Below are 72089 nucleotides of genomic sequence, written 5' to 3' on the forward strand. Positions count from 1 at the left end.
TGCCAAAGTAGGAAGAGTGCAGTGTGGCACTTTTTTGACCAAAATCCTCATGATCAGGCCAAGGTTATCTGTAAGAAGTGCGCAAAGACCTTTAGCCGAGGGAAAAATCTGAAAAATTTGAATACCAGTTGCATGCTTAGACATTTAACCAGCATGCACTTGCAAGCGTGGACACAACACCAAACCTCAAGTGCCACATGTGCAACTGATCACAACGAAGGTAGTCAGCAACGCTACATTGTTTCCCCCACTGTAAGCCCACCGGTTAGCACAGCAGCAAATGTTGAGGTGTCGTTGCAAGACCACAGCAGTCAGGGAATCCCACTGTTATATCAACGAAAGACTGATTCTAGGCCATCAGAAGGAACACCAACTCCATCACCATCATCAACCCTCTCTCAGTCCGCCCTGTCCACCGCTACTTCCACCATATGCAGCTCTCAAGTCCAGCTCACCCTCCCAGACACTATGAGTAGGTCAAGAAAGTACTCAGTCTCTCATCCGCGTACACTGGGTTTGAACGCCCACATTGCCAAACTAATCTCGTTTGAGATGATGCCCTTTCGGTTGGTGGAAAGCACAGCTTTCCGCGAACTCATGGCCTATGCAGTACCACGCTATGACCTACCCAGTCGCCACTTCTTCTCTCGCAAAGCCATCCCAGCCCTCCACCATCATGTGAAAGACCGCATTGTCCATGCACTCAAGCAGTCAGTGAGCGGAAAGGTGCACCTCACAACTGATGCATGGTCCAGTCGGCATGGCCAGGGCCGTTACGTGTCCATCACTGCGCACTGGGTTAATGTGGTGGATGCAGGGTCCACAGGGGACAGCGGTGGTGGGACAGTGCTGCCTAGCCCACGGTATAGGAAACAGTTGGCTGTAGGAGTTCGACCCTCCTCCTCCTCCTCCTCCAGAAGCGAAAGCTCGTCCACAGAGCGCAGTCGTACGAGCACTCCATCTGCAGCTGCCACTGTTGCACACGATGTGTCCCCCTATTGAGCAGCTAGTGGAAAGCGTCAGCAGGCTGTGTTGCAGATGATGTGTTTGGGCGACAGACACACCGCCGAGGTGCTGGCCGAGTACTTGAAGCGACAAACTGAGTCATGGCTGGGCAGTGTACATCTTGAGGCAGGCAAGGTAGTTAGTGATAACGGCCGTAATTTTGTGGCAGCCATAGCCCTTTCAAAACTCAGCCACATACCTTGCTTGGCTCACACCTTGAACCTGGTGGTGCAGTGCTTCCTCAAAAATTATCCGGAGTTAACAGCCCTGCTCCAGAAGGTGCGAAGACTGTGCGCGCACATCCGCCGGTCGCCTGTACAATCCGTTTGTATGCAGAAGCTGCAGCGATTGCTCCACCTTCCCAACCACCGCCTCATTATCGACATTGCAACAAGGTGGAACTCCACCCTGAACATGGTGGAGCGGCTGTGCGAGCAGAGGCAGGTCATAATGCATTTGTGGGAGGATACACGGCCAGGCACTTTGAGAGCAGACATGGAGTTGACAGGCGTGCAGTGGTCGAAGCTGAAAGACCTTTGTAAAGTCCTTCAGTGTTTTGAGGAATGCACACGGCTGGTAAGCGCAGACGACGCCATCCTAAGCATGAGCATCCCACTTATGCGTCTGCTCATGCAAACTTTGACGCACCTTAAGGAGCAGGCGTCTGCAGCCAATGTTGATGAGGAGGAAGAGGAGGAGGGAATCCTTGATGACATTCAGCCATTGTCTGCTCAGGGACCTCTCCTGGACGAGGTGGAGGAAGAAGAGGAGGAGGAGGAGGATGATGGGGATGATTACTTAGGGGAGGAGGATGCATCTCGTGGGGCAAGTGAAAATGTTGGCGTGGCAAGGTCTGGTACAGGGTTTGTGCGTGACTGGAGGGATGTGGATTTGCCAGAAAGTGCTCCTCCACCCAGCACTCGCAGTGCATCATTGACACCGGGAACATTGGCCCACATGTCAGATTATGCCTTGCGGATCCTAAAAAGGGACCCCCGCATTGCCAAAATGATGAACGATGACGACTACTGGTTGGCCAGCATCCTGGATCCACGCTATAAAGGCAAATTACAAAACATCATGCCACAGGAGAACCTTGACCTAATATTGGCTAATAAACAAGCAACTCTGGTAAATCGGTTGCTTTAGGCATTCCCAGCACACAGCAGCGGTGATGGTTCTCACACGAGCCGTACGGGCCAGGGGCAGCTTGGCAGAGGTGTTCGTGGTGCACACAGCAGAAGTGGCGTTGGAGACAGGGGTTTCATGACAATGTTGTGGACTGATTTTTCAAATACCGCTCACACAACTGGTAATACTGCATCGATGGAAAGTGACAGGAGACAGCAGTTGTCAACTATGGTTACAAACTACTTTTCCTCCCATATCGATGTTCTCCCACACAGGTCATTCCCCTTTGACTATTGGGCCGCTAAACTGGACACCTGGCCTGAATTGGCCCAATATGCCTTACAGGAGCTCGCTTGCCCAGCTGCAAGTGTGCTATCGGAAAGAGTCTTCAGTGCAGCTGGATCAATCCTGACAGAAAAAAGGACCCGTCTGTCAACCCAAAATGTGGATGATCTAACCTTCATTAAAATGAACCACGCATGGGTTTCCAAGGATTTTGTCCCACCTTCCCCTGATGACACATAGGGTGACAGAAAAATGGCTTGCTTTGGTCCACCTTTTCCTGGTACTTCACCTATTTCGCCTTTTGCATCAGCTGAATGTCCAACATCAACATATGCCACTTTCTAAAACTCCCTAACTGTGCTGCCTCCCCCCCCCATGGCCGGGGTCACCACTTACCGCACGACACCGTGCGAGTGCTGTTGCCCTGGACAGGTGGGTAGGCCGACTCTTGGGCGCGGGCACTGGCACAGGGTCCCTCATAGTGCAATCAAGTGTCTCTGACGGTGGTGGTGCACACCCGCCGTCAGACACACCGCTGTACTATGAGGGGCCCAGTGCCAGTACCGACGCCCACGAGTGGGCCCCCCTTGCTTGGGCAGGGCCCCAGCATTTGCAATCTTTACCTCTCCCTGCTCCTCCGCTGTGTAATCTGGGCCGTCAAATCCATACTGTGCCTGACACCGTCTGAGCCTGCCTCCTGAGACATATATTTTGAATGTGTATGCTATCCATACATGTTATCCGGGGATACGGTACCCTTTCTAACCTTTGTGCAATCACGTGCAATCCATACTGGGCCTAACACCGTCTGAGCCTGCCTCATGCTGTATAGACATATATTTTGAATGTGTACGCTATCCATACATGTTATCCGGGGATACGGTACCCTTTCTAACCTTTGTGCAATCACGTGCAATCCATACTGGGCCTAACACCGTCTGAGCCTGTCTCATGCTGTATAGACATATATTTTGAATGTGTACGCTATCCATACATGTTATCCAGGGATACGGTACCCTTTCTAACCTTTGTGCAATCACGTGCAATCCATACTGGGCCTAACACCGTCTGAGCCTGCCTCATGCTGTATAGACATATATTTTGAATGTGTACGCTATCCATACATGTTATCCGCGGATACGGTACCCTTTCTAACCTTTGTGCAATCACGTGCAATCCATACTGGGCCTAACACCGTCTGAGCCTGCCTCATGCTGTATAGACATATATTTTGAATGTGTACGCTATCCATACATGTTATCCGGGGATACGGTACCCTTTCTAACCTTTGTGCAATCACGTGCAATCCATACTGGGCCTAACACCGTCTTAGCCTGCCTCATGCTGTATAGACATATATTTTGAATGTGTACGCTATCCATACATGTTATCCAGGGATACGGTACCCTTTCTAACCTTTGTGCAATCACGTGCAATCCATACTGGGCCTAACACCGTCTGAGCCTGCCTCCTGAGACATATATTTTGAATGTGTACGCTATCCATACATGTTATCCAGGGATACGGTACCCTTTCTAACCTTTGTGCAATCACGTGCAATCCATACTGGGCGTGAGATCGGCTGGCGAGCTGTTAAGCAAGCTACAGCACCTGTCCAGACAAGTACAGAGATTCCCTAGCGAGGAGACTTATTTGATTGTTTTCAATGTTGGGACAGCAATTTTTGGGGAGCACTATACTCTGGAGAATGATAGATGGGGCCCACCATACACTGGAACATTCCAAAGGTGGACATCAGACACTGGAGCAGCATTTACAGGGCCCATTATACACTAGAGCATTTGAAATGGGGCCCATTATGTTTGGAGCATTATTTGGGCCCATAAGACAGTGGAGCTTCATCCATGGGGACCAACATATACTGTAGCATTATGTGGAGCTCATCATATACTGTTTCAAACATTATATGGGACCAATGATTCTGTATGGAGAAATAGATGGGCCTCGTCATGAGATGTAAAAAGTGAGGTATTTTTCATTGTACTATACCGCTATTTATCTGCCGTATCGGAGCATGATGAGTTGTGGTATGTGTTAAAGGGGCGCTCTTTCGCCCAGGGCACATGAAAACCTGCAGCCAGCCCTCCCCCCCCCACAACTTTAGCCAAATAACCCCCATTTTTCAGTGCGTAACTTGTATTATGAAGTTAATTAAGGTTGACAAGCTTAAGTAAGAAGAATTGATGCTTTTGGCATTCAAATGGGCACTGTAGGTGTGTTTCCTGTCCTCCTCTCACTGCCGACTTTTATTCCCCATTGACTTACATTGGGTTTCGTGTTTCGGGACGACCCCGACTTTTCCCTATAATCGGACGATCTTGCACGACCCGACTTTTGGAAAAGTCGGGTTTCACGAAACGAAACGCAACCCTAAAAAACCAAAAGTCGCTCAACTCTAGTCCCCACAGAACCACAGAATACCATCTTTTTTTCTCACTAGGATAATGGGTTCAGCCCATGGGCTTTGGTTCTCTCAGATGACACCGTTCTGTAGTATTTGTGTGAGCATTCCTTTTACCTCCTGGTACATTTGTGGAGGAATCTGTTGATAACGCTCTCTCACAGGCGCAGCATTACCCATTGGAATCTCATGTGCGATGGTAGTCGTACAGCCGAAATCATCCTCATGTCAAGCGAACAGGTCCTGGTAATGTCCCAGTAAGACCTCCACCTGCTGCGGTGTAAACTCTGTCAACTCAGCCCGGGCTTGTTCTAAGATGTGACGCCCCTTTCTCTGTGATTGGGTTCGAACACAGCTACCATCCTTATATCTTTATTTATTGCTATTATACAGATCTTCCCTTTTTACCTTTAATTGGACGGCCTGTGAGGGTATCAACTCCTCTGGAATGCCTATAATTTTCCCGATTTTGCTTCTGGGGGTAAGCGTCAGAGTGTCTTCCTTTAATTCCACACACTGCACAGGTATCTTTCCTTCACCTCAGTAGCTAACGTCCTGGCTAGAGTTGAGCGACTTTTGGTTTTTTAGGGTCGCGTTTCGTTTCGTGAAACCCGACTTTTCCAAAAGTCGGGTCGAGCAAGATCGTCCGATTATAGGGAAAAGTCGGGGTCGTCCCGAAACACGAAACCCAATGTAAGTCAATGGGGAATAAAAGTCGGCAGTGAGAGGAGGACAGGAAACACACCTACAGTGCCCATTTGAATGCCAAAAGCATCAATTCTTCTTACTAAAGCTTGTCAACCTTAATTAACTTCATAATACAAGTTACGCACTGAAAAATGGGGGTTATTTGGCTAAAGTTGTGGGGGGGGAAGGCTGGCTGCAGGTTTTCATGTGCCCTGGGCGAAAGAGCGCCCCTTTAACACATACCACAACTCATCATGCTCCGATATGGCAGAGAAATAGCGGTATAGTACAATGAAAAATACCTCACTTTTTACATCTCATGACGAGGCCCATCTATTTCTCCATACAGAATCATTGGTCCCATATAATGTTTGAAACAGTATATGATGAGCTCCACATAATGCTACAGTATATGTTGGTCCCCATGGATGAAGCTCCACTGTCTTATGGGCCCAAATAATGCTCCAAACATAATGGGCCCCATTTCTAATGCTCTAGTGTATAATGGGCCCTGTAAATGCTGCTCCAGTGTCTGATGTCCACCTTTGGAATGTTCCAGTGTATGGTGGGCCCCATCTATCATTCTCCAGAGTATAGTGCTCCCCAAAAATTGCTGTCCCAACATTGAAAACAATCAAATAAGTCTCCTCGCTAGGGAATCCCTGTACTTGTCTGGATTCCTCGTCGTCCCCATCTTCCATCTCACTGCACAGTATTTCAACTTTGCAAGTGCTGTGATCCTGGGCAAGCAGGGGGGGCCCACTCGTTGGCGACGGCACTGGCACAGGGCCCCTGATAGTACGGTGGTGTGTCTGATGGCGGGTGGGCAGAAAATGCACTTTCATCTGCAGCTTCCTCTTTGTCACCGTGTAAGATGGAACTGTATATGGGAAGGGTAACCTGAGTTTCATCAGGGTCAGATTCAGGTCGTGTAGCGTGCGAGGGGAATGTAGTGGTCTGGGTCAATGTACCAGCAGATTCATCGAGCAGTGGCTGAGCATCAGTGCACTTGTGTCGCCCCCAGGAGTACGGTCGCCACAGTGGCATTACCTTCTTCCTAGGGAGTGTGATGTCATGCTTGGGAGCAACGAAGGATCTCTCTAGCAGGTTAACTGATTGGGCGGCGTTATTCCCACGAGTCATGACCCTCCAAACAGCGTTCATGAAGGCAAAGTGTTTGTTTTACGTGGGCAGTATGGTTGCAAAGCTGAACCTTAAAGGAATGTCCAGAAGGGCACCACCAGGAGTGGAGCCTACGGTTAAATTCGACTCCACCTGGGAAACCTCAACCATGCCAGCTACAGAACAGATGCACACATTGCAAGCTTAAATCCGTTAACGAACGAGACTCCATCATGCCCCGCGGTCCGAGTCCGGCTTACTAGAGGGACACGTGAGGCTCTGGCACATGAGATTGGCCAATAACTGGTGTGTCATGCCCTTACATGTCCGTGGCTGCATGTGCGCTACACTGAAAAGGCCAGCGTTTGTCGCTTACAGGTGCAGATAACCCGCTGAACAACGTTAGTGATGGGGATCACTGATTACAATTATTACCCGCGAACAATGATTTCCCAGTAAGTGCAGGTCAACCACAGTTCCGGAATTAGGCCTAACCGTCATTCCTGAAAAAATGAAAAACTTACGTGTGCAAACCACAGGTGCTGTAGCTTGCTTAACAGCTCGCCAGCCGTTCTCACGCCCAGTATGGATTACACGTGATTGCACAAAGGTGAGAAAGGGTACCGTATCCCCAGATAACATGTATGGATAGCGTACACATTCAAAATATATGTCTATACATCAGGAGGCAGGCTCAGACGGTGTTAGGCCCAGTATGGATTGCACGTGATTGCACAAAGGTTAGAAAGGGTACCGTTTCCCCGGATACATGTATGGATAGCGTACACATTCAAAATATATGTCTCAGGAGGCAGGCTCAGACGGTGTTAGGCCCAGTATGGATTGCACGTGATTGCACAAAGGTTAGAAAGGGTACCGTATCCCCGGATAACATGTATGGATAGCGTACACATTCAAAATATATGTCTCAGAAGGCAGGCTCAGACGTGTTAGGCCCAGTATGGATTGCACGTGATTGCACAAAGGTTAGAAAGGGTACCGTATCCCCGGATAACATGTATGGATAGCGTACACATTCAAAATATATGTCTCAGGAGGCAGGCTCAGACGGTGTTAGGCCCAGTATGGATTGCACGTGATTGCACAAAGGTTAGAAAGGGTACCGTATCCCCGGATAACATGTATGGATAGCGTACACATTCAAAATATATGTCTCAGGAGGCAGGCTCAGACGGTGTTAGGCCCAGTATGGATTGCACGTGATTGCACAAAGGTTAGAAAGGGTACCGTATCCCCGGATAACATGTATGGATAGCGCACACATTCAAAATATATGCCTCAGGAGGCAGGCTCAGACGGTGTTAGGCCCAGTATGGATTGCACGTGATTGCACAAAGGTTAGAAAGGGTACCGTATCCCCGGATAACATGTATGGATAGCGTACACATTCAAAATATATGTCTCAGGAGGCAGGCTCAGACGGTGTTAGGCCCAGTATGGATTGCACATGATTGCACAAAGGTTAGAAAGGGTACCGTATACCTGGATATCATGTATGGATAGCGTACACATTCAAAATATATGTCTCAGGAGGCAGGCTCAGACGGTGTTAGGCCCAGTATGGATTGCACGTGATTGCACAAAGGTTAGAAAGGGTACCGTTTCCCCGGATAACATGTATGGATAGCGTACACATTCAAAATATATGTCTCAGGAGGCAGGCTCAGACGGTGTTAGGCCCAGTATGGATTGCACGTGATTGCACAAAGGTTAGAAAGGGTACCGTTTCCCCGGATAACATGTATGGATAGCGTACACATTCAAAATATATGTCTCAGGAGGCAGGCTCAGACAGTGTTAGGCCCAGTATGGATTGCACGTGATTGCACAAAGGTTAGAAAGGGTACCGTATCCCCGGATAACATGTATGGATAGCGTAAACATTCAAAATATATGTCTCAGGAGGCAGGCTCAGATGGTGTTAGGCCCAGTATGGATTGCACGTGATTGCACAAAGGTTAGAAAGGGTATCGTATCCCCGGATAACATGTATGGATAGCCTACACATTCAAAATATATGTCTCAGGAGGCAGGCTCAGACGGTGTTAGGTTCAGTATGGATTGCACGTGATTGCACAAAGGTTAGAAAGGGTACCGTATCCCCGGATAACATGTATGGATAGCGTACACATTGAAAATATATGTCTCAGGAGGCAGGCTCGGACGGTGTTAGGCCCAGTATGGATTGCACGTGATTGCACAAAGGTTAGAAAGGGTACCGTATCCCCGGATAACATGTATGGATAGCGTACACATTCAAAATATGTCTCAGGAGGCAGGCTCAGACGGTGTTAGGCCCAGTATGGATTGCACGTGATTGCACAAAGGTTAGAAAGGGTACCGTTTCCCCGGATAACATGTATGGATAGCGTACACATTCAAAATATATGTCTCAGGAGGCAGGCTCAGACGGTGTTAGGCCCAGTATGGATTGCACGTGATTGCTCAAAGGTTAGAAAGGGTACCATTTCCCCGGATAACATGTATGGATAGCGTACACATTCACAATATATGTCTCAGGAGGCAGGCTCAGACGGTGTTAGGCCCAGTATGGATTGCACGTGATTGCACAAAGGTTAGAAAGGGTACCGTTTCCCCGGATAACATGTATGGATAGCGTACACATTCAAAATATATGTCTCAGGAGGCAGGCTCAGACGGTGTTAGGCCCAGTATGGATTGCACGTGATTGCACAAAGGTTAGAAAGGGTACCGTTTCCCCGGATAACTTGTATGGATAGCGTACACATTCAAAATATATGTCTCAGGAGGCTGCTGACGCTTTCCACTAGCTGCTCGATAGGGGGACACATCGTGTGCAACAGTGGCAGCTGCAGATGGAGTGTTCGTACGACTGCGCTCTGTGGACGAGCTTTCGCTTCTGGAGGAGGAGGAGGAGGGTCGAACGCCTACAGCCAACTGTTTCCTATACCGTGGGCTAGGCAGCACTGTCCCACCACCGCTGTCCCCTGTGGACCCTGCATCCACCACATTAACCCAGTGCGCAGTGATGGACACGTAACGGCCCTGGCCATGCCGACTGGACCATGCATCAGTTGTGAGGTGCACCTTTCCGCTCACTGACTGCTTGAGTGCATGGACAATGCGGTCTTTCACATGATGGTGGAGGGCTGGGATGGCTTTGCGAGAGAAGAAGGGGCGACTGGGTAGGTCATAGCGTGGTACTGCATAGGCCATGAGTTCGCGAAAAGCTGTGCTTTCCACCAACCGAAAGGGCATCATCTCAAACGAGATTAGCTTGGCAATGTGGGCGTTCAAACCCAGTGTACGCGGATGAGAGACTGATTACTTTCTTGACCTACTGTGTCTGGGAGGGTGAGCTGGACTTGAGAGCTGCATATGGTGGAAGTAGCGGTGGACAGGGCGGACTGAGAGAGGGTTGATGATGGTGATGGAGTTGGTGTTCCTTCTGATGGCCTAGAATCAGTCTTTCGTTGATATAACAGTGGGATTCCCTGACTGCTGTGGCCTTGCAACGACACCTCAACATTTGCTGCTGTGCTAACCGGTGGGCTTACAGTGGGGGAAACAATGTAGCGTTGCTGACTACCTTCGTTGTGATCAGTTGCACATGTGGCACTTGAGGTTTGGTGTTGTGTCCACGCTTGCAAGTGCATGCTGGTTAAATGTCTAAGCATGCAACTGGTATTCAAATTTTTCAGATTTTTCCCTCGGCTAAAGGTCTTTGCGCACTTCTTACAGATAACCTTGGCCTGATCATGAGGATTTTGTTCAAAAAAGTGCCACACTGCACTCTTCCTACTTTGGCAGACATTTTGCGGCCTAGCACGCTGTGATCTTTTGACCCTCTGGACAAGCTGTCCAGCAACTCTTTTGATGTTTGGAACCTGTCTTTGGAGTGCTCCGGGCCTGCCAGATAACAGCTGTTGCGATGTCGATGTCTGCTGTGGATGCTCCTCATCTGAGCTATTGGAAGCAGCACCCTCTTCCCCCAATGGATGCCAATCTGGGTCAACAACTGGGTCATCCATCACCTCCTCTTCTATGTCATGTGCACCTTCCTCTGTGTCACCGTGTATGGTGGTATAGTGTGCGGGAAGGGGCACCTGAGTCTCATCAGGGTCAGAATCTGGCTCTGTACACTGCGAGGACAATGTAGTGCTCTGAGTGAATGTACCAGCAGAATCATCCATCAGCGGCTGTGCATCAGTGCACTCCATGTCAGATTCATCTTGGCCTGGGTAATTCACCATTTCACTTGATAATCCAGGCATGGTATGTGAAAACAGCTCCATGGAGTAATCAGTAGTATGGCCTGCGTCATCCTTCAATCTTGGTTGGGGTGAAGGACACAAGGAAAGGTGTGGTTCATGAACATGAGCCTCCAATGACGACTCAGTGCTTTTACTTTTTACAACTGAAGAAGAGGAGGCGATAGAGCTGGAGGCTGAGTCAGCAATGTAAGACAAAACTTTTTCCTGATGCTCTGGCTTTAAAAACGGTTTGCCAACTCCTAGAAAACTAAGCGTTCAAGGCCTTATATAGCCAGACGATGACGCAGGCTCAACACCTCCTGCATTCGGTCCTATTTTGCTCTTGCCACTACCATCAGATCCACCACCAACACCATCATTACCAGCTGCCAACCCCCGCCCAATTCCACGGCCTCTTCCACCAGCCTTCCTCATTTTTGGTAGAAATGTAGACAAAATCCAACAAACTATATAGTAATGTAAAACAAGGTACAAGGTGTCTATAGGACAGGGGAGATTTTGAATTTCTGCAGACACTTGTGGACACTGGACACTTTTGGATTGTGTGAGGCCCACTGATATCTGAGCGCTATGTGACAGGCTCGATGGCACAGCTGTGACCAAAGTGACTAGAGGATAAGGGAGATTTTGAATTTCTGCAGACACTTGTGGACACTGGACACTTTTGGATTGTGTGAGGCCCAATGTATATCTGAGCGCTATGTGACAGGCTCGATGGCACAGCTGTGACCAAAGTGACTAGAGGATAAGGGAAATTTTGAATTTCTGCAGACACTTGTGGACACTGGACACTTTTGGATTGTGTGAGGCCCAATGAATATCTGAGCGCTATGTGACAGGCTCGATGGCACAGCTGTGACCAAAGTGACTAGAGGATAAGGGAGATTTTGAATCTCTGCACACACTTTTGGACACTGGACACTTTTGGATTGTGTGAGGCCCAATGAATATCTGAGCGCTATGTGACAGGCTCGATGGCACAGCTGTGACCAAAGTGACTAGAGGATAAGGGAGATTTTGAATCTCTGCACACACTTTTGGACACTGGACACTTTTGGATTGTGTGAGGCCCAATGAATATCTGAGTGCTATGTGACAGGCTCGATGGCACAGCTGTGACCAAAGTGACTAGAGGATAAGGGAGATTTTGAATCTCTGCACACACTTTTGGACACTGGACACTTTTGGATTGTGTGAGGCCCAATGAATATCTGAGCGCTATGTGACAGGCTCGATGGCACAGCTGTGACCAAAGTGACTAGAGGATAAGGGAGATTTTGAATCTCTGCACACACTTTTGGACACTGGACACTTTTGGATTGTGTGAGGCCCAATGAATATCTGAGCGCTATGTGACAGGCTCGATGGCACAGCTGTGACCAAAGTGACTAGAGGATAAGGGAGATTTTGAATCTCTGCACACACTTTTGGACACTGGACACTTTTGGATTGTGTGAGGCCCAATGAATATCTGAGCGCTATGTGACAGGCTCGATGGCACAGCTGTGACCAAAGTGACTAGAGTATAAGGGAGATTTTGAATCTCTGCACACACTTTTGGACACTGGACACTTTTGGATTGTGTGAGGCCCAATGAATATCTGAGCGCTATATGACAGGCTCGATGGCACAGCTGTGACCAAAGTGACTAGAGGATAAGGGAGATTTTGAATCTCTGCACACACTTTTGGACACTGGACACTTTTGGATTGTGTGAGGCCCAATGAATATCTGAGCGCTATGTGACAGGCTCGATGGCACAGCTGTGACCAAAGTGACTACTGGATAAGGGAGATTTTGAATCTCTGCACACACTTTTGGACACTGGACACTTTTGGATTGTGTGAGGCCCAATGAATATCTGAGCGCTATGTGACAGGCTCGATGGCACAGCTGTGACCAAAGTGACTAGAGGATAAGGGAGATTTTGAATCTCTGCACACACTTTTGGACACTGGACACTTTTGGATTGTGTGAGGCCCAATGAATATCTGAGCGCTATGTGACAGGCTCGATGGCACAGCTGTGACCAAAGTGACTAGAGGATAAGGGAGATTTTGAATCTCTGCACACACTTTTGGACACTGGACACTTTTGGATTGTGTGAGGCCCAATGAATATCTGAGCGCTATGTGACAGGCTCGATGGCACAGCTGTGACCAAAGTGACTAGAGGATAAGGGATATTTTGAATCTCTGCACACACTTTTGGACACTGGACACTTTTGGATTGTGTGAGGCCCAATGAATATCTGAGCGCTATGTGACAGGCTCGATGGCACAGCTGTGACCAAAGTGACTAGAGGATAAGGGAGATTTTGAATCTCTGCACACACTTTTGGACACCTGACACTTTTGGATTGTGTGAGGCCCAATGAATATCTGAGCACTATGTGACAGGCTCGATGGCACAGCTGTGACCAAAGTGACTAGAGGATAAGGGAGATTTTGAATCTCTGCACACACTTTTGGACACTGGACACTTTTGGATTGTGTGAGGCCCAATGAATATCTGAGCGCTATGTCACAGGCTCGATGGCACAGCTGTGACAAAAGTGACTAGAGGATAAGGGAGATTGGATTGCTTTTAAAAAAGCAGTTTGCAGAGCAGTGGGTAAACAGCAATGCCAGCCTGTCAGGAAGCCTTAAAAGGCAGCCCAACAACCAACACCACTGATACACCACAATATAGCCTCCCCTTGCACTGCACACACAGTGACTGGTGTGTTGTGCAGGCCAAATTGCTAGCAGCAGAAGCAGTTTTTTTCTTCTCAGCAGGACAAAAAAAAAAAATTGGGATTGCTTTTAAAAAAGCAGTTTGCGGAGCAGTGGGTAAACAGCAATGCAGGACTGTCAGGAAGCCTTAGAAGGCAGCCCAACAACCAACACCACTGATACACCACTATATAGCCTCCCCTTGCACTGCACACACAGTGACTGGTGTGTTGTGCAGGCCAAATCGCTAGCAGCAGAAGCAGTTTTTCTGTCTTCTTCCCTGCCTAACGCTCTCCCTACAGAATCAGCAGCAACCTCTCCCTATACTGAGATCGGCAGAAGTAAGATGGCGGTCGGCGTGCACGCCCTTTTATACCCCCTGTGACGCCCACCAAAGCAAGCCAATCACTTGCATGCCCTTCTGAAAGATGGTGGTGACCCCTGCCTATGTCATCACGTTGCCCACAGTGTCCGTGGATCCTGATTGGCTGAAAAAGAGTGCAAAACAAACTTTTGAAATGCGACTTTGGCGCGTAAGTCGCCGACCTCGTGGCCGACCTCATCCTAGGGTCGGTTTTCGTTTCATGAAACCCGACTTTGCCAAAAGTCGGCGACTTTTGAAATTTTTCGACCCGTTTCGCTCAACTCTAGTCCTGGCTACTAAGAGCCCTGACAGTAGATTTTCCACAGTAGCTGATTCTAGTTGTACTTCGACCCCCTCCAGTGGGATGCAAGCTCGGACATTTAAAGACAGCACACTTTGACGCGGAGGTAAGTCTAGTTTGGTTGTAGCTGGAATGATCACTTTTCCTAATACCTTTCCTTCACAGGAGACCTCTTGTGCCTGGGCCATCTGGATCAATTGCTGAAACACTCTCCTTTGTGGTGTATGTGGGCTCCATTGTTTCAGGAACGCGTTCGGAGACTCGTTAATAAGAAGACTTCCAAACTCTTTAAGTACATTCATTCCTAGTGTCACAGTATGTCCTTGCGTGGGGTTGCCCACAGTTAACACCACTCCCTTGCTGCCCAGGTCTTTACCGCAGACCTTAATCTGCATCCACGCCACCCCTGCGACCGGGATAGGCAGTTGATTGGCGGCCGTCAACTTGATCATTGACCCCCACTCAGGCCTTATGGCTTCTGGGAAGTGTTTTTTAAAGTATGTTTCAGGCATTGTGGTTACTTGGGAGCCCGTGTCTACCAGGCAGCATACGGCTCGTCCATCGATTTCGGCCCATACTAATGGACTCACTGACACTAAATTGGTGGGACTATTGGTGCTCCTTTCGGGCTGTTCTGGCTCTGAGTGGCATCCCCCAGCGTCGGAGCCCCTTTTTCTCAAACACAGAGTATGGTCTGGAGTCTCAAGATCTCTACCCCGCAATAAAGGTGACAGCCCCAACGGTACCGGACCCTTCACAGAGGAGACATGCCTAGTTAGTTCCTTCCCCTTACATTGATACCACAGGTGGGTCACATACTTTTATACCATTGAGCAGTGAAGATAAAATAATTTACATTTTTACCACCAAGATTGTCTGCTAGCCCCAAGTTTTACATGGGTACAAAATGGCACCAAAATTTGTCCAACAATTTCTACTGAACGTGGCAATACCACATATGTGGCTGTACAGTACTACTTAGCCATACGGAAAGATTCGAGAGGGATGGAGGGCTATTTGCCTCCTGGAACATAGATTTTCTTAGAATAGCTTGCAGATTCCATATAAAGAGCCCCTATGCACTAGAAAAGCAGAATGCACCTCAAGTGACCCCATTTTGGAAATTATAACCCTTTGGGAATTTATCTACAGATCTAGTGATGATTTTGACTAAATGGCTGTTTTACAGAAACAAGTAGATGTGGATGTTGCTGAATGAAAATTGCAAACTGCCGTTGCAGTGACCAGTATATTATACCCAGCTCATGCTTCTGGAGACAAGCAACTGTAAATTAGATGGGCTCTCATCACTACAGAAATGCCAACATGTGGGCGCTAAATGTGTTTTAAGCACACTGGGGCTCAAAAGGGAGGGGGGGCATTTGGATTTGGGAGTGGAGAATTTGCTGAATTTCTTTTGGGCGGAGAGGAGCTATTCCGCTTTTCCAGAACCTTTTGTGCTACTAGTAACGTGGAAGCCTCTATATTTCCGTTAACAAAAGACAGACCTGAGTGAGGGCTTGCTTTTTTGTGGATTGAGTTGAAGCTTTTATTGGGAACATTTTTAGATAACATTTATGATCGCATTTACCCATTACTCTATGCTAAGCACTTACATCAAGGTTTCCATCTAAATCTCTGAGTGACGTGACAGATGAAACCCCCGAGAAATCTATTCACTATAATGAGGCAGCAGATTTACTCTGGGCTCCATCTGGCCTCTGTTAAGTGGTGTCCTTCTTTTTAGAAGTGTACAAAACTGTGGCTGATGGAACTTCCATGCAATCCTAAAAAGACGGACACCACCGTATCACAAGTCCTATGGCGTCCACAGTGCCTCCATCTGCCTCATTATAAGGAATCTCCCACCGGGGGTTCTGTCCGAATCGCATATTTCAGAGATTTACATGGAAACCTTTGTGTAGGTGGGATATTAGTGGTAGTAGTCCGGTTGCTATGGCTGACGGGATGATGTGGGATATTAGGGGTAGTAGTCAGGTGGCTTTGATGGGATGAAGTGGGATATTAGCAGTCCGGTGGCTCTGGCTGACAGGACGATGTGAGATATTAGGGGTAGTAGTCCGGTGGCTCTGGCTGATGGGATGATGTGGGATATTATAGTGAATGTGGCTATGCGGAGTGGTCGGGGTTATACACTCAGCTTTATATATATAGATATAATCATTATAATTTGTTATAACTAACCGTAGTTAGTTACTATGCCCGGGCAACGCCGAGCTCTTCAGCTAGTACAGTATAAAGGGCCCTCCATTGACTTCTGTACAGTACAATGGCCCTACATATTCCTCAATCTCTATATATAAAAATGAATGTGTGTGTGTATCACCAACCAATGACGAAGCATCTTTCTTTTCACCAGAGCTGGTTAAAAGAAGCTGAGCTGTGATTGGTTGCTATGACCAACACTTTTCCCACTTGACAACACCTCAGCAGACACTGACAAGGTAGGAGAAATCTAGCATCCCTGGGCTTTCTTTTAAGAAAGTTGTGCACTGGAGACTGGCTATAAAAGGTCACTGTGCTCACACAGACCAGCTGATTCTTTCTCCCCTATGATTCTTCCTCTGCATGTGACGTCTCAGCACAGTGAGCATGATGACATCACTATATCATGTCCGCAGTGCCCGAGCAGTGAAGAGCTTTAGAAAGCTCTCTGCCAGCACTGGAGCAGCGGGGGATTAGGGAGAGGTGAGTATTTTTTTTTTTTTTATGCTGGGTGCATTATTCTGTATGGAGGGCTATGTGGGGCCATTATACTGCATGGAAGGCAATGCAGGGCCTATTTTACTGTATAGAAACCTATGTGTGGGCCTATTATACTGTATGGTGTACTATGTATGACCATTATACTGTATGGAAGACAATGTAGGACCCTTTATACTATATGGAGGACTATGTGAGGCCTTTATATTGTATGGAAGGCAATGCAAGGTCCATTATACGGTATTGAAAGCAATGTGAGCCCATTATACTGTATGGAGAACTAAGTGGGGTCATTATACTGTATGGAAGGCACTGCAGGGACCATTATACTGTATGGAAGGCAATGGGGGCCTATTATACTATATGGAGGACTAGGTGGAGCCATTGTACTGTATGAATGGCAATACAGGGCCCATTATACTGCATAGAGGACTATGTGCGGTCCATTATATTGTATGGAGAACTATGTAGGCTCCATTATACTGTAATGAGTAGAGTTGAGCGAAACGGGTCGGTCAAATTCATAAGTCGCCGACTTTCGCTGCTGATTCTGAATAAGGGAGGGCGTTAGGCAGGAAGAAGAACAAAAAAACTGCTTCTGCTGGTAGCGAGTTTCACTGTACAACACAACAGTTTGTGTGCAGTGACAGGGGAGGCTATATTTTTGTGCATCATCTCTGTTGGTTATTAGGCTGCCTTATAAGGCTCCCTGATAGCTACATTGCTGTTTGCACACTGCTGTGCAAACTGTTTTTTTAAAACCAAAAATACTTTTCTTCCTCTTTTCTGCACAGTTACCAAGCGTTCATTTTTCCACACTTTTGTGTGCAGCAGTCCTGCTTATTAGGCTGCCTGCTGCCATAGTTGGACTGAGAGCATCATTGTCAGCCTCCTAAAATCTCTAGGGAGATTCAAATTCTCCACAATACTATATACACCTTGTACTTTGTCATACACCAGCCAATTTCAGCCTGTTAAATTGAGGTGTAATCTATAGTGGGCCTGAGATAATAGTTCAGCCTCCTAAAATCTCTAGGGAGATTCAAATTCTCCCCAATACTATATACACCTTGTACCTTGTCATACACCAGCCTATTTCAGCCTGTTAAATTGAGGTGTAATCTATAGTGGGCCTGAGATAATAGTTCAGCCTCCTAAAATCTCTAGGGAGATTCAAATTCTCCCCAATACTATATACACCTTGTACCTTGTCATACACCAGCCTATTTCAGCCTGTTAAATTGAGGTGTAATCTATAGTGGGCCTGAGATAATAGATCAGCATCCTAAAATCTCTAGGGAGATTCAAATTCTCCCCAATACTATATACACCTTGTACCTTGTCATACACCAGCCAATTTCAGCCTGTTTCATTGAGGTGTAATCTATAGTGGGCCTGAGATAATAGTTCTGACTCCTAAAATCTCTAGGTAGATTCAAATTCTCCCCAATACTATATACACCTTGTACTTTGTCATACACCAGCCAATTTCATCCTGTTAAATTGAGGTGTAATCTATAGTGGGCCTGAGATAATACATCAGCCTCCTAAAATCTCTAGGGAGATTCAAATTCTCCCCAATACTATATTACTATATACACCTTGTACCTTGTTTTACAGTACCATATAACAGGGTGGTATTTTTGGTACATTTTCCCAAAAATGAGGAAGTATGGTGGAAGAGGCCGTGAACGTGGGCGGGGGTTGCCAGCTGGTACTGATGGTGGTGGTGGCGGTGGTGCATCTGCTGGTAGTGGCAAAAGCACAATAGCACCTAAGGCAGGAGGTGTTGAGCCTGCATCATTGTCTGGCTCCACAAGGCCTCGAAGGCTCCCTTTTCTGGGAGTAGGTAAACCGCTTTTAAAGCCGGAGCTTCAGAAACTGGCTTTGGCTTACATTGCTGAAACAGACTCCAGCTAATATGCCCTCCTCTTCTGAAGTTTCAAAAAATGCGAGCACTGGGTCGTCAAGTGCTGGCTCCTGGTCAGGAAGAACCCCTTTCCTTGTGTCCTTCACCCCCACCAAAAGTGAATGATACAGCAGGCCACACTTCACATTAGTCCATGTAGCTCTTTCTCACATACCATGCCTTGGTTATCAAGTCAAATCGTGAATTCCCCAGTCCAAGATGAATCTGACATGGAGTGTGGGTGGCCAGCCAGGGGAGTGGGGTTAATCGGTATCGGGCCGGTGTCTCAGAGGGATGTGTCACGGTGGTGGTGACCCAGTCCTTGGCCCTGGGCGTCCATGCAAAGGGGTGAATAACGTTTATAGGTGAATGATACGTGACGCCACCTGTGGTTTCTGATCAGATTGACCAGCGCTGCAGTGTTGCTTCTCTGGGAGAGATGTTGTGGTGCAGCTAAGATGTAGAAGCCCTGCACAGGTAGGGCTGTAGTCGCAGGGCAGATGAAAGAGATGGCAGATGGTGTGCAGTGCAGGATGTAGCAGAGCCGTGCGCCAGGCACAGGAGAAAGATGACAGACACAGTCATGCAGTTCCTTTACCTGTACTTGGTAAGTGCCGTCCAGGACCCAGAGTACAGATGGAGAAGGAGTTGGTCAGCCTGGAAGCAAATTAGTAATTCTCTTTCTGCAGATAGGTAGTGTGGCCCACGTTCTAGCGCTTATCTGAGGTACTCGCAATACTGAGTTCACTGAAGTACCCCCTGTTGACTCTCTTTTGGAACTATCTCATATGGCAGGCAGCCGTAGCCTTTTCCTTCTGACTCACACACGTCACTGCTGGGGCCTCCGAGCCTTAGTTGGGAACAGAGCATTTACAGCTGCTACTTCCTCCGGTTTATGCTGCAGGACCGTCAGTGTCCCTACTGTTATGATTGAGTCACCGTAGGAGGCAAAAATAGAAATGCTAGCTAAGTCCAGAAAACCAGAGAAGTTGGCAGCTATCGGATTGCAGACACTTGAACCTATCAACACAACTAGCAGTAGCCGTGGGGGGCTCCTACGATGCCCTAGGCCCCTCGATCACAGCCGGAGGACTACATAGCCTAAAGACAGAAAGGGAAATCTAAACTGCCCCAGAGCAGACCCCAAAGCAATAGGCAGCCCCCAACATATAATGACGGTGAAGCAAGAAGAAAGAACAAAACACAGACAGAAAGATAGACTGAGCAAAGATAGGGCCCAAGCTAGCTTAAATAGGAAAGGACAGGAAGGCTGCTGTCTAGAATCCGTGAAAAAACCCTAAGAAAATAAGAGCCAACAAACTGACAGTAAAAAAGGCCCTGAAGACGCTAGGCTTCAAAAAAAGCTATGTCAGTACTCAGGAATATTCTGAAGACAGAGCAACGGGCAAAAGGAAATTCAGCTCACCCCAGCAGGGAATGGCAGAATCCAGATAAGCAAGGAAAACAAAACACTAATGCAAAAAGGCAAAGCAGAAATCTTAGCTTTAGATGAGCAGGAATCAGACTGGTTTCCTAGAAGTCCACAGAGAAATCACCCGCAGGCCAGAAGGGCGTCGGCAGCCTTATATCCAGTCACTAACTCCACTCAGCCAGTCCTCATCATCAGCCCCAGGTGTTTGACAATCAGGCTCACTACCTTTCTTCACCAGAAGAGGGAGTTCCTCGGGCCTCAGTAGTGAAGGGGAAAATGAACTCACAACAGTACCTCCCCCTTGAGGAGAGGTCACCGAACCCTCAACCACGCCACCAGGGCGATCAGGGTGAGCCCGATTAAAGGCACGCACCAATCTTTTGGCATGAATATCAGAGGCAGAGACCCAGGAATTATCCTCCTGACCATAACCCTTCCACTTAACCAAATACTGGAGTCTCCGTCTAGCCAGACGGGAATCCAGTACTTTCTCTACCTCATATTCCATGTTACCTTCAACCAATACAGGGTCTGGAGGTGCAACCCCCGGAACAACAGGTTCAACAAACCTCTTCAACAAAGATTTATGGAACACATTATGGATTTTAAATGTGACAGGAAGAGCCAAACGAAAAGAGACCGGATTAATAATCTCCAAAATCTTGTAAGGTCCAATAAATCTAGGCTTAAACTTAGGAGAAGCCACCTTCATAGCAATATTTTTTGATGATAACCACACCATATCACCAACCTTAAACTGGGGACCAATGGTCCTATGTCGGTTGGAAAACTGCTGGGCCTTTTCCTGGGAGAGAGATAACTTATCCACCACTTGGTCCCAGATCTGGTGCATTCTCTCCACCACAGTGTCAACACCTGGGCAGGCAGAGGGCTCCACCTGCCCTGAAGAAAATCGAGGATGAAACCCAAAGTTACAAAAAAAAAGGTGACATCAAAGTGGCAGAACTAGCTCTATTATTTAAAGCAAATTCGGCCAAGGGCAAAAATGAAACCCAATCATCCTGATCAGCAGAAATAAAACTTCTCAAATATGACTCCAAGGTCTGGTTTGTTCTCTCTGTCTGCCCATTGGTCTCAGGGTGAAAAGCAGAGGAGAAGGACAACTGAATTCCCAGCTTGGAACAGAAAGTTCTCCAAAATCTAGACACAAACTGGACTCCTCTGTCAGATACAATGTTCTCAGGAATCCCGTGCAAGCGAACCACCTGTTGTAAAAACAGGGGCACCAATTCAGAGGAAGACGGCAACTTAGGGAGTGGTACAAGATGAACCATCTTAGAGAACCTATCACAAATCACCCAAATAACAGTCATCCTTTGAGAGACAGGCATATCAGAGATGAAATCCATTGAAATATGGGTCCATGGCCTCTTGGGGACAGGCAAAGGCATCAACAAGCCACTAGAGCGAGAACACGATTTAGACCGGGAGCACGTCCCACAGGACTGCACAAAATTCCTGACATCACGAGACAAGGAGGGCCACCAAAAAGACCGACTCACCAGATCTCTAGTACCAAAATTACCTGGATGACCAGCCAAAGCAGAGCAATGAACTTCAGACATCACTCTCTTCTTCCACTGGTCAGGAACATACAACTTTCCACTGGGACAACGCTCAGGTTTGTCCTCCTGGAACTCTTCCAGAGCACGTCTCAAATCGGGCGAGATGGCAGAAATAACTACCCCTTCGCCTAAGATGGTAGCAGGCTTGGTCACCACAGGAGAATCAGCAAAGAAGCTCCTAGAGAGGGCGTCAGCCTTGACATTCTTAGTTCCAGGAAGAAAAGAAACCACAAAATCAAAAGGTGTAAAAAACAAGGCCCACCTAGCCTGTCTAGGGTTCAAGCGCTTAGCCGACTCTAGGTAAATCAAATTCTTGTGGTCAGTGAGGACCACGACTTGATGCTTAGCTCCCTCCAACCAATGTCTCCACTCCTCAAATGCCCATTTCATGGCCAACAGTTCCCGATTCCCCACATCATAGTTACGTTCAGATGGAGAGAATCCTCCGAGTTGAACGACTATAGACCAGTAGCACTCACATCTGTAGCTATGTAAGTCTTCGAAAGAATTATGATGTCCCACCTGATAAAATTCACGCAGAAGCTATGGGACCCGCTTCAGTTTGCCTATAAGGAGAATCGTTCGGCAAACGACACTGTCAATCTGGCACTGAAGTACATTTTGGATCATACAGATGAACTGCACTCATATGTCCGGATTCTTTTCATGGACTTTAGCTCAGCGTTCAATACCATTGATCCGAATTTACTTCATAAGAAAATGGTAGCTCTTGGAGTCCCTCTTAACTTATGCTTGTGGATTTATAACTTCCTGACAGCCAGGATACAGAGTGTAAAAGTTGGACCATTCACTTTGGACACCTTGGTCACAAACATCGGGGCACCTCAGGGGTGTGTTTTGTCCCCGTTACTGTTTTCTCTCTATACGAATGATTGCATCTCTTCAGCAGACTCAGTAAAAATCTTGAAATTTGCCGATGATATGACACTGATTGGTCTCATCAGGGGAAATGCTGAAGACTTGTATCGGAGTGAGGTGGAAAGAATATGTGACTGGTGTAAAGCCAATAATCTTGTACTCAACACTAAAAAAACTGCTGAGATGGTTGTGGATTTTAGGAAAGATCAACATGAGATACTTCCAATCTACATCCATGACGAAGTGGTTCTTAGGGTCACAGAGACCAAATTCCTTGGTGTTATCATCTCTCATGATCTTAAATGGGGGAAAAACGTGGATGCTGTTATAAGAAAAGCACAACAGAGGATGTTCTTCCTGCGTCAGCTGAAAAGATATGGTTTGTCTAAGAATCTGCTGATCTTATTCTTTAATGCTGTCATCAGATCTGTGATTTGTTCCTCTCTGATAGTCTGGTATGAGGGAGCCACTGCGCATGACAAACTCCGCTTACAAAGGACTTTCAGAACAGCAGAGAGAATTATTATAGGTTCCCCCCTGCCTAAAATGCAGGATCTTTATGATAAGAGTATTCGATCCCACGCATTGAAAATTTCATCCGATCCCTCTCACCCGGGACACTCCTCATTCCAACTACTCCCTTCAGGACGTCGCTTCAGAGTCCCCAAATGCAGCACCAACCGCCATATGAACAGCTTCTATCCACTCTCTGTTCAACAATTAAATCGTCATGTGTAGACTATATACTGTATCTGTCTTGTTAGATGTTACTTGTTGTATCTGTTGTTATATATTATGTTGCCTCTTTGCCACAAAGAATTCCTTGTATATATGTAATATGTACTTGGCGATAATAAATTTGATTTGATTTGATTTGATGGAGAGAACTTTCAGGAAAAGAAAGCACAGGCATTTATTTTAGATGTTACAGGATCCTTTTGGGACAAAACAGCTCCTGCACCAATCTCAGAAGCATCCACCTCTACCTGGAACGGAAGTGAGACATCAGGTTGCCGCAAAACCGGGGCAGAGGTGAATCTTCGCTTCAGCTCCTGAAAGGAAGAAACAGCCTCCGGAGACCAATTTAACACATCAGCACCCTTCTTAGTCAAATCAGTCAATGGCTTGGCAATACTAGAAAATTTGGCTATAAATTTCCGATAAAAATTAGCAAAACCCAAAAACTTCTGGAGGGCCTTCAAAGAAGTGGGCTGAACCCAATCGTAAATGGCCTGTACCTTGGCCGGGTCCATTTCAGTAGTTGACGGGGACAAAATAAATCCCAAAAAAGAAATCCTCTGTACTCCAAAAAGGCATTTAGATCCTTTGACATATAGGGAATTCTCCCTCAAGATCCGGAACACAGTCCGAATATGTTCCACATGAGAATCCCAATCCTTGGAGAAGATCAAAATATCATCCAGATAGATAATCAAAAATTTATCAACAAAATCTCGGAAAATATCGTTCATGAAGCACTAGAAGACAGAAGGGGCATTAGTGAGCCCAAAAGGCATCACCAGGTACTCCAAATGTCCCTCCGGAGTATTAAACGCCGTCTTCCATTTATCCCCATGCTTAATGCGAATAAGATTATACGCCCCCCTGAGGTCAAGCTTGGTAAACCAGCAAGCACCTTTAACTCTGGAGAATAGATCAGAAATCAGGGCTAACGGATACTGATATTTAACAGTAATTTTGTTGAGAGCACGATAATCAATACAAGGTCTTAATGATCCATCCTTTTTGGCTACAAAAAAAAAACCGGCACCTAAGGGTGACGAGGATGGTCTAATATGACCCTTCTCCAACGCCTCCTTAATATAGGATCGCATAGCCTCGTGCTCGGGTACAGATAAATTGAAGAGCCGACCCTTGGGAAATTTACACCCCGGGCTCAGTTCAATTGCACAGTCATAACTCCTATGAGGAGGCAGAGACGCAGACTCATTCTCACTAAATACATCATAAAAGTCCGCCAAATAATCAGGAACATCATGCAACTGAGGAGAGGTGGAAAACACCGGAGCCTCACTAAAGGCACACCGACAACCCCAACTCACCACAGACACAGATTTCCAATCCAAAACTGGATTATGAATTTGTAACCAGGGAAACCCCAGAACAATAGTATCATGCAGATTATGTAACACCAAAAACCTGCAATTTTCTTGATGGTCTGGGGCGACCCGCATGACCACCTGGGTCCAAAACTGAGGTTTATTTTTAGCCAAAGGAGTAGCATCAATCCCCCTCAAAGGGATAGGCGTCTGCAGAGGTGTCATCGGAAATCCACAACGTTTAGCAAAATCCAAGTCCATTAGGTTTAGAGCTGCTCCCGAATCCACAAAAGCCTTGGCGGAAAATGTGGACAGGGAGCAGATCAGAGTAATAGCCAGAAGAAACTTAGGTTGAACACCACCAACAGAAAACGTGTGTGCAAGGCGTTTCTCGCGTTTAGGACAGACAGAAATAATATGCGAGGCATCTCCACAGAAAAAACACAACTTATTACGCCTTCTGAACTCCTGACGCTGCTCTCTGGAAAAAACTCTATCACATTGCATAGGTTCAGACATTTGTTCAACAGGTGGCAACACCTCTCGTGCAGCTCTGCGTTCGCGCAAACGCCGATCAACCTGAATGGCTAAAGACATAGAATCGTCAAGACCAGAGGGAACAGGAAATCCCACCATAGTATCTTTTATGGCTTCTGACAACCCCTTCCGAAAGAGAGCAGCCAAGGCATTATCATTCCAGGTAGTAAGTACTACCCACTTTCGGAAATTTTGACAGTACAATTCTGCAGAATCACAACCCTGGTTCAATGCCAGCAGGGTCTTTTCAGCCTGATCAATGGCATTAGGTTCGTCATACAACAACCCCAAGGCCTGAAAAAATGCGTTCACATTAGTCAGAATAGGATCATCTGGTTTCAAAGAAAACGCCCAATCCTGGGGATCGCCATGCAGCAAAGAGATGACAATTTTAACCTGCTGCGCGGAGCTCCCTGACGAGTTAGGCTTCAAGGCAAAAAATAATTTACAATTATTTTTGAAATTCAAAAATTTAGACCGATCCCCAAAAAATCCATCAGGTGTAGGAATCTTTGGTTCAGCAACATGTGAATGAGCAAGGTAGGTGGAAATTCCCCGCACTTCCGCAGCGAGCTGCTCCACACGATCAGACAATTGCTTTATCTCCATTGAGAGAGAAAAAAAAAAAATTCCCCCTACGGCCTCAGAGATATAGAGGAAAAAATATACACTTTTTTTTTTTTTTTTTTTATACAATTCTTTCCTGCAATTGAGTACCCTAGGATCTGCGGTATGGCGGGTGATTCTGTTATGATTGAGTCACCGTAGGAGGCAAAAATAGAAATGCTAGCTAAGTCCAGAAAACCAGAGAAGTTGGCAGCTATCGGATTGCAGACCCCTGAACCTATCAACACAACTAGCAGTAGCCGTGGGGGGCTCCTACGATGCCCTAGGCCCCTCGATCACAGCCGGAGGACTACATAGCCTAAAGACAGAAAGGGAAATCTAAACTGCCCCAGAGCAGACCCCAAAGCAATAGGCAGCCCCCAACATATAATGACGGTGAAGCAAGAAGAAAGAACAAAACACAGACAGAAAGATAGACTGAGCAAAGATAGGGCCCAAGCTAGCTTAAATAGGAAAGGACAGGAAGGCTGCTGTCTGCAATCCGTGAAAAAACCCTAAGAAAATAAGAGCCAACAAACTGACAGTAAAAAAGGCCCTGAAGACGCTAGGCTTCAAAAAAAGCTATGTCAGTACTCAGGAATATTCTGAAGACAGAGCAACAGGCAAAAGGAAATTCAGCTCACCCCAGCAGGGAATGGCAGAATCCAGAAAAGCAAGGAAAACAAAACACTAATGCAAAAAGGCAAAGCAGAAATCTTAGCTTTAGATGAGCAGGAATCAGACTGGTTTCCTAGAAGTCCACAGAGAAATCACCCGCAGGCCAGAAGGGCGTCGGCAACCTTATATCCAGTCACTAACTCCACTCAGCCAGTCCTCATCATCAGCCCCAGGTGTTTGACAATCAGGCTCACTACCTTTCTTCACCAGAAGAGGGAGTTCCTCGGGCCTCAGTAGTAAAGGGGAAAATGAACTCACAACACTATACAAATTCGGAGACCGGAATCCGGACCATGCGCTCCAGCTAGGAGTGAGCCTTAAGTCTGCTCATCCTCAAGCTCCCCTTCTCACATCCACACAGTTCCCCTTCCCTTCACAGACTGCCCTAACTTCCCTCCTCCCGACCACAGAGAGCAGCTCCTCAGCAGTCAGGTTCAGAGCTCTCCCTGCTGGCCTGGAGTGGGAACTGTGTTGTGTGTTGGTTTAACTGCTAGAGAGATCCTTCGTTGCTCACAAGCATGACATCACACTCCCTAGGAGAAAGGTAATGCCACTGTGGCGACCGTACTCCTGCGGGCGCCACAAGTGCACTGATGCCCACTGCTAGATGATTCTGCTGGTACATTGACCCAGACCACTACATTCCTCTCACACTCTACACAGCCAGAATCTGACCCTGATGAAACTCAGGTTCCCCTTCCTGCATACTATACCACCTTACACGGTGACAAAGAGGAAGGTGCAGATGAAAGTGCAGGTTCCTTGAGCAGGTGGGGGGGGCATACTAATGGTCGTCAGCACTGGCACAGGGCCCCTCATAGTACACAAAAGTGTCTCTGCCGGTGGGAGGGGACCACCCCCACCCCCACCCGCCGTCAGACACACCACCGTCAGACACACCGCCGTACTATGAGGGGCCCTGTGCCAGTGCCGTCGCCAACGAGTGGGCCCCCTTGCTTGCTCAGGATCACAGCACTTGCAAAGTTGAAATACTTACCTCTCCCTGCTCCACCGCCGTGACGTCTTCTGCATTTCCTGACAGTGACATTCTGGTCAGAGAGAGCGATGACATCACGTCTGTACGCCCTCTGCCTAAACAGTCCAAGTGCAGAGAGATGGAAGATGGGGACGACGAGGAGTCCAGAGTACAGGGATTCCCTAGCGAGGAGACTTATTTAATTGTTTTAAAGGTTGGGAGCAATTTTTGGGGAGCACTATACTCTGGAGAATGATACAGTGGGGAAAAAAAGTATTTAGTCAGTCAGCAATAGTGCAAGTTCCACCACTTAAAAAGATGAGAGGCATCTGTAATTTACATCATAGGTAGACCTCAACTATGGGAGACAAACTGAGAAAAAAAAATCCAGAAAATCACATTGTCTGTTTTTTTTTTCATTTTATTTGCATGTTATGGTGGAAAATAAGTATTTGGTCAGAAACAAAATTTCATCTCAATACTTTGTGATATATCCTTTGTTGGCAATGACAGAGGTCAAACGTTTTCTGTAAGTCTTCACAAGGTTGCCACACACTGTTGTTGGTATGTTGGCCCATTCCTCCATGCAGATCTCCTCTAGAGCAGTGATGTTTTTGGCTTTTCGCTTGGCAACACGGACTTTCAACTCCCTCCAACGGTTTTCTATAGGGTTGAGATCTGGAGACTGGCTAGGCCACTCCAGGACCTTGAAATGCTTCTTACGAAGCCACTCCTTCGTTGCCCTGGCGGTGTGCTTTGGATCATTGTCATGTTGAAAGACCCAGCCACGTTTCATCTTCAATGCCCTTGCTGATGGAAGGAGGTTTGCACTCAAAATCTCACGATACATGGCCCCATTCATTCTTTCATGTACCCGGATCAGTCGTCCTGGCCCCTTTGCAGAGAAACAGCCCCAAAGCATGATGTTTCCACCACCATGCTTTACAGTAGGTATGGTGTTTGATGGATGCAACTCAGTATTCTTTTTCCTCCAAACACGACAAGTTGTGTTTCTACCAAACAGTTCCAGTTTGGTTTCATCAGACCATAGGACATTCTCCCAAAACTCCTCTGGATCATCCAAATGCTCTCTAGCAAACTTCAGACGGGCCTGGACATGTACAGGCTTAAGCAGTGGGACACGTCTGGCACTGCAGGATCTGAGTCCATGGTGGCGTAGTGTGTTACTTATGGTAGGCCTTGTTACATTGGTCCCAGCTCTCTGCAGTTCATTCACTAGGTCCCCCCACGTGGTTCTGGGATTTTTGCTCACCGTTCTTGTGATCATTCTGACCCCACGGGGTGGGATTTTGCGTGGAGCACCAGATCGAGGGAGATTATCAGTGGTCTTGTATGTCTTCCATTTTCTAATTATTGCTCCCACAGTTGATTTCTTCACTCCAAGCTGGTTGGCTATTGCAGATTCAGTCTTCCCAGCCTGGTGCAGGGCTACAATTTTGTTTCTGGTGTCCTTTGATAGCTCTTTGGTCTTCACAATAGTGGAGTTTGGAGTCAGACTGTTTGAGGGTGTGCACAGGTGTCTTTTTATACTGATAACAAGTTTAAACAGGTGCCATTACTACAGGTAATGAGTGGAGGAAAGAGGAGACTCTTAAAGAAGAAGTTACAGGTCTGTGAGAGCCAGAAATCTTGATTGCTGGTTCTGACCAAATACTTATTTTCCACCATAATATGCAAATAAAATGAAAAAAAAACAGACAATGTGATTTTCTGGATTTTTTTTTCTCAGTTTGTCTCCCATAGTTGAGGTCTACCTATGATGTAAATTACAGACGCCTCTCATCTTTTTAAGTGGTGGAACTTGCACTATTGCTGACTGACTAAATACTTTTTTTCCCCACTGTATATGGGGCCCACCATACACTGGAGCATTCTAAAGGTAGACATCAGACACTGGAGCAGCATTTATAGGGCCCATTATACACTGGAGCATTACAAATGGGGCCCATTATAAATGGAGCATTATTTGGGCCCATAAGACAGTGGAGCTTCATCCATGGGGACCAACATATACTGTAGCATTATGTGGAGCTCATCATATACTGTATCGAACATTATATGGGATCAATGATTCTGTATGGAGAAATATATGGGCCTCATTACTCTGTATGGCCCACTATGCGGTGGCCATAATACTGTATGGAGTAATATACTGTCCGATTTTGGAGCTAATGGAGAATTTTAAATGGATATCAGTCATGTGATGTAAGAAGTGAAGTATTTTTCATTGTACTATACCGCTATTTCTCTGCCGTATCAGAGGATCAAGAATTGTGGCATGTGTTGAAGGAGCCCAGTGACACTCTCTTGGCCCTGGGCCCACGAAAATCTGCAGCCAGAATTGATGTTTTGACATTAAAATGGGCACTGTAGGTGTGTTTCCTGTCCTCCACTCACTGCCGACTTTTCTTACTCATTGACTTGCATTGGGTTTCGTGTTTCAGTCGGCCTTCGACTTTTCACGATAATCAGCCAATTGCGTTCGACCCGACTTTTGCGAAAGTCGGGTTTCATGAAACCCGACTCGACCCGAAAAAAGGCAGTCGCTCATCTCTAGTAATGAGGACTATGTAGGGCTATTATACTGTTCTGAAGGCAATGCAGGGTCGATTATATTGTATGGAAGTCAATGGGTACATATTATACTATACTGGCTGAAGAGTCCGATGCTGCCCAGGCATAGTAACTAACTACGGTTAGTTATAACAAATTATAATGATTATATCTATAAATATAAAGCTGAGTGTAGAGCCCCGCCCATTCCGCATAGCCACATTCACTATAATATCCCTCATCATCCCATCAGCCAGAGCTACCGGACTACTAACCATAATATCCCACATCATCCCGTCAGCCAGAGCCACTGGACTACTACCCCTAATATCCCACATCATCCCATCAGCCAGAGCCACCGGACAACTACCCCTAATATTCCACATCATCCCGTCAGCCAGAGCCACTGGACTACTACTCCTATTATCCCACATCATCCCATCATCTATAGCCACCGGACAACTACCAATAATATCCCACATCATCCCGTCAGCCTGGAGTCAGAACCAGACCGCTGAATGGAACGGTCGAAACTTCCATACTAGGAATCCCTTTAAGAGAGGCCTGGTGTCAGAACCAGAGCGCTGAGTGGATTTGCCCTGACTTCCATACCAATGATCCCTTTAATAGAAGCCTGGGGTGAGAATCAGAGCGCTGAGGGATTTACCCTAATTTCCATACCGGAGATTCCTTTAAGAGAGGCCTGGGGTCAGTACTAGTGTTGAGCATTCCGATACTGCAAATATCGGGTATCGGCCGATATTCGCTGTATCGGAATTCCGATACCGAGTACCGATATTTTTTCAATATCGGATATCGGAAGTTCCCATAATGCAAAGAGCCACTGTTGTGGGTCTGATTGGCTGCCGAAATGACGTCATCATGATGCGCGGTCAGTTCGGGCCTTCCGGGGGGGTCTATGCCGACTCCCCGGGGTTCTGTACCGGCTTGCCGGGGGTCTGTGCCGACTGCCCGGGGGTCTGTGCGGACTGCCGGGGGTCTGTGCCGGCCTCCCGGGGGGCTGTGCCGGCCTGCCGGTGGTCTGTGCCGACTGCCCGGGGGTCTGTGCGGACTGCCGGGGGTCTGTGACCGCCTCCCGGGGGTCTGTACCGGCCTGCAGGGGGACTGTGCCGGCCTGCCGGTGGTCTGTGCCGACTGTCCGGGGGTCTGTGCAGGCTGCGGGGGTCTGTACCGGCCTGCCGGTGGTCTGTGCCGACTGCCCGGGGGTCTGTGCCGACTGCCCGGGGGTCTGTGCCGACTGCCGGGGGTCTGTACCGGCCTGCCGGGGGGCTGTGCCGGCCTGCCGGTGGTCTGTACCGACTGTCCGGGGGTCTGTGCAGGCTGCGGGGGTCTGTACCGGCCTGCCGGGGGGCTATGCCGACTGCTCGGGGGTCTGTGCGGACTGCCGGGGGTCTGTACCAGCCTCCCGGGGGGCTGTGCCGGCCTGCCGGTGGTCTGTGCCGACTGCCCGGGGGTCTGTGCGGACTGCCGGGGGTCTGTACCGGCCTGCCGGGGGGCTGTGCCGGCCTGCCGGGGGGCTGTGCAGACAGTCCGGGGGTCTGTGCAGGCTGTTGGGGTCTGTACCGGCCTGCCGGGGGGCTGTGCCGGCCTGCCGGTGGTCTGTACCAACTGTCTGGGGGTCTGAGCGGACTGCCAGGGGTCTGTACCGGCCTGCCGGGGGGCTGTGCCAGCCTGCCGGTGGTCTGTACCGACTGTCCGGGGGTCTGTGCAGGCTGCGGGGGTCTGTACCGCCCTGCTGGGGGGCTGTGCCGGCCTGCCAGTGGTCTGTACCGACTGTCCGGTGGTCTGAGCGGACAGCCGGGGGTCTGTACCAGCCTGCCGGGGGGGCTGTGCCGGCCTGCCGGTGGTCTGTACCGACTGTCCTGGGGTCTGAGCGGACTGCCGGGGGTCTGTACCGGCCTGCCGGGGGGCTGTGCCGGCCTGCCGGGGAGCTGTGCCGACAGTCTGGGGGTCTGTGCAGGCTGTTGGGGTCTGTACCGGCCTGCCAGGGGGCTGTGCCGGCCTGCCGGTGGTCTGTACCGACTGTCCGGGGGTCTGAGCGGACTGCCGGGGGTCTGTACCGGCCTGCCGGGGGGCTGTGCCAGCCTGCCGGTGGTCTGTACCGACTGTCCGGGGGTCTGTGCAGGCTGCGGGGGTGTGTACCGCCCTGCCGGGGGGATGTGCCGGCCTGCCGGTGGTCTGTACCGACTGTCTGGGGGTCTGTGCAGGCTGCGGGGGTCTATACCGGCCTGCCGGGGGGGCTGTGCCGGCCTGCCAGTGGTCTGTACCGACTGTCCGGGGGTCTGAGCGGACTGCCGGGGGTCTGTACCGGCCTGCCGGGGGGCTGTGCCGGCCTGCCGGGGGGCTGTGCCGGCAGTCCGGGGGTCTGTGCAGGCTGTTGGGGTCTGTACCGGCCTGCCGGGGGGCTGTGCCGGCCTGCCGGTGGTCTGTACCGACTGTCCGGTGGTCTGAGCGGACTGCCGGGGGTCTGTACCAGCCTGCCGGGGGTCTGTGTCGGTCTGCCGGGGGGCTGTGCCGACAGTCCGGGGGTCTGTGCAGGCTGCGGGGGTCTGTGCAGGCATCGTCAGATGGGACTACAAGTCCCATCGAGCGATGCCTGCTACCATGACGGTGATTGACACATTAGAATCATAGAATCATAGAATCATAGAATCATAGAATCGTAGAGTTGGAAGGGACCTCCTGGGCCATCTGGTCCAACCCCCTGCTCAAAGCAGGATTCGCTAAATCATCCCAGTCAGATGTCTGTCCAGCCTCTGTTTGAAGACTTCCATTGAAGGAGAACTCACCACTTCTCGTGGCAGCCTGTTCCACTCATTGATCACTCTAACTGTCAAAAAGTTTTTTCTAATATCTAATCTGTGTCTCTTCCCATTCAGTTTCATCCCATTGCTTCTAGTCTTTCCTTGTGCAAATGAGAATAAAGTTGATCCTTCTACAATGTGACAGCCCTTTAGATATTTGTAGACAGCTATTAAGTCTCCTCTCAGTCTTCTCTTTTGCAAACTAAACATTCCCAAATCCTGCAACCTTTCCTCATAAGACAGGGTTTGCAGACCGGTCACCATTCTGGTCGCTCTTTTCATTAGCCAATGATGGGACAGTAGTAGTCCCATCATCCGGCCTATGTGTTGAATGTAAAAAAAAAAAAAAAAAAACATACTACATACATACTACATGCTACATACATACTACATACATGCTACATACATACTACATGCATGCAACATACATATATACTACATATATACCACATGCATGCAACATGCATACTACATATATACCACATATATACTACATGCATGCAACATACATACAACATATATACTACATGCATGCAACATGCATACTACATATATACTACATGCATGCAACATACATACATACTACATATATACCACACGCATGCAACATGCATACTACATATATACCACATATATACTACATGCATGCAACATACATACAACATATATACTACATGCATGCAACATACATATATACTACATGCAACTTGCATACTACATATATACTACATGCATGCAACATACATACAACATATATACCACATGCATGCAACATATATACTACATGCACGCAACATGCATACTACATATATACAACATATATACTACATGCATACTACATATATACCACATGCATGCAACATACATACATACTACTAGTGTTGAGCATTCCGATATTCGCTGTATCGGAATTCCGATACCGAGTACCGATATTTTTTCAATATCGGAATCGGAAGTTCCCATAATGCAAAGAGCCACTGCTGTGGCTCTGATTGGCTGCCGAAATGACATCATCATGATGCGCGGTCTGTGCGCATCATGATGCGCCGTCAGTTCAGGCTTTCCGGGTGGTCTATGCCGACTGCCCGGGGTTCTACACCGGCCTGCCGGGGGTCTGTGCGGACTGCCGGGGGTCTGTAACGGCCTCCCGGGGGGCTTTGCCGGCCTGCCGGTGGTCTGTGCCGACTGCCCGGGGGGTCTGTGCCGACTGCCCGGGGGGGTCTGTGCCGACTGCCCGGGGGTCTGTGCGGACTGCCGGGGGTCTGTACCGACCTGCCGGGGGGTTGTGCCGGCCTGCTGGTGGTCTGTACCGACTGTCCAGGGGTCTGTGCAGGCTGCGGGGGTCTGTACCGGCCTGCCGGTGGTCTGTACCGACTGTCCGGGGGTCTGAGCGGACTGCCGGGGGTCTGTACCGGCCTGCCGGGGGGCTGTGCCGGACTGCCGGGGGGCTGTGCCGGACTGCCGGGGGGCTGTGCCGACTGTCCGGGGGTCTGAGCGGACTGCCGGGGGTCTGTACCGGCTGCGGGGGTCTGTGCAGGCATCGTCAGATGGGACTACGAGTCCCATCGGGCGATGCCTGCTACCATGACGGTGATTGACACATTAGCCAATGATGGGACAGTAGTAGTCCCATCATCCGGCCTATGTGTTGAATGTAAAAAATTTAAAAAAAAAATACATACTACATACATACCACATGCTACATACATACTACATACATGCTACATACATACTACATGCATGCAACATACATACATACTACATATATACCACACGCATGCAACATGCATACTACATATATACCACATATATACTACATGCATGCAACATACATATATACTACATATATACCTCATGCATGCAGTATACATATATAATACATATATACTACATGCAACATACATACTACATACATACTACATATATACCACATGCATGCAACATGCATACTACATATATACTACATATATACTACATGCATGCAACATACATATATACTACATGCATGCAACCTACATACATACTACATATATACCACATGCATGCCACATGCATACTACATATATACTACATATATACTACATGCATGCAACATACATATATACTACATGCATGCAACCTACATACATACTACATATATACCATATGCATGCAACATGCATACTACATATATACTACATATATACTACATGCATGCAACATACATATATACTACATACAATACATTCATACAATACATACATATAGACATACAGTACATATAACATAGAGTACATACTCACCATCACTTGTCACTTTGATCCCCGAAGCCATTGTCATCTATGGAATAAATATTAAAATAACAAAGCACCAATATACTTACCCCTGATCCGCAGAAGTCCACGAGTGTCCCACGACGATCTTGCGTGGAGAACAGCAGCATCAGCTGATGCTACCGTTCTCTACAGGCTCCAGGAAACCAGTGTCGGGAGGTAGGTATCCTTCCGCCCTGTATTCCTCCGCCACTGTAAAAAAAAAAGTCCCTAGTCTCATTTTATGGCATTGCTGTGTGAGAAATTTCCCACGCAGCTTTTGCCATAAAGTGAGACTAGGGACTTTTTTTTTCTTTTTTACAGTGGCGGAGGAATACAGGGCGGAAGGATACCTACCTCCCGACACTGGTTTCCTGGAACCCATAAAGAACGGTAGCATCAGCTGATGCTGCTGTTCTCCACACAAGATCGTCGTGGGACACTCGTGGACTTCTGCGGATCAGGGGTAAGTATATTGGTGCTTTGTTATTTTAATATTTATTCCACATATGACAATGGCTTCGGGGATCAAAGTGACAAGTGATGGTGAGTATGTACTCTATGTTATATGTACTGTATGTCTATATGTATGTATTGTATGAATGTATTGTATGTAGTATATATGTATGTTGCATGCATGTAGTATATATGTGGTATATATGTAGTATGCATGTTGCATGCATGTGGTATATATGTAGTATATATGTTGCATGCATGTAGTATATATGTAGTATGCATGTTGCATGTAGTATATATGTATGTTGCATGCATGTAGTATATATGTAGTATGTATGTTGCATGTAGTATACAGTATATGTAGTATATATGTATGTTGCATGCATGTAGTATATATGTTGTATATATGTATGTTGCATGCATGTGGTATATATGTAGCATATATGTGGTATATAAGTAGTTTGCATGTTGCATGCATGTGGTATATATGTAGTATGTATGTTGCATGCATGTAGTATGCATGTTGCATGCATGTAGTATATATGTTGTATGTATGTATGTTGCATGCATGTAGTATATATGTAGTATGTATGTTCCATGTAGTATATAAGTTGTATATATGTATGTTGCATGCATGTGGTATATATGTAGTATGCATGTTGCATGTAGTATATATGTATGTGTCATGCATGTAGTATATATGTAGTATGCATGTTGCATGCATGTGGTATATATGTTGTATGTATGTTGCATGCATGTAGTATATATGTTGTATGTATGTTGCATGCATGTAGTATATATGTGGTATATATGTAGTATGCATGTTGCATGCATGTGGTATATATGTAGTATGTATGTATGTTGCATGCATATAGTATGTATGTAGTATGTAGTATGTATGTAGCATGTAGTATGTATGTAGTATGTATTTTTTTTTTTTTTTTACATTCAACACATAGGCTGGATGATGGGACTACTACTGTCCCATCATTGGCTAATGTGTCAATCACCGTCATAGATAGCAGGCATCGCCCGATGGGCCTTGTAGTCCCATCGGACGATGCCTGCACAGACCCCCGCAGCCTGCACAGACCCCTGGACAGTCGGCACAGCCCCCCGGCAGGCCGGCACAGCCCCCCGGCGGGCCAGCACAGCCCCTCGGCAGGCCGGTACAGACCCCCGCAGCCTGCACAGAACCCCGGACAGTCGGTACAGACCACCGGCAGGCCGGCACAGCCCCCCGGCAGGCCGGCACAGCCCCCCGGCGGGCCGACACAGCCCCCCGGCAGGCCGGTACAGACCCCCGCAGCCTGCACAGAACCCCGGACAGTCGGTACAGACCACCGGCAGGCCGGCACAGCCCCCCGGCAGGCCGGTACAGACCCCCGGGCAGTCGGCACAGACCCCCGGGCAGTCGGCACAGACCCCCAGCAGGCCGGTACAGACCCCCAGCAGGCCGGTACAGACCGCTGGAAGGCCCGAACTGACGGCGCATCATGATGCGCACAGACCGCGCACCATGATGACGTAATTTCGGCAGCCAATCAGAGCCACAGCAGTGGCTCTTTGCATTATGGGAACTTCCGATTCCGATATCCGATATTGAAAAAATATCGGTACTCGGTATCGGAATTCCGATACAGCGAATATCGGCCGATACCCGATATTTGCAGTATCGGAATGCTCAACACTAGTAGTATGTATGTATGTTGCATGCATGTGGTATGCATGTAGTATATATGTTGTCTATATCTAGTATGCATGTTGCATGCATGTGGTATATATGTAGTATGTATGTATATTGCATGCATGTAGTATATATGTATGTTGCATGCATGTAGTATATATGTATGTTGCATGCATGTGGTATATATGTGGTATATATGTAGTATGCATGTTGCATGCATGTGGTATATATGTAGTATATTTGTATGTTGCATGCATGTAGTATATATGTAGTATGCATGTTGCATGTGGTATATATGTAGTATATATGTATGTTGCATGCATGTAGTATATATGTGGTATATATGTAGTATGCATGTTGCATGCATGTAGTATATATGTAGTATGTATGTTGCATGCATGTAGTATATATGTAGTATATATGTATGTTACATGCATGTAGTATATATGTAGTATGTATGTTGCATGTAGTATATATGTTGTATATATGCATGCTGCAGCATGTAGTATATATGTTGTATGTATGTATGTTGCATGAATGTAGTATATATGTAGTATGCATGTTGCATGTAGTATATATGTAGTATGCATGTTGCATGCATGTGGTATATATGAAGTATGTATGTTGCATGCATGTAGTATATATGTAGTATGTATGTACTATGTATGTAGTATGTATGTAGTATGTATGTAGCATGTAGTATGTATGTAGTATGTATTTTTGCTTTGTACATTCAACACATTAGCCGGATGATAGGACTACTACTGTCCCATCATTGGCTAATGTGTCAATCACCGTCATGGTAGCAGGCTTCGCCCGATGGGACTTGTAGTCCCATTGGACGATTCTGCACAGACCCCCGCAGCCTGCTCAGACCCCTGGACAGTCGGTATAGACCACCGGCAGGCCGGCACAGCCCCCCGGCAGGCCGGTACAGACCCCCGCAGCCTGCACAGACCCCCGGGCAGTCGGCACATCCCCCCAGCAGGCCGGCACAGCCCCCCGGCAGGCTGGTACAGACCCCCGGCAGTCCGTTCAGACCCCCGGACAGTCGGTACAGACTGTTGCATGCATGTGGTATATATGTTGTATGTTGCGTGCATGTAGTATGCATGTTGCATGCATGTGGTATATATGTAGTATGTATGTTTGTTGCATGCATGTAGTATATATGTAGTATGCATGTAGTATATATGTATGTTGCATGCATGTAGTATATAAGTGGTATATATGTAGTATGCTTGTTGCATGCATGTAGTATATATGTAGTATGTATGTTGCATGCATGTAGTATATACAGTGGGGAAAAAAAGTATTTAGTCAGTCAGCAATAGTGCAAGTTCCACCACTTAAAAAGATGAGAGGCGTCTGTAATTTACATCATAGGTAGACCTCAACTATGGGAGACAAAATGAGAAAAAAAATCCAGAAAATCACATTGTCTGTTTTTTTTTTCATTTTATTTCCATATTATGGTGGAAAATAAGTATTTGGTCAGAAACAAGCAATCAAGATTTCTGGCTCTCACAGACCTGTAACTTCTTCTTTAAGAGTCTCCTCTTTCCTCCACTCATTACCTGTAGTAATGGCACCTGTTTAAAATTGTTATCAGTATAAAAAGACACCTGTGCACACCCTCAAACAGTCTGACTCCAAACTCCACTATGGTGAAGACCAAAGAGCTGTCAAAGGACACCAGAAACAAAATTGTAGCCCTGCACCAGGCTGGGAAGACTGAATCTGCAATAGCCAACCAGCTTGGAGTGAAGAAATCAACTATGGGAGCAATAATTAGAAAATGGAAGACATACAAGACCACTGATAATCTCCCTCGATCTGGTGCTCCACGCAAAATCCCACCCCGTGGGGTCAGAATGATCACAAGAACGGTGAGCAAAAATCCCAGAACCACGCGGGGGGACCTAGTGAATGAACTGCAGAGAGCTGGGACCAATGTAATAAGGCCTACCATAAGTAACACACTACACCACCATGGACTCAGATCCTGCAGTGCCAGACGTGTCCCACTGCTTAAGCCTGTACATGTCCGGGCCCGTCTGAAGTTTGCTAGAGAGCATTTGGATGATCCAGAGGAGTTTTGGGAGAATGTCCTATGGTCTGATGAAACCAAACTGGAACTGTTTGGTAGAAACACAACTTGTCGTGTTTGGAGGAAAAAGAATACTGAGTTGCATCCATCAAACACCATACCTACTGTAAAGCATGGTGGTGGAAACATCATGCTTTGGGGCTGTTTCTCTGCAAAGGGGCCAGGACGACTGATCCGGGTACATGAAAGAATGAATGGGGCCATGTATCGTGAGATTTTGAGTGCAAACCTCCTTCCATCAGCAAGGGCATTGAAGATGAAACGTGGCTGGGTCTTTCAACATGACAATGATCCAAAGCACACCGCCAGGGCAACGAAGGAGTGGCTTCGTAAGAAGCATTTCAAGGTCCTGGAGTGGCCTAGCCAGTCTCCAGATCTCAACCCTATAGAAAACCTTTGGAGGGAGTTGAAAGTCCGTGTTGCCAAGCGAAAAGCCAAAAACATCACTGCTCTAGAGGAGATCTGCATGGAGGAATGGGCCAACATACCAACAACAGTGTGTGGCAACCTTGTGAAGACTTACAGAAAACGTTTGACCTCTGTCATTACCAACAAAGGATATATCACAAAGTATTGAGATGAAATTTTGTTTCTGACCAAATACTTATTTTCCACCATAATATGCAAATAAAATGAAAAAAAAACAGACAATGTGATTTTCTGGATTTTTTTTTCTCAGTTTGTCTCCCATAGTTGAGGTCTACCTATGATGTAAATTACAGACGCCTCTCATCTTTTTAAGTGGTGGAACTTGCACTATTGCTGACTGACTAAATACTTTTTTTCCCCACTGTATGTAGTATTTATGTTGCATGTAGTATATATGTTGTATATATGCATGTTGCATGCATGTGGTATATATGTTGTATGTATGTATGTTGCGTGCATGTAGTATGCATGTTGCATGCATGTGGTATACATGTAGTATGTATGTTGCATGCATGTAGTATATATGTACGTTACATGCATGTAGTATATATGTAGTATGTATGTTGCATGTAGTATATATGTTGTATATATGCATGTTGCATGCATGTGGTATATATGTAGTATGTATGTTGCATGCATGTAGTATATATGTAGGTTACATGCATGTAGTATATATGTAGTATGTATGTTGCATGTAGTATATATGTTGTATATATGCATATTGCATGCATGTAGTATATATGTAGTATGTATGTTGCATGCATGTAGTATATATGTTGTATATATGTATGTTACATGCATGTAGTATATATGTAGTATGTATGTTGCATGTAGTATATATGTTGTATATATGCATGTTGCATGCATGTGGTATATATGTAGTATGTTTGTATGTTGCATGCATGTAGTATATATGTAGTATGTATGTAGCATGTATGTAGTATATATGTAGCATATATGTTACATGCATGTAGTATATATGTAGTATGTATGTTGCATGTAGTATATATGTTGTATATATGCATGTTGCATGCATGTAGTATATATGTAGTATGTATGTTGCATGCATGTAGTATATATGTGGTATATATGTATGTTACATGCATGTAGTATATATGTAGTATGTATGCTGCATGTAGTATATATGTTGTATATATATGTTGCATGCATGTAGTATGTATGTAGCATGTATGTTGTATGTATGTAGCATGTATGTAGTATGTATGTAGCATGTAGTATGTATGTAGTATGTATTTTTTTTTTGTACATTCAACACATTAGCCGGATGATGGGACTACTATTGTCCCATCATTGGCTAATGTGTCAGTCACCGTCATGGTAGCAGGCATCATCCAATGGGACTTGTCGTCCCGTCGGACGATCCTGCACAGCCCCCCGCAGCCTTCACAGACCCCCAGACAGTCGGCACAGCCCCACGGCTGGCCGGTACAGACCCCCGCAGCCTGCACAGGCCCCCGGACAGTCGGTACAGACCACCGGCAGGCCGGCACAGCCCCCCGGCAGGCCGACACAGCCTCCCGCAGCCTGCACAGACCCCCGGACAGTAGGTACAGACCACCGGCAGGCCGGTACAGACCCCGGGCAGTCGGCACAGACCCCCGGAAGGTCCGTACACCCCCCCGAGAGGCTGTACAAGGACATAAAAGGGTTTTTCTTATTCCGATACCGGAAGTCCCATAGACTTGAATGGGACTTCCGGTATCGGAATCGGCGATACCCGATACTTTTTTCGTATCGGGCCGATACCATCCGATCCGATATTTTAGGGTATCGGATGGTATCGCTCAACACTAGTCAGTACCAAAGCACAGAGAGGATTTTTCCTCACTTCCATACCGAGGATCCCTTTAAGAGGGGACTTGGGTCAGAAACAGAGCGCTGAGTGGATTTGCCCTAACTTCCATACCGGGGATCCCTTTAAGAGAGCCTGGGATCAGAACCAGAGCACTGAGTGGATTTGCCCTGACTTGCATACCAATGATCCCTTTAATAGAACCCTGGGGTCAGAATCAGAGCACCAAAGGATTTGCCTTAACTTCCATACCAATGATCCCTTTAAGGCTACTTTCACACATCAGGTTTTCGGCGTCAGGCGCGATCCGGCGTCGTGCCGGAATGCCGGATCCGGCAAATGTTTTGTAAAACCTGAAGTGCCGGATCCGGTTTTCTGCCGGATCCGTCTTGTTCTTGACAGACAAAACCGGATCCGTCTCATCCGGTTCATCCGTTTTTCTATCCGTTTTTCTATCCGTTTTTCGACGGATTACGCCGGATCCGGTTTTTAAAATTGACCCTTGTGGCCTTCCGAACGGGATTGGCTACTGGAAAACTAGATATAGCATGTTCCTACAGCCCTTCTTTGACAGGTTGTAGAGAAGAAAGTGCAGGTTGGAGAGAAGAGCAAGTTACTGGCGAAGATGGATGTTGTCATTGGAAATATTACCACTAGAAGTTCTGTGACGGTTTCAGGGACAATTTTCCACTATACTTTATGTCACCTCAAGGCAGAGTACACTGGGATGACAGAGTGTGAAAGATTTGTGCCCTAAACTTGTGTACCTTCTGGACCAACAGTATATACCTTTGCCAACCAAAGTTGGCTATCTTGTCATGGTCTTACTATTTTTACCTTTAGGCCACAGGTGTGTACCTGGTTGTGTTTTATGCAAAGTATTTCACCTTTTAACAAAAGTTGTGTACATTGGTAGGAAATCACCAACAATAAACACAACTTTTTAGGTGAAATACTTTGCTTCAAACACAACCAGGAACACAACTGTGGCAAAAAGCTAAAATTTACCCACAGTTATATACCTGGTTTTGAATACCTTTTTACCTTTGAAATACCCTGTATTTAACCTTTTTTTAAAACATAGTTCGCCGCAGAAAGAAATGACAGACAACCATTGTGAAACGATAATTTAACTTTTATTTAAATTTTTTTTTTTTTTGTAAAATGTTTTTAAAGTGCAAAAAACTTTTTTAATAAAGGTTTTAAACCCAATGGGCATTTTTATTACAAAAAACACACATTACACATCTGTGTACTGTGGGGTGGAAATACTGCTGGAGGGGCAGCGGGACACTTCGACACTGGGTGTGTGGAGAGAGGACTGGGATCGTGGTGGGGAAGGAACAGTTAGAGGTGAAGGTGTGGAAAAAGCTACAGAATGGGTGGACATGTGGGAGGCAGAAAAGGTGGTGGGCGGTGGAGTGGAGGGTTGGGCAGGGACTGTAGGAGCAGATGATGTTGATGGAAAGTTGTATGGGGAAGGAGTTTGGTACGGGGAAGGAGTTTGGTACGGGGAAGGAGTTTGGTACGGGGCAGGTTGCTGGAAGTGGGGAGATGTCTGGTACTGGGGAGGTTGCTGGTACTGGTGAGGTTGCTGGTATGTAATAGGAGGGGGAGGATGGAAAGTGGCTGGAGGGGGTGCAGATGTAATAGGAGGGGGAGGATGGAAAGTGGCTGGAGGGGGTGCAGGTGGAGGAACTACAGTGGTGGGAGGTGGAGGTTGGGAGGTAACCTGCTGTAGAGCACCGTGGCACGAATGCATTACATGCATCTGCTGGGTAGGAGATAGTGTTGCCATGCGCTCCACAACAGACCTGAAAAAGGTGTGGTTTGGCGAAGATCTTGCTTCTGAATGCATGGTTTGCAGAAGTGTCTTCACCTCCAGAATGCTGGAGTTGATCTGCTGAAAGCCTGCGGAGATTTGCTCTGACAAGACTTTGAGACAGTTCTGGAAAGATGCATTCAGATGCAAGAACTCTTGCGCATAACTCTTTTCCTGACCCCTCTGCCGCTGCCGCCCAGTACCCGCAGGTGTACTAGAGGTGGCAGGGGCAGAAGGGTGGGGTAAAGGGAAAGCGATCTCCTCACCAGCAGCTTCATGTAATGTAGGCGGCCACGATGCTCCTGTGCTGGTGGATGGGACAGATGGGTCGAATGTGTGGGAAGGCTGGGAAGGTGCAGATGTACCGGGGCGGTCGAAGTGTCCCTCGGTGCCGGTCTCCTCAGGGATCGCCTCAGAAGGGTCCAATCGTGCAGGCTCCCGAGTGCTGCTCACCGTGCTGTGTAATAAAGAGAAAAAAAAACAATTAAAATACTGACATGGTATGGCCCTGGCTGAAAAAAAAAAGTTACATCTAACATTTTTTTCACATGTGGTGTGTAATATTTACCTTCTGGTGAGCATTGTTTCCCGGAGGAACGACAGGGCTTGTGCGTACTTGTACTTGCTCCTGCATCCTCCAGATCCACTCGGGGCCCGCATCTCTTTATTGAACTCCTTCTTGAAACGATCCCTCACAGACCGCCACCGATTCACAATTCTGTTCCCTGAAACGAGAAAGGAGTGGTTAGTATACAACATCAGTGTTTCACAAACTCCAGTCCTCATGGTCCCCAGGGGTCATGTTTTCAGGATTTCCATAGTAAATAGAAATCCTGAACACATGATCCGTGGGGACCACGAGGACTGGAGTTCGGGAAACACTGGTTTACATCAAGCAACCGGTACTGTATATACTTACGCTCTTTAATCTGGGCCCGAGCTTCGAGGTCCTCCCAGCGGCCCACAAGGAGAGAACAGATTTCCTCCCAGAGTCGTCGGGTAACGATCAGGTCAGCGTGGCGGCGGTCAGCCATATTCCAGAGCGGCTCCCTTTCTCTGACGAGATCGATGAGGCGGTCCACATCAATCCCTCCATCCTCACCGTCAGAGTCGGGAGCACGCTGTGAAGGCTGTTAAAGAAAAAGACAAAAATAACATAATTAGCCTCCACAAAAGAAATGAAATAAAAAGTGCAAAAAAACAAAGCAAAAATATTTATACTTACACGCTGGTGACCGCCGCGTTGCTGTCGCCGACGACCCTGGGAGGCACTGCGAGGACCTCTTGGCCGAGCACCAGATTGGGAAGACTAGAGAAGAAAACAAAAAATGTTATGTCTTTGGATGTAGGCATTTGTTTGCTGTGTGTGGTCTGCAGAACATTGTTTTCTATGTGTTGTGTGTAGTGTGATGTTGTGTTTCTGCGTTTGATGCAAAAAACTTACCAATTGTGAGCCCACTCCAAGTGTCTGTCCACCCCTTCCTTCTTCTTCTGGGAGCTCCTCTTCATCTTGTGATTCCTGTTTTGAAATAAAAGTCAATGAATAGACATATATTACAGAGATGATGGATTTTGGAAATAAAAACTTACCGTCAAACGCTGACGATGCGAGGGAGGGCTCCCAGAAGAAGATGTGCTGTCCTGTTGATGGCCAGACTCCATGGCTGTGGGTATTGCTGCTGCTGTTGCTGCTGCCAGTGATGCCATTTCTGCTGCTGCTGCTGCTGCATCTCTTTGGCGGCTGTTGAATAAAGAGAAACAAAGGGCCAATGAATATCTTGATATTCCATGGCCCTAGTTTGGAGGAATGGGGGATTTGATAATTACCGTCTCTCATCTGCTGCTGGACTCCCCTCCTCAGTATGTTCCATTTGCTGCTCCATTTGGGGTGGTGCTGATGGTGCTGCTGCTGCAGATGTCTGCTGCCTTCTCCTGCTCCTGGTTCTTGGCTTGGGTGGCATGTTGGGTGTGGCTGAGGGTCCCATTGTCTTGCTTTTATATATCTCCTGTGGGCAGAGCTACTGAGCATGCTCAGACCAAAAAACCGGATCCGGCAGCCGGATCCGGCTTTCGCCGGATCAGGCGCATTGCGGCGCTCATAGGCTTTCATTGTGTGAAAAAGCCGGACGCGCCGGATCCGGCGTGTCCGGCTTTTTCGCCGGAGACAAAAAACGTTACAGTAGACGTTTTTTCCAGACGCCGGATCGCGACACATTGCCGGATCCGGCGAAAACCAGATGAAACACATGGCCATCCGGCGCGATCCGGCGCAAATGCAAGTCAATGGGGGGGAAACCGGATCCGGCATTGCATTTCGCCGGATCCGGTTTCTGTCAAAAGCGCCGGATCGCGCCTGACGGCAAAAACCTGATGTGTGAAAGAGGCCTAAGAGACCCTGGGGTCAGAACCACATTGTGGTTCATTTCTACACACTCATGGTCCAAACCTATACATGGTGCTGTGAGTTGTCCTTCATTGATGTCATGCTGATGGCCTCATTGACTACACTAATTAGAACTTACTAAATCGTGAGCACTGTGCCACCTAGGTTTCCCTTTCTGAACAGTTGGCACAGCATTATTGTACCTATCATGAACTGTCTATATGTCCATTACTTCTCCACGTCCTGGCCCTTTACCTCTGATTGATGTGTTTGATGCTGATAATAATATGAGGGTCTGGAACAAAAGTAAATTGTTAAATTGTAAGTCTCCAATCTTCTGCTGATTCAGTATAGATACTCTAGTGTCCACCGGTCTTTGTTAAAATTAGTTTCAGCAATGGTTACATTACGGCCATATATCTGATACCGCTAATCAGTGAACTCAGTGGTTGCGTAGCTTGCGTTCAGTACTACAGGCAGAGCCACTCATTTTTGTTGTTTTTGAGCTTTCAACCTTTACCTCTAGAGCGCCACCTGTTGTTAGTAGTGATCCTACAAGTCACAATCAACCTTTTAACGAGCCTTGTAATATGACTTAGGATAAAAGCCAAATCAGAATCTCAATTTGCAGACACGGTGTTTCGGGCTATAGGCCCTCGTCAGTGCAAAGTATGAGAACTGATTTGGCTAGGTGAGAGGCTCTGGACTGAGGTCTAAGGGGTAAGGTTTCTCCTTGTGAAGAGTGACATACCAGCTCTGGCTTGTCAAGGTAAGGAGGCTTATTCGCCGTGCAATGCTCCTCTGGGAAAATAATATGCAAATTGCCTCTTCAGAGAGGAAGAAGACTTGAACTCTATAGCGCCACCTGTTGGTAGTAATGATCCTACAAGTCACAATCAACCCTTTAACGAGCCTTGTAATATGACTTAGGATAAAAGCCAAATCAGAATCTCAATTTGCAGACACGGTGTTTCGGGCTATTGGCCCTCGTCAATTTGCATATTAGTTTCCCAGAGGAGCATTGCACGGCGATGTAAGGGGGAGAAGCACAAGAAGACTCAGAGGGGGGTTACCTTCTCTGCTCCTGTTCTGGAACCACTTGGCCAGACAGCAGGCTTGCTAGGGGGAAGATTTCCTGCCCTGGACGTGCTGGGTCATGTGACTGCTGGGAGGAGAGAGGAACAGGAGGGAGTGCAGCCTGAGAGCACCCGAAGCTCAGAGCAGTGTGTGCAGGGGAGAAGGCAGGTTGCAGCTGCACGCAGGGGAGAAGAGAGAACACCCATTCAGAGGACAAATCCAGGGGGACTGTGCAGAGAGACTGCATCTTGTGAGTACATGAGACCAGAGCCTGCAGTGACTGGAGAGGTGCGCTCTGACCCCCGTGCAGATAGTGACCCCCGTGCGTAGCCCCAGTACCTGCGGTGTTGGTGCAGATCCCCTGACTCCTGTTGAGAGATTTATAGAGACACAGAGCCCTTGATTCCGGCAGAGAGACTGTTTAGTTTTGGAGCATAGACTAAGAGCAGGGGACACAAAAAACGCCTTGTGTTTCCCCTGCCTTTCTTCATTAACCCCCGAGACCCCTGTTGTGGGTCCTTAGAGACTGCAGAGCCTACAGTGACTAGAGAGACGACAAGTGCCGCTGCTGACGGCGCCGACGTCGGAGAAGATGACCCTACAAGCAAGTACTCAGCAGACTGATAAGTTCCAAGAACACCTGTTTCTGTTATTCTTTTTTACTGTTTGATATACTGCTTTAAAACCAGTTTAACCCCCACTGCTTTCTCCCTGTGAGGAGTATCATATCCCTGTTAAAAAAAAACCCTTTAACTTTTGATCTGTCTCGGTTCCGTGGTGACATACCAGCACCTGCACATTTATTACATTTGGCGTTCTCAGCAGGATGTCACAAGGTAGTGCGGATGGGGCAGAACAAGCTGTTGGGGGAGGCCTCAGGTCTAGCATTTCCCTGGGAGCCATGTTGAATAATCTGCCGTAGTTTACTGGGAGTAATGTGATGTTGTGGAGTTGGACGGAGCGTATCCGAGGACTGATGCGGATGCATCCCATGACACCGGCCCTGGAGGCAGAGATTGCATTAATGGCCATGGAGGGGGAGGCACAGGATTCTGTTATGCTTAGGTCCCCCCCAAGAAAGAGATACCCTGGACAAAGTGCTGCGCATACTTGAGGAGACGCATGGGGATCCCACTGACGTAGGAGAACTGTGCATGCAACTGTTTCACAGGGTGCAAAGAGAGGGGGAGACTGTGACACAATTTATGAACACCCTGCAAGAGCTCCATATTGCCATCAAATGGAAGGATGGCGTAGGTGTAGGGTCAATTGACATTGTGCTCCGGCACCAGCTGGTGATGGGTTTGCGCAACATATTGATGAAACAGGCCCTGCCAGAGCGCATGCGGGTAAAGACAGAAATAACTTTCTCTGAAATTGGCAGTGAGGCATGTGGGCGAGAGCAAGAGCAGGGAGTGTCAGAGCCAGTGGGTAAGGTGTGGAGCGGGGAGGTAACCACCTATCCCTCAATGGGTGGAAGACCTGAAGATAGAAATTAGACAGGTCCGTGATGAAATGGCGGCCTCAAGAAGAACTCTGGCGATAGAGCCCGTCCCTATGGTATGGGACAGAGAAGCTGCCCCCCGACGTGAGATTGATACTACCCGGACGAGAAGCCCTTGTACGTGTTATAACTGTGGAGAGCCCGGCCACATCGCCCGGTGGTTTCCCTAGCGAAGCCAACCATCCCCGCACCATTCGTTAAATAGGTGGCTCTGAGCCCGAGGGACGCCACCTGGAGCGTGAAGATTGGAGGAAGAGAAGCAGAAGTCCCACCAGCCTTGTTTCCACGTACCCCCTGGTCTGGGCAGAAATCAATGGAAAAGCAGTGCAGTGCCTGGTAGATACTGGCTCACAAGTGACCACCATGCCTGAAGGATATTTCCGCCGTCACTTCACGGAGGCAATACTGCCAGAATGGGGCCCAATGATCAAACTTATGGCGGCTAACCACTTACCCATCCCGGTCGCAGGGGTGGTATGGATGAACATAGAAGTCTGTGGTAAAGATGTAGGAAGAAGGGGCATAGTACTGGTGGATGGAGAAGCAGCTAAGGACCATACCGTGACCCTGGGCATGAATGTGCTTAAAGATCTCAAGAGCCTTCTGTTTAACGAGTCCCCAGAGCAGTTCCTGCAGCAATGGAGCGACCAAACCTCTCAGAGGAAGGTCTTTCAGCATTTGATACGGACAGCTCAGGCCTGGGAAGCACATGGTGACTGAAAGGAATCATAGAATCATAGAATCATAGAATCGTAGAGTTGGAAGGGACCTCCTGGGCCATCTGGTCCAACCCCCTGCTCAAAGCAGGATTCGCTAAATCATCCCAGTTAGATGTCTGTCCAGCCTCTGTTTGAAGACTTCCATTGAAGGAGAACTCACCACTTCTCGTGGCAGCCTGTTCCACTCATTGATCACTCTAACTGTCAAAAAGTTTTTTCTAATATCTAATCTGTGTCTCCTCCCATTCAGCTTCATCCCATTGCTTCTAGTCTTTCCTTGTGCAAATGAGAATAAAGTTGATCCTTCTACAATGTGACAGCCCTTTAGATATTTGTAGACAGCTATTAAGTCTCCTCTCAGTCTTCTCTTTTGCAAACTAAACATTCCCAAATCCTGCAACCTTTCCTCATAAGACAGGGTTTGCAGACCGGTCACCATTCTGGTCGCTCTTTTCTGAACTTGCTCCAGTTTGTTGATGTCTTTTTTAAAATGTGGTGCCCAAAATTGGTCACAATATTCCAGATGAGGCCTGACCAAAGAGGAGTAGAGGGAAATAATTACTTCACGTGATCTAGACTGTATGCTTCTGTTAATACATCCTAGAATTGCATTTGCCTTTTTTGCTGCTGCATCACACTGTTGACTCATATTCAGTCTGTGATCTATTAGTATACCCAAGTCTTTTTCACATGTGCTGTCACTTAGCCCTATTCCTCCCATTCTATATATGCTTTTTTCATTTTTATTGCCCAGATGTAGTACTTTGTATTTCTCCCTGTTAAAAACCATTCTGTTAGTTGCTGCCCACTTCTCCAGTTTATTTAAATCTTTTTGAATCCTCTCTCTCTCTTCTCTAGTATTAGCTATCCCTCCTAGCTTTGTGTCATCAGCAAATTTAATCAGTTTACCCTCAATTCCTTCATCTAAATCGTTGATAAAGATGTTGAACAATACAGGGCCCAGGACAGAGCCCTGTGGTACCCCACTTGAGACATTCTTCCAACTGGATGTGCAGCCATTTACGACCACTCTTTGGGTCCGATCACTAAGCCAGTTATGAATCCACCTAACAGTTGCCTTGTCCATTCCACACTTAGTCATTTTTTCAATAAGGATTGTATGAGAGACTTTGTCAAATGCTTTGCTGAAGTCAAGATATACTATATCTACAGAATTTCCTTGATCCACCCAATCAGTAATACCGTCATAGAAGGAAATTAAATTAGTCTGGCATGACTTATTAGTTACAAACCCATGCTGACTCTGTTTAATCACTTCATTCTTATCCAGGTATTGACATACATGTTGTTTAATAATTTGTTCAAAGATCTTTCCTGGTATAGAAGTCAGGCTCACCGGCCTATAGTTGCCTGGGTCCACCTTCTTCCCCTTTTTGAAGATAGGAACAACATTTGCTCTTCTCCAGTCTTCTGGCACTTCTCCTGTTCTCCAGGAATTTTCAAAGATTATGGAGAGGGGTTCAAAAATTTCTTCTGCTATCTCCTTCAGTACTCTGGGGTGTAATTCATCTGGACCTGGAGACTTGAATTCATTTAGGTTAGCTAAGTGTTTCCTCACTCTCTTTCTGTTTATAGATATCCTGGATTCTTCTATTCCCTTAATAGGACAGTGAATAACAGTTGATGTTACATTTCTTTTCTGAGAGAAAACAGATGCAAAATAGGAATTTAAAAGTTCAGCCTTCTCAACATCCTGTCTTACCATTTCATCATTTTCATCCTGTAAAAATCCTATAGCATCTTTGACTTTTCTTTTACTTTTGACATATCCCCAAAATCCTTTATTATTGCTTTTGACATCTCTTGCAAGCCTCAATTCATTTTCAGCTTTAGCTAATCTGATTTGTGCCCTGCAGGTTCTGCAGACAGCATTATATTCTTCTTTAGATATGCCTCCCTCTTTCCATTTTATAAACATTTTTTTCTTCCTTTTTAGCATGTGCTTAAGTTCTGTGTTCATCCATCCTGGTTTCCTTAAATGCTTCCTATTCTTCCCTCTTTTCGGAATTGTTAACAACTGTGCTTTGAGAATTTCATTTTTCAAGATTTCCCATCCTTCCTGGACATTTTTGTCTTTAAGGATATCCAGCCATTGGATCCCTCCAATTCTCTTTCTGAATCCCTTAAAATCTGCCTTTCTGAAATCTAACCTTGACGTCTGAGTCTTCACAGGTCTTCCGCCTCTAGTTATCCAAAATTCTAAAATAGCATGGTCGCTACCTCCTAGGGTCCCAGCCACTTTTACCTCCTCAACCATTTCCTCCCTGTTTATAAGGATTAGATCCAAGGTAGCAGTTCCCCTTGTTTTCTCCTTTACCTTTTGGAAGATAAAGTTGTCAGCAAGAGAGGATAAGAATTTCCTTGACCTGTTAGTTTTGCCTGAGAGAGATTCCCAACAAATGTCTGGATAGTTGAAATCTCCCATGACAACTATGTCATATTTTTTGGAGAACTTGGCCATTTGATGCATAAAGAGTTCATCCATATCTTCAGCTTGCACAGGCGGCCTGTAGTAAATGCCTACAATGGTGTCCTTTCCATTGTTCTGTCCTTGTATTCTTACCCAAACAGTTTCCACAGAACTCCCAGTCTCTAAAGCTTCAATCTCTGTGCAGATATACGCATTTCTAACATACAATGCGACACCCCCTCCTCGTTTATCAAGTCTGTTTCTTGCAAGTTGTATCCTTCTAGTCTTGTATTCCAATCATGTGTATTGTCACACCAAGTTTCAGTGATTCCAATGACATCATATTTCTTTTCCTGTGTTAGTAGTTCCAATTCTCCTTGTTTGTTGCCCATGCTTTGTGCATTAGTATAGAAACATTTTAGTTTGTGATTGGTTTCTCTTTCTCCAATATTTTTATTAATTAGATTCTTTCGTCTTTGTTCTTCCTTTCCACTTCTAATAGCAGAGTTCTCAATAGCATTTGTCAGGTGTATGGCTTTTTCTGGTCTTTTGCTTCCCTTCCCATGTTGTTCTAGTTTAAAGCTCTCCTTACAAGTGTAGCAAGGCGACTTCCAAATACCTGCTTTCCAGTCTTCGTAAGGTGCACCCCATCTCTAGCAAGTAGTCCATCGTATAAGTAGTTCACTCCGTGATCCAGAAATCCAAATCGTTGCTGACGGCACCATCGACGTAGCCAGTTGTTCACCTGCAGAATCTTATTCCACCTCCTTGTTCCATGGCCATCCACTGGGAGGATGGAAGAGAAGACCACCTGCGCTCCCAGTTCTTTCACTTTCTTGCCTAAGTCTTCAAAGTCTCTGCAGATGGTTTCCAGGTCGTTTCTTGCGGTGTCATTTGTCCCCACATGTAGTAGCAGGAATGGGTAGTCATCTGTAGATCTGAAGAGTCCTGATATCCTGTCAGACACATCTTTAATTTTTGCACCTGGAAGACAGCACATTTCTCTTGAAGTTATATCCGGTCTGCAGATAGCAGCCTCTGTTCCTCTCAACAGGGAATCCCCCATGACCACCACTCTCCGTTTCTTCTTCACAACATTTTTCTTTCTCCATCCAGGAGGACTCTGAAGGCGTACAAGGTTGCTGTTTGTTGGCAAAGTCTTATCCTGATGTATTTCTTCATCGTTTTCCTGCGTGAGAGCCTGGTACTGGTTTCTGAGCAGTATGGGTGCTGACTGCCTCCTGATCCTCCTGCTTCTCTGGGTCACATGTCTCCATTCCTCTGTTTCTTCAGGTGCACTTCGAATTTCTTCTCTTTCTGTAACATGAAGAGATAATTCTGCTCTGTCCAAGAACTCTTCACCTTCCTTAATGATCTTCAACGTAGCTAACTTCTCTTCGAGATTTTGCAACTTTTCCTCCAACAGGGTCACAAGCTTGCATTTGTGGCATGTGAAGTTTGGCTTTTCCACTGGTAAATCTGTGAACATGTAGCAAGAAATGCAGCTCACCAAATGGCTCCTGGCCTCTTCCATCTTGAGATTTCTTAAAAACGATGAAAGATGTCGGCGCGCGGTTTTTCCGATTTCCTCTTTTCAGCTGCAACGGCCAAAACCCAGTGATCGTTGAGCTCGCGGAGACTCTTCACTTATCCCAGAAGGCACTGGGAATATGCAAATGATCTCCTCAAGACTCTTCCCCTGGTTTTCCGATTTCCTCTTTTCAGCTGCAACGGCCAAAACCCAGTGATCGTTGAGCTCGCGGAGACTCTTCACTTATCCCAGAAGGCACTGGGAATATGCAAATGATCTCCTCAAGACTCTTCCCCTGGTTTTCCGATTTCCTCTTTTCAGCTGCAACGGCCAAAACCCAGTGATCGTTGAGCTCGCGGAGACTCTTCACTTATCCTCAGCAGGTGCCCCAGGTGGAAGTCTTGTTGGGAAAATACCAGGAAGTGTTTGCAAAGAAGGAAGACGACTTTGGGCACACCACGGCCATCACCCATGGGATACCCACCGGGGATGAGGCACCAATCCGGGAGCAGTACCGCCAAATACTTCCACAGATGTACCAAGAGGTAAAGGGGATGCTGTCGCAGATGTTGAGGAAGGGGGTGATACGTGAGAGTCAAAGCCTGTGGGTTGCCCCCATAATCTTGGAGAGGAAAAAGGACGGGTCCCTACATTTCTGTGTGGACTGCCGCCGGCTCAACGCTTGCACAGTGTGAGACTCGTATCCTCTGCCAAGGATAGAGGAGCCCCTGTCAGCGCTAGGGAATGCCAGGTACTTTTCCACGTTAGATCTGGCCAGCGGTTACTGGCAAGTACCAATGTTCGAACGAGATCGAGCTAAGACAGCTTTCATCCTTCCAATGGGATTGTATGAGTTCGACCGCATGCCCTTCGGCCTAGCTAATGCCCCAAGAACGTTTCAACGCCTCATAGAGCGATGTCTGGGAGACCTGAACTTTGAAGCCACTTTGATCTACTTGGACGATATCATCGTCTTTGCCCCCACCTTTGATGAATATCTGCAGAGGCTGGAGCAGGTTCTGAGTCGGCTACAGAGGTGCGAGTTGAAAGTGAAGCCACAGAAGTGTCACCTCTTCCGGACTGAGATTGAATACTTGGGGCACGTTTCAGCTGAGGGAGTGAAGTCATCACAGGAGAAGATTGCTGCGGTACAAGAGTGGCCGACCCCCAAAACTGAAAGATGTGCGTGCATTCTTGGGACTCACCAGATACTTTCAACGCTTCATAAAAGACTTTACCCGCCTTGCAAATCCTCTTCTGAAGCTGTTGAGGGGAGTACCCTCATGTGCCAAAAACAGGAACATACAGTGGGGAAAGCGTCAGGAAGAAGCATTCCTAGCCCTGAAGAAGGCTTTGACGGAGGCCCTTGTGCTGGCTTATGCTAACTTCTCGCAGCCATTCATCTAAAGGCCCCTTTACATTTAGTGATGCACCAGCGATCCCAAGCATGATACAACCCGGTCGGGATCGCTGGTGTATCGCTAAATGGTCGCTAGTGAGCTGCCAAACAGGCAGATCTCACGAGCGATGCAGCAGCGGTCGAACTTATCTTTCAGACGCGACGAGGGTGTCCGTCTTCCACCTGCGTTCATGGCTCACTCGTCGGCGCCAGCAGGAAGCCGACGACTAGAAATGGACCAGGCCAATCTCGTGCAATCAGCGATAGCCTGCGGGGGAGTCGGTCGGAGGTAAATATCACATGTAGCGATATCGCTAGCAATATCGCTGCTGCGTCACAAAATCGCTGACGCTTTAGCGAAATTGATAGCGATATTGCTATGTGAAAAGCCCCATTTACACATTGATGGGAGTTTACATGGGCTCGGAGCAGTGCTATCCCAGATGCAGGATGGAAAAGAGCGTGTCATAGCCTACGCCATTCGGTCTTTACTTGACTCGGAGAAAAATCCAGAAAACTACAGTTCATTCAAGCTGGAGATGTTGGTGCTGGTATGGGCGATGACTGAGAAGTTTGCAGAGTATCTGGCTGGCTTAGAAGTTCATGTACGTACGGATAACAATCCGTTGGCTCATCTAGAGACCGCCAAGTTAGGGGCTCTAGAATGATGTTGGGTAGCCTGGATGGCCAAGTTCCGATACAGAATCTCCTACAAGAGAGGATCAGAGAATGTTCATGCTGATGCCCTTTCTTGAGTGAATTATCACAAACCAGTGCCATCGGGATGAAGAGCTGGAGGCTGTGGAAGTCCCGGATTTTGGAGAGACTGCCAGGACGGTGGCAGCTACGCGGGAAACTGGTCAGGAGGAGGCCCGTGTGAATTTGCTGGAACAGCCCCACGATGAGTGGGTCCGAATACAGCAGGAGGATCTGGAGATAGCCAAGTTAAGACGGTGGGTTGTGTCTAGACAGGGGCCTAGTCAAAGCGAGAGGAGGTCTGCCTCACCTGAGATGGTGAAGATGCTGCGTCAGTGGGAAAGACTACAGTTGCAGGATGGTATCCTGTACAGAAAAATGTTCCTCTAATCAGAACTCAGCCTTGCCTGGTAGACGGTTATTCCCTCGTCCCTGGTAGACCAGGTGGCTACAGAAGCGCATGAAAAAGGAGCGCACTTTGGGCCCGAGAAAACCTTCCTGTGGTTGCAGCGCCTGTTTTATCATCCCAATCTGAGGAAGTCATGGAAGGGACTGCCAACAATGCCGGACTTGTGAACTAGTCAAACCACCAGAACAACGGGCCCCCACAGAGACGGTGAAGTCCTCTGGCCCTATGGACCTGCTGTCCATAGATTACCTGACAATTGGACCCACGCACCAAGGCTGTGAGCACTATATAGTGATGATAGACCATTTTATCAAGTTTGTCATAGTGACACCTACCAGACTGCCGAGTCTGCAGCTCACGCAATCTGCAAACACTTCATTGAGGTGTACGAGTTTCCCAAACGCATCCATTCCGATCAGGGGGCCTACTTCCTCGGAAATGTGATGGTGGAGCTGCACCAGTTGTACAAGATCAATAAGTCCCAGACAACTCTTTATCATCCACAGGGAAACTGAGCTTGTGAGAGATTTAACCGCACCGTTATCCAAATGCTGAGGACTCTGGAAGAGGAACAGAAGTAACGTTGGACTGAGTATGTCCTTGAATTGGTGTGGGTATATAACAATCGGAAACACAGCACCACTGGCTTCACACCCTACTCTCTGTTCTTTGGGCGGTCCGGGAAGGAGTTGACAGAGTTGGAGTTGGAGCTCGAGGAGGAATACCCACAGACCGGGGTGTACTCCTGGGTTCAAGAACACAGTCGTCATCTATGGACTATCCATCAGCTAGTGCACAATCATCTGCGGAGTTAGAACATTCTCAAGTCACTCCTCAAAGGGGGACAGCTCTGAGGCCTGGAGATCGAGTCCTGGTGAGTGAAAAATGCCCACACAACAAATTGGAGTGCCGGTGGGAGAAAAGACCGTACAGGGTGAGGCGGCGACTTGGCAGAAAGGGTCCCGTCTACGAGGTCCGGCCGGAAACAGACGAAGGGGCCCCCAGTTGCACGCTGCATGGGAATATGCTGCATCCTTGTTTGTCTCGAGATCCTGAACCAGTTCCATTGGCCCCAGTGCCTCCACCAGCCGTACCAGTGGTTAATGTTGATGTTGAAGACAAGGAAGATATCTAATTTCCCCCAGGGGACCTGGAAACAGGGCTGGTGCCTGAAACTACCAATGTGCTGGGAGTGGCCCAGACTCCCGTTCCTCCCACAGCAGCTGACACCATGACCCCTGCTGAATTGAGACACTCTTAACGTACAATGGCTGGTGTACCTCCCGTTCGATACAATCAGGATGAGTTCATCTGGCAGCAGATTGTGCAGGGATTAGAAGATTGTCAAAAGGAACTTCAGAAATTCTTGCCCGTGGAATGGTGAGTGAAAAGAGAGGGGGAATGTAAGGGGGTGAAGCACAAGAAGACTCAGAGGGGGGTTACCTTCTCCGCTCCAGATCTGGAACCACTTGGCCAGACAGCAGGCTTGCTAGGGGGAAGACTTTCTGCCCTGGACATGCTGGTTCATGTGACTGCTGGGAGGAGAGAGGAACAGGAAGGAGGGTAGCCTGAGAGCGCGCAAAGCTCAGAACAGCGTGTGCAGGGGACAGGGCAGGTTGCAGCTGCACGCGTGGGAGAAGAGAGAACTCCCGTTCAGAGGACAAATCCAGGGGGACTGCGCAGAGAGACTGCATCTTGTGAGTATGTGAGACCAGAGCCTGCAGTGACTGGAGAGGTGCGCTCTGACCCCCGTGCAGAGACAGTGACCCCCGTGCAGAGCCCCTGACTCCTGTTGAGAGACTTATAGAGACACAGAGCCCTTGATTCCTGCGGAGAGACTGTTAGTTTTGGAGCATAGACTCAGAGCAGGGGACACCCGGAATGCCTTCTGGTCCCCCTGCCTTTCTTCATTAACCCTCAAGACCCCTGTTGTGGCTCCTTAGAGACTGCAGAGCCTACAGCGACTAGAGAGATGACAAGTGCCACTGCTGACGGCGCCGGCGCGGGAGAAGACAGCCCTACAAGCAAGTACTCAGCAGACTAAGTTCCAAGAACACCTGTTTCTTACTGTTATTCTTTTTGACTGTTTGATATACTGCTTTAAAACCAGTTTAACCCCCACTGCTTTCTCTCTGTGAGGAGTATCCTATCCCTGTAAATAAAACCCTTTAACTTTTGATCTGTCTCGGATCCGTGGTGACATACCAGCACCTGCACGTTTATTACAGCGAATAATTTGCCTCCTTACCTTGACAAGCCAGAGCTGGTATGTCACTCTCCCCAAGGAGAAACCTTACCCATTAAATCTTTACCTCTAAGGCTACTTTCACATTTCCGTTTTGAAGCATCAGGCGCGATGCGGCGAAAAATGGAAAAACCGGATCCGGCGCCTGCTGCCACTGGATCCGGCTTTTTTCCCATAGACTTACATTATCGCCGCATTGCGCCTGATGGCCATGCGGCATGTCCGGCTTTAGCCGGAAACGGCAAAAAATGCCTGTCCGGCGTCTGCAAAAAAATGTTCCATGCAACGTTTTTTGACAGTGCCGGACTGCTTTTTTGCAGAGCGCATGCGCGAAAACTCTCTTTCCCTCTCCCTCTCCTGCACCGTATCCGGCAAAAACAGATGATCCGGCGGGCTGCGGCTCCTACCGGATCAGGTTTGACAACTTTTCGCCGCAGCCCGCCGGATTTAAAATCCGGAAATGTGAAAGTAGCCTAAAAGTTTCTGAAGAAATCTTGACTGCCAACATTTAGCAGATCTAGTCCAGCGCTTATAGACCACTGATTGTAAGATTATCCTTTTGATGCATTAGTAATTTGGAAAAGGAAAGCAGATGGGAGACCTTTGCAGCAGATATCAGACCATGCTGCACAGCCCAGTATTTAATCCTGGGTCATTTTTTGGAACGTTCCCATTATTCAGCTCATTTTAGAAAGTATTTATTAACCTAGCAATGTATTTGTCCTGACAAGAAAATATAACTGTAATAACTTTTCCTGTATGTTTTCGGTTGCCTCTTTTAGAAGCAAACATTGCAAGTTTCCATGTGGAATTTGCTTTCATGTACACTATGCAAGCACATGGAAGGAGCCTGCAATGCTTACACTTTTGTACCCAATTATTTATTCATTTGTTCAGATAATTTTTATTAGCTTTTTCACAAAGCACCTAAAAATTAATACATCAACCCAATGCTCCTCCCCACAATGACAGATGCATTGCAAAAGAAATATCAATATCGGTTGAGTCAGGTAAGTAATAGAATGATTATAGTCACCAAGATATAGTACAATTGGGTACAGCAGGGCATATGACAAAGGACCGTTATTGAATTTAAGAGGGTTTTCCAGGATTGACACTTAACTTTAGAATAAACCGCTTATAACAGGTCAGTAAATGTCAGCACCACTGCCTATCAGATGTCACAATCTGTCAAACTGGTGAGCCTTGTGTCCTTACCTTTTTTAAAAACAAGAATATTAAAGGGTTATTTCCATAATTGTATTATGGAACACAAAACACAATAGATGTATAGCTATTGCTACCATAGAGTCTAAGCCTAACAAAATATTTTTTTTTTGTACCTTTGTGTCTTTTTTTATCTTCATCTGCCTCTTGGCGCATCCAGCTTCCCAGAGCTTTTACCTGCTAAAATTAAGTAGAACTTGCTTCTCCTCAGTGCTGCAGACACTTATTCATGTCATATGTGCTCCTGATTAGCCCCACCTCACTGAGTTATCACCAGACGGTCTACTTCTATTCAGTAACTTTGCTCAGAGGTGCGCTGGGCCAGGGCAGAGGGGCATTTATCCGACAATCCGGTACTCCATCAGCTGTTTAGGGCTGCCTCAGCCACCTGGCATTTTAGTTGTCATCAGCCAGCACTCTACCACAGCAGACATACCCATACAGCATATTGTGCGAGGCTGTGTCTGCTGATGTCACATCACTTAGAATGCCTGATGCAGCTTATGGGCTGGAACAGGAGAGGAGATACCATCTAATCTTAATAATCTTTATATTTATATAGCGCTAACATATTCCGCAGCGCTTTACAGTTTTCACACATTATCATCACTGTCCCCGATGGGGCTCACAATCTAAATTCCCTATCAGTATGTCTTTGGAGTGTGGGAGGAAACCGGAGTACCCAGAGGAAACCCACGCAAACACGGGGAGAACATACAAACTCCTTGCAGATGTTGTCCTTGGTGGGATTCGAACCCAGGACTCCAGCACTGCAGCGCTAACCACTGAGCCACCGTGCTGCCCATACCATCTAATTCGTGCCAGACCTGACAAGGCCACACAGCTGTAAATTTCCACTGTGGTACCCAAATTGTAAAATTGATTTTAACCCTGCCCTCTTTAGCTGCATATTGGATCTTTTTCTCTGTCACAAGATTCAGGCTTATGCCCACACTATTGTGCAGTCAGATCATCTAGATTGCTAGAATAACAAGAGAGCAGAGGCAGATCTTGCACATGTCAGTAGCTGCAGCAGCCTCCTACAAGGATCAGACTGTGCCTTGCTTTTATTTTTTAGATTGGAAGCTAGTTTTAAGTCTGTCTTACAATTGCTTAGCTAAATTGAGGTCTAAGCAGTAAAAAGAATATTGGATATTTTAAGAAATTTTTAATAGGTCAAAGTAAAGAAGGGCCCAGTCAAAAGAGTCTGCCTTGTTATAGTGGTGGCTTAAGGGTACCGTTACACCTAGCGATGCACCAGCGATCCCGACCAGCGATATGACACAGTCAGGATCACTGGTGCATCGCTAGGTGGTCGCTAGTGAGCTGCCACACAGGCAGATCTCACCAGCGACATCGCTGGGGACAGGGGTCGCTTCTTACCTGTCAGACGCGGCGATCCTGCGTCCTCCCACCCGGCTCCACGCGTCGCTCGTCGGCGCCACAGGAAGCGCCGCAGGAAGTGGCCGACGAGGAATGGTCCAGCAGCTTCTCGTGCGATCAGCGATAACCAGCGGGGGAGCCGTTCGGAGGTAAGTATCACATGCAGCGATATCGCTAGCAATATCGCTATAACGTCACAAAATCGGTGACTTTACAGCGATATTGCTAGCGATATCGCAGTGTGTAACGGGGGCTTAAGCCCCGTCTCACATAGCGGCAACCGGCCCCCCTGCTTGATATCGCTGATCATGCTGGAATGTCCTGGGCCATTTTTTCATCGTCGGCGTCCCGCTAGCCAGCATGCATCGCTGTGTTTGATGCCGACAAGCGACCTCGTTGGCGAAGCAGAACTCAGGGGCGCAGGCTGGAATCGTTCAGGATAGCTGCTATGTGACAAGGTACGAACGACCACCAAGGTCGTTATATGGATTGCCGGATCGTTGCTGCATCGGTGAAGACATCTGCCTGTTTGGCAGCTTACTAGCGACCCTTTAGCGACGCACCAGCGATCCTTACCAGGTCGTATCATTGACGGGATAGCTGGTGCGTCGCTATGTGAAACGGGACCCTTAAAAAATCTTTTGGCCAAAACAAAAGCTGCTGCTTATGTATGTGATATGGTGTTTGTTGGGAGCTGTTAATAACTGATTGGTGAGACTAGCCCTGTCTCTCACACAAGAGAATTGGGCCTATTATGCTAATGACACTTGGCTCAAATTCTGATCCGAGTTTGATCAGGGTGTCAGCTACGGGGATCGGATTCTCTCATATGAGAAAATCGAAGCACAGGTGTGTGGAAAAGATGGATAACTTAATTTCTTCATCTTCTTCTTTGTCTGAGTCTGCACATGAGTTAATCACAAAATCTTTATACTAGTTTTTTATTTCCATGTATTGGGAACATTGCACACTGTTTTCTAATTCAAAACATGAAGAGAAGTGTACATGATTTTTAACTGCTTTACAGAAAATAACAAAAAATGAACATTGGGCTGTTCTAAAAAAAATAGCAGGTTCTGAATTTGTCTTTACAAACTCTCAATATGTACTTTTTTTGTGGATTTAGCATTCCTGTGAATCACTAACCTAGTACTTAGTTGTATGCATACAGTTTTTTAGAACTGCTTCACATATACGGGTGCTTCTCATTTAATTAGAATATCATCAAAAAGTTAATTTATTTCAGTTATTCAATACAAAAAGTGAAACTCATATATTATAAAGAGTCATTACAAACAGAGTGATCTATTTCAAGTGTTTAGTTCTGGTAATGTTGATGATTATGTCTTACAGCCAATGAAAACCCAAAAGTCATTATCTCAGTAAATTAGAATAATTAACAAAAACACCTGCAAAGGGTTTCCTAAGCATTTAGAAAGGTCCCTTATTCTGTTTCAGTAGGCTCCACAATTATGGGGAAGACTGCTGACTTGACAGATGTCCAGAAGTCAGTCATTAATTTGCCAAAGAACACATCAACTGGCCTAAAGAGAAATGGAGGACTGATGAAATTAAATTGTTCTTTTTGGGTCCAAGGGCCATAGACAGTTCGTCAGACGACCCCCAATCGTTGCATTCAAGCCATAGTACATTCTGAAGACAGTGGTGGTGCAAGAATCATGCCGGACCTATTTACTGCATGCCAAGGATCATGGACTAATTTGCATGTATTAAATAATTGAATACTTGAAGAGGATATGCCCTTGAAATGGGTGTTTAAGCAAGACAACGACCTTAAACTTGAAAAAATGGGAAAAGGGAAATGGATTTGTGCTCACCAAAAATAGTCCTGTAAGGCTAGTTTCACATTAGCGTTTTTTTGCGCAGCGCATCGTGCGCATAAAAAACGCAAAGAAAAACGCAAAACAAATGTGCGTTTTTTTTTCTTCATGCGCACGCTGATGCGTCAAAATAACGCAGTGTTACTTGCGTTTTACATGCGTTTTTGCATGCGGTTGCGTTTTTTATGCGCATGCGTTTTTAGGTGTGACATTTCACAATAGCAAAATCTTTGACCACCAATGGGTCACCAGTGGGCGTGTTTCATTGGAATGTTTTATAGACCCTGTACTGCTGAATTCATCAGATTTTGCTGCTGTTTCCGGTGTCAAGATGGACTTGCGTCTGGATAATTTCCGCTTCAAGCTGGATCTTGACATTGCGCTGTCTCAGGCGTATGTCTTTTGTTGCCAGCAAGAAAGGGAGAGGGAGAGACAGCAGAGACGGCAGCGGCGTAGGTTTTGGAGACATCCAATCATCGAACTCCGGCCAAGCCGTGGAGCATATCACACGCTGTACAGCGAGCTACAGGAAAACCCGGAGAAATTTGCTGACTATACACGGATGTCCCAGGAAAGCTTCCTTGACTTGCTGGGTATGGTTGAAGGAAACATCCGGAGAAGGGACACTCAGCTCCGGCGTGCCATTCCTCCCGAAGAAAGGCTCCTTGTCACCTTACGGTATGTATGTTGTTATGTTTGCATAATTTTTTTGGCTTTTTATTTTTTTTTTTTTTTGGTCCAAAAAATTAGGTTTTTTTTGGCTATTGATTTTTAACATTATTTTTGTGAAATTGCTTTTTTGCATAATGGTTTTTCTTCTGGCATGTACTAATCCCAAGCCTTTATAAAATGTTTTTTTGCTATGTTGTATTAAAAAAACATGCAAAATAGTTAGGCCATGTACTTTTTTATTTTCAGTGTTTTTAGTAATACCCAAGACAGAAATATAATTATTTTTTCTTTTTATGTTTGGCAGGTTCCTGGCAACTGGAGAGAGTCTTTCATCCCTGCATTTCCAGTACCGGCTGGGAATCTCAACTTTATCTGGGATTGTTGCCGACACCTGCAGGGCTCTGTGGGATGTTCTGTGTCCGGAGTTTCTGCCATTGCCCACTGCCGAAAAGTGGCTTCAAATATCGGAGAAATTCTGGGCAGTCTGCAATTTCCCGAACTGCCTAGGAGCGGTGGACGGGAAGCACATCCGCATCACAAAACCCGCAAGAAGTGGCTCCGAGTACTACAACTACAAGAAGTACTTTTCCACAGTCCTAATGGCCATTGCGGATGCAGACTGCCGGTTTGTGGCGGTGGACATAGGGGCATTCGGACGGGGCAACGATTCACAGACTTTTAAGAACTCTGATATGGGCTGGAGGTTGTACGGCAACCATTTCAATTTTCCACTGGCACGGCCTCTTCCCCAAACCCAAACTCCACCACTGCCATTTGTAGTGGTTGGGGATGAGGCATTTCAGATGTGCCCAAACCTGCTGAAGCCGTACTCCAGCCGTGACTTGGACCACCGCAAGAAAATTTTCAACTACAGGCTTACGAGGGCTCGCAGGACTGTAGAGTGCGCCTTTGGCATTCTAGTGGCCAGATGGCGAATTCTCAGCACCGCCATCAATCTCAAAATGGAAACAGTTGATGAGGTCGTGAAGGCATGCGTGGTTCTCCACAATTTTGTTATGGCAAAGGAGCGGCCGAACTTTGACATGGATGAGCCTGCTGCCAACCCTTTGCCAGATTTTACTCAGCACCCTCTTCGGTCCTCAGTCGAAGTTGCCCAAATGAGGGACCAATTTGCGGACTACTTTTTATCCGATGTTGGTCGTGTAGCATGGCAGGATCAAATGGTTTAATAGTTTTGTTGTTTGTTAAAAATAAAATACATGGTTTTTTATACCTGTACCCAGTGTACTGTGTCTTAATAAACTCCACTACTCATCTGCCCAGGTTAAATTGAAGAAAGGGAAACCACCATAAAAAAAAAAATATATATATATATATATATATATATATATATATATATATATATATATATATATATATTATAATATATATATATATATATATATATATATTATTATATATATATATATTATTATTATATATATATATATATATATATATATATATATATATATATATATATATTATTATATATATATATATATATATATATATTATTATATATATATATATATATATATTATTATATATATATATATATATATATATTATTATATATATATATATATATATATTATTATATATATATATATATATATATATATATTATTATATATATATATATATTATTATATATATATTATTATATATATATATATATATATATTATTATATATATATATATATATATATATTATTATATATATATATATATATATATATATATATATTATTATATATATATATATATATATATATATATATATATTATTATATATATATATATATATATATATATATATATATATATATATATATATATATATATATATTATTATTATATATATATATATATATATTATTATATATATATATATATATATATTATTATATATATATATATATATATATATATTATTATATATATATATATATATATATATATATATTATTATATATATATATATATATATATATATATATATTATTATATATATATATATATATATATATATATATATATATATATATATATATATATATTATTATTATATATATATATATATATATTATTATATATATATATATATATATATATTATTATATATATATATATATATTATTATATATATATATATATATATATATATATTATAATATATATATATATATTATAATATATATATATATTATAATATATATATATATATTATAATATATATATATATATATATATATATATATTTATTTTTATATATATATATATAAATTTTTTGTTTTTTTTGGTGGTTTCCCTTTCTTTACTTTCTACCGGATGGTCAGCCATCCAACTCTGAAAGGGATACTATATTTCATTTTTGTTTTATTTATATATATATATATATATATATATATATATATATATATATATATATATATATATATATATATATATATAAAAAAAAAAGAAATATAGTATCCCTTTCAGAGTTGGATGGCTGACCATCCGGTAGAAAGTAAAGAAAAACAAACCATAGTGTAGGGCGCAGTGTGTGCAGGCGGCGAAAGACACAATAACCAAACATTATTTTGAAAAAAAAATATAACATTTATTTAAATTATTTTTTAGTTGCTGGAAACTGGGGGGTGTGGAGGGATGAGGAACGGCTTTGGGTGGAGTAAGGGGTTCTAGGGGAAGGAGGAACCAAAGAAGTGGGGGAAGGGAGCTGAGGCAAGGAAAGTTGTGAAGTGGGAGGTGAGGGAGGAGGGAGGGTAAGAGTCCTCCTCTTTGTTTTTTTAGGACGGTGGCCCGTCGTCTTCCTGCTGTCCTCGCTTGAGCCTGAGGACTGGCTAGACCCCGGGGACCGCCTTGAGCCTCTGGACCGCCTTGAGCCTCTGGACCGCCTTGAGCCTCTGGAACGCCTGGAGGCTGGGGACTGGCTGGAGCTGGGGGACCGCCTGGCACTTGTTGACCGCCTGCCAGGATCTTGTTCCAGCTGTGGCATGCTGGAGGTGGTGGATGTCCTGGCAGGGGCCGTAAATATTGAATGCGGGTCCCCCAGCTGATGCTGCTCCGAGGTGGTGGTGGTGGTGGTGGTGGTGGCGGTCCATGCAGGCGTGGTGGCTGTGGCGGTCCATACCGGGGTGGTCCTCCCGCTGGTGGTGGTGGTTGCGGCGCTCAAGGCAGGGGTGGTGACGACGGGCCATCCAGTGGTGGTGGCGGCAGCAGTGGTGGGCCAGGCAGGAGCAGCGCTTGGCATGGTGTTGGCGGGTAAGTGTCCAGCTGCACTCGGACTTGGGGCGGTATATTGGTGTCCGGCGAGGCTTGGAAGTGTGGTGGCTGTGCAGTGATATGCAGCAGAAGTAGGTAATGCTGTAAAACGAGTCAGTGGTGGCACCGGTGGAAATGCCACCACTGACTGCTGCATAATCCTACTCTGCTGCATAGCCTGCATAAAAGCATTGTTGCAGGCCTGCATGACAGTCAACTGGAGGTCAGGGGTAAGGTGTTCCGCCGTGTCCCGAGCTATTTGGGTGTAAAAATGATGCGCTGGTCTGGCGAGGTCGACTTCCAGGCGCTCAAGGCGACCCTCGATAGACTTGTAGCGTTGGTCCAAAAGGAGGAAACCACTCTCAAGTCTATCGGAGAGTGCCTTGAGGCTACTCTGAAAGACCGAGCTCAATTCAACGAACTCGGGCATGAGAGGCCTGTCCAAGGTCCTCTGCCGCTGCTGGCGGGAAGTGCCCGCAAAACCAGTGGCAGAGACCTGGGACAGGGGAACACCTGAGCGACCAGCTTCCTGGTCTCCAGATGACTGTGGTGCAGACCTGCAAGGTGCTTCCTCGCTGATGGATGGCTGGGAGGGGTCCGGGGCAGCTTGATGAAGGACCGCTTCGGGACCAGGTTGCAGGGTGCTGCTCCAGGTGCTGTGAAAAGAAAAGAAAGAAATTACTACCATAAATTAACAATCGCCAACTCCTGTGGAATAGAAAAGCACAGAATAAAACACAATACAACTAGAAAATACTTACGTTCGGGAGGCAAGGACCGGTCTTAAAAATGCCAAGGCACGATGGTATCGGTACTTCGTGCCGGTCCTTGCCGCAGCACCACTGCGAACCTTATTCTCCTGACGGATATCCCTGTTGAAGCGGTCCTTCATCGAGCGCCAACGGGTTCTGACTTTGTTCACTGTGATGGAAAAAAAAAAAAAAAGAAAAAAAGTAAGACTATGCACTGGAGGCTGTGATCATCCAACTGTGTGTGATGATAGAAACTCCATGGAGTTAATAGCATCACACACAGTTGGGTGATCCCGGCCAAGATCACTGCTGCATCACACTGCATTTAAATACTTACGAAAATCCTTGCGGACCCGGGGAGAGGCATTGTCCCAGCCATCCATCAGCGATGCGGCCACCTCGTTCCAGAGCCGCCGGATCACCACGTTGTCCGAGTGCAGTTGGTGACGGGTGTCCCACAACGGGACTCGCTCCTGGACTAGACGGATGAGCTCGTCGTTGTCCAGGGCGAGGTCCTCCTCCCGCTGTGGAGCCTAGAAAAGAAAGACAAACATTAATCTTTGAAAGATTTAAAAAAAAAAAAATATCGATAACTAGCTGAAGAGCCCGGCGCTGCCCGGGCATAGTAACTAACTGTGGTTAGTTATATAAATTTAAAATTATCCTCCATCCCATAGTCCCGTGCCCATATTCCATCATACATATCCTCCATCCCATAGTCCAGTGCCCATATACCCATCACACATCCTCCATCCCATAGTCCCATGCTCATATACCCATCATACATATTCGCCATCCCATAGTCCCGTGCCCATATACCATCATACATATCCTCCATCCCATGCCCATATACCCATCATATATATCCTCCATCCCATAGTCCCGTGCCCATATTCCATCATACATATCCTCCATCCCATAGTCCTGTGCCCATATACCCATCATACATATTCGCCATCTCATATGCCTGTGCCCATATACACATGATACATGTTCGCCATCCCATAGTCCCGTGCCCATATACCATCATACATATCCTCTATCCCATGCCCATATACCCATCATATATATCCTCCATCCCATAGTCCCGTGCCCATATACCCAAACAAACAAACATACACACACACACACACAAACACACACACACACATACACACACTTTGAGCCCTAGATATTGATAAACAATCCATGAAAAAATTATTTGTTTTAAATGGAAATAAATGGAAAAAAAACAACAAACATCGAAAAAAACAACCATGAAAATTTAAAAAAAATAAAATTAAAAAATACCAAAAAAAAAAAAAAAAAAAAACCAGACTAGAAAATAAGTAAAAAAAAAAAAAAAAAACAGTCCGTCTGTACTTACATCACGTCTACCCGCCCGCACTTGGCCTTGCTGCTCCTGCCGTTCCTCCGGTGGTGGTGGCGTGATGGAGGATGAGCTCTGAAAATTAAACCAAAAAAATTAATCACATGTGTTTATTTTTTCAAATCCATACGGAAGCATAGTACTCACTTCTTCTGCCTCTTGCCCTGTCCCGGGGACATATTCTTCACCAGATGAAGACATGCTGCAATAAAAAAAAAAAGAGACATAAGTACATAGAAATGTATTGAAATTTCAGCCAGACATTAGGTTTTTCATACTTACATTGGTGCAGCTTGTGCTGTGTGTCCACTAGTGAGCAATCCTTAAAGTATTGTGGAATCCCAGTGCCCACACCATTTTATCACCTTGGTTCAATTTTGTTTTTTTACTGTCTAGACCAAATTTCAGTCATGTTTATGTAAAAAACGCATGCGCATAAAAACGCAAGACCATGCGCAAGTATTGCGCTCCCATAGGCTCCAATGTGGTGTTTTTGCGCATTCCGTGCGCATTCCGTGCGCATGCGTTGTTTTAACGAGACAGGGCGGAACCAAAAATGCAACATGTTGCGTCTGACGCGCCTGGCGCAAAAGACAAAAAAACGCATGCGCACGAAAGCGCAAATATGCGCAAGACCATGCGCACATCATGTAAAATATAGGTGCGCAGTGCGCATGCGCACTGGTGCGCCCGATGCGCTGCGCACAAAAGCGCTAATGTGAAACCAGCCTAAGCTGGTCGTGCCTATGGATCAAATGGCTGACCACCATGTGTAGCAAATGTAAGAAGATAAGGAAGATCCAGCACTGAAGACTTCATAAAATCCACAGGAATCTTTATTCACATATTTTCATAATAAAACAGAAAGGGGAAGAGGACCCCCACGCCTTACGCGTTTCGAACCCCACAACAGGTTCTTCTTCAGAGGCATAAAACAAAATAAATTGCAAACTAGTTATAAACATTCTCAACCAACCGAGAGACTTCACACATGTGTATAATCAAGGAGGCAGGCAATTAAGCCTTCAGATTACCGGTGAAGTCACTCCCTTGCTTGAAAAAACACCTGAACACCAATAGACTAAGCACATAAAATGTACAATAATATGTATGCATTACGTATGTATAAATATGCAAATACATGACAAATTATAAATAACATATTAATCTTATTGATAATACATAGGAATCCACAATCCTCAAAAGAGAAAGAGAAAAAAAAAAAAAAACAGTGCTCAATAAAAATACTTGAGATCATTCCTATAGTTTAAAACCTTGCGGGTACCGTGCATCAAGCGCAAGTATCCAGAACGCTTCCCGACAATGTAGTAAATGTTCCCAGTCACCCCCTCTAGGGGGTTTCACTACCCGTTCTATTCCCTTTACTTTGAGACTACATAAATTGCCCCCATGTATTTCTAGAAAATGTTTAGATAAACCAGACACATTCTGGCGACTGGACATGGACTCTGGATTAGAGGCAGTAATGTGCTCACTTAATCTCCTCTTCAAGCTACGTGTGGTACAACCAATATAATAAATACCGCACACTGTGCACTCTGCCATGTACACTAAATGAGTGGTATTGCAGTTCATATAGGTTTTAATTTTATAGGATTGTTGTGTGCTATGATTAACAAATCTATCTGTGATATCCATATAACGGCACAAGCCGCACAATTTCTCGCCACACTTGTAATTACCCAAATAATTTAACCATGTGGGTTTAGTGCGATCAGACAAATACAACGAGGGGGACAAAAAATGACTTAAATTTTTAGCCCTCTTTGCAACACACCCATATCCTCCAGCTAATATTTGCGATAAAACCGGATCTTGGTGCAGCAGGGTAAGATGTTTATGTAGAATTTTAATAACACCTTTGTAGTCTGAACTAAAAGCGGTTGAGAAAGTGGGAATATTTTTGTTTTGATTACTATGTGATGTATTACTTTGCAATAAACTATTCCTAGATTTATTATCCACTTTCTTAATGGCCCTGTTCAACATCCAGTCCTTATAACCCCTTTTTGATAACCTGTTGCAAATATTGCGACTTTCAGATCTATAAAGAGCATCTTTAGAACACGTTCTCTTGGCACGGATTAGTTCACCCAACGGTAAATTACGTATCACATGTGGCGGGTGACAAATATCCGCATGCAATATAGCATTGCCATTAGTTTCTTTTCTGAATATGGAAGTATGTAAATTCCCCGTATTAACATCTCCTGTAAGTTTAACATCAAGAAATGTGGCACAAGTACCATGTATTTCATAGGTGAACCTGATATTCAAAGAATTATTTCCAATGTGTCTGAAAAAATCAAGCATGCAGGAGAGGGAGATACATCGCTGCAACCGAACCATAACAGGATCACGTCATCAATGTATCTCCTCCACCACAATACATTATCCAAAAAGGGATTATCCGTAGTATATATATATTTATTTTCCCAAAAGGACATATATAAATTAGCTAAAGTAGGAGAAAATTTAGACCCCATCGGGCAACCACACACCTGTAGATAGTACTGAGTATCAAATTTAAAAAAATTTGTGCTCAAAAGATGTTGCAATGCCATGATAATGAATCTTTTAAGATCAGAACTGAAATTGCTTCTCTCAGTCAGAATGGTGGAGACAGCAGATAATGCCAAATCGTGAGATATACATGAATATAAAGCAACAACATCACATGTTATCCATGTATGATGTGGCCCCCATATGACCTCCTGAAGTGCCTGCAATAGCTGTTTAGTATCTCTAATGTGACCTGGTGTTCTCAAAACCAAAGGTTGTAGTTTTTTATCTTTCATTAACCCCTGCAATGCCGGCCACTATGGGCCTATAGGGTGGAGGGAACACGCTCTTGTGAGTTTTAGGCAACGCGTGGAACTCAGGACACACTGGTTTATCCACGTATAAAAAATCTGCCATACGTTTGTCCAATATCCCCAACGCAAGACTCTCTTGCAAAACCACAGATAAACCTTGCTGAACACAGCTGGTAGGATCACTACTCAGGGGACAATACGTATTAGCATCTGATAACATAGATATGATTTCATTGTGATATAATAATGAATCCAAAATCACCACTGACCCCCCCCTTGTCAGATTGACGGACCACTACATGTTGGTTCTTACTTAACAAATAAAGAGCATGCTGCTCATTTGTAGATAAATTCATACAAGACTGCACATCAGAATACAACAAAGATTTAACATCACGTTCAATTGCCCTCTGAAAGGTATCCATAATAGGCACTCTAGATACCAAGGGTAAAAAGTGGGATTGGATATTAATACATCTGAGTCTCATTGAGCTACTGTATGTTGATTTGTATCCTCCATACTAGACAATATCTCAAGCATGATTTGATCTTTAACGTGAGCCGAAAGTGGTAACAAATTATCATTATTGAGACTCAAAGGTGGTATGTAAGAATTATGATTATCGATACTAGACTCGGGA

Source organism: Dendrobates tinctorius, unplaced genomic scaffold (genome assembly GCF_039654945.1).
Source record: "Dendrobates tinctorius isolate UK_male_01 unplaced genomic scaffold, ASM3965494v1 ptg000011l, whole genome shotgun sequence".
Taxonomy (NCBI): domain Eukaryota; kingdom Metazoa; phylum Chordata; class Amphibia; order Anura; family Dendrobatidae; genus Dendrobates; species Dendrobates tinctorius.